Source organism: Rana temporaria, chromosome 2 (genome assembly GCF_905171775.1).
Source record: "Rana temporaria chromosome 2, aRanTem1.1, whole genome shotgun sequence".
Taxonomy (NCBI): Eukaryota; Metazoa; Chordata; class Amphibia; order Anura; family Ranidae; genus Rana; species Rana temporaria.
The window spans coordinates 487,368,696-487,440,784 of NC_053490.1; positions in this window are offsets into that span (position 1 = coordinate 487,368,696).

Consider the following 72,089-nt stretch of genomic DNA (forward strand, 5'->3'; position numbering starts at 1 on the left):
TTGAGACATTTAAGCTTGCACTGTAAGTACAGGGAATGTTCAGAAATCATCTAACTGCAGTAAACTGAAATTTGGTTGGCTGATATGGGTTGTTGAAGTTTGCCCCTCTTCGTTAAATACGGCCAATAGAGATTAAACACCCTGAAAAGCTAGCATAATCTTTTAAAAGCATTTGCCTTATAGAAGAACATTAGAGTCTATGTCATTCTGAGATATCCTAGAAGAGTTTTGTATACTTTCTTTTTAGGGTTACAGATTAAGCTTTTCTAAATATGGCTTTTTTCATTTCAAGCATTTAGCCTCTAAAACAATGTCCACATTACCCAATAAAATGTTACGCTAAAAAGCAAAACACGTAATATTATATTATATTAAAGAATAAAACTGCTCTTTGATAGTTTTATTTTATTATGCTTAATTGTTGAGCCTGCGTGGAATTGCCCTGGTGTGATCAGTTGTTGCATACATATGTTAACACTACTTCACACTGTAGTGGGTGTGGGAATGTGTGTAAATCGCACCTGTTCCCGCATCCACAGTAAAAATGTGCTCCTCTTTAGCAGATGTGCAGGAGTGCAATTTCTTCTTAGGCTAGGTTCACACTGTAGCGGGCAGTGTGGCTCATGTTTGTGCAGTAACAGAGTAAAAGCAGCCCGTTCATTTGCAGGAGACACAGGGAAAAGGTACTAAAACTGGAGAGTGCAAAATCTGGTGCAGCTCTTCGTGGTAGCCAATCAGCTTCTAACTTGAGCTTATTCAATTAGGCTTTGACAAAGCTGATTGGTCTCTAAGCACAGCTGCACCAGATTTTTCACACTCCAGTTTTAGTAAATTAATCCCAATGTGTATTGGGTGTGGGAAAGCATGCAATTTACATGCACCCCCTCACCAGCATTAGTGTAAGCCTAGTCTTAATGGCACCACCAATCATTGTAAAACCTGGCTCGTTTTTGGGTGCGTGAAACTGCATGGTGTCAAATCACCAGGCAGGTGCATTTTTGGGTCAGGGGGCTAGATTCAGATAGGTTGACTTACGATCCGCCGGCGCAAGTTTTTGAGGCGAGTGCTGTATTCAGAAAGCACTTGCCTCTAAAGTTGCGCCGGCGGATCGTAAATCCCCCGGCGGAATTCAAATTCCGTGGCTAGGGGGAGTGTACTATTTAAATCAGGCGCGTCCCCACGCCGAACGAACTGCGCATGCGCCGTCCCCTAAATTTCCCAGCGTGCATTGCTCCAAATGACGTCGCAAGGTTTCGACGTGAATGTAAATTCCGTCCATCCGTATTCGCGACCGACTTACGCAAATAACGTAAAAAATTCAAAATTCGACCCGGGAACGACGGCCATACTTAACGTAGGATACGCCGCATATAGCAGGGGTAACTATCCGACGGAAAAAGCCGAACGCAAACGACGTAAAAAAAAAGCGCCAGGCGGGCGTTCGTTTCTGAATCGGCAGAAATCCTCATTTGCATATTCGTCGCGTGAAAAAAACGAAACGCCACCTAGCGGCCGGCCTGGAATTGCAGCTTAAGATCCGACGGTGTAAGTCACTTACACCTGTCGGATCTTAAGGAGATCTATGCGGAACCTGATTCTATGAATCAGGCGCGCATAGATCCGACCGACGGAACTCAGAGATACGACGGCGTATCAGGAGATACGCCATCGTATCTCTATCTGAATCCGGGCCAGGGACTTTTTCCCTGCGGGAAATGCAGGTACAGCACCACATGTAAATGAATGGGCCGCTGTGCCTGTGCAAATGTGAAACGCACCTCCCTCACAGATGTGAACCTAGGCTTGTAAGGATTTGTAAGATTGTATTACTGTTCCTCATAGAGCAGAAAACCTAAATAAGACACACATTAAAAAAGAACTACAGAGAATAAATAGTTTTACAGCACTTTACAATAAGATCTAAACACCAGCATTATCTAGTACATGTCTTATCATAGTTCCAGTAAAACCAGACTTAATTCTTGTAATCTAATATATATATATATATATATATATATATATATATATATATATATACACACACACATTTTATTATTATTCTTAATATATATACATATATATATATATATATATATATATATATATATATATATATATATATATATATATATATTTATATTTATTTACTGTGTGTATATATATGCAACTAAGGTAAAAATCTGTATTTGAAAATCTTCCAGCTGAAAAATTATTTATAGTTTTAGATACAGCCATGGCCACAATTTTTAAGAATGACACAAATATTCATTTTTCATTTTCACATTTTCAGTTTTTATGATGGCAATTTGCATATACTCCAGAATGTTATGAAAGCGATCAGGTGAATTGCAATTAATTGCAGTTTGGTGAACAGTTTGGTGAGGAACAATGTCTTTTCCAGCATGTTGAAGCACCTTGCCATAATGAAAAAGCAACTAAGTGGCTTGGGGTCCATGGCCAGGAAACTCCCCAGACCTTAATCTCATTGAGAACTTGTGGTCAATCCTCAAGAGGCGGGTGAAAAAAAAACACTAATTCTGACATACTTCAAGCATTGATTATGCAAGAATAGGCTTTCATCAGTCAGGATGTGGCCCAGAAGTTAATTGACCGCATACCAGGGTGAGTTGCAGAGGTCTTGAAAAAGAAGGATCAACACTGCAAATATTAACTCTTCGCATAAACCTAATGTAATTGTCAATAAAAGCCTTTGACACTTATGAAATGCTTGTAATTATACTTCAATACACCATAGTAACATCTGAAAAAAAGATCTAAAAACACTGAAGCAGCAGACTTTGTGAAAATGTATATTTGTGTCATTCTCAAAACTTTTGGCGACGGCTGTAGTTTGGTGCAACTGCAGTGAATTTCACTTACACTTAGAAAACACATAGATAAATATGATATTCATAATGGATTCAAACTGGATGAGTATATGTTGGGATATACACCTTCGTCCAGTTTGAATCTATAATTACCACTTAGGATTGGTTTATGACTATGTAAAGCCTTGTACACACGACCGAGGAACTCGACGGGCGAAACACATCGTTTTCCTCGTCGAGTTCCTTGTTAGGCTGTCGAGGAACTCGACAAGGCAAGTTTCTCCATTCCCGTCGAGGAAATAGAGAACTTGCTCTCTTTTTGGCTCGTCGAGTTTCTCGACAGTTTCCTCGACGAAAATGTACACACGACCGGTTTCCTCTGCAAAAAAATATCTCCCAGCAAGTTTCTTGCTGGTTTTTGCTGAGAAACTTGGTCGTGTGTATGAGGCCTAAGGCTTTTGTAAGTTTTGATCTTCATAATAACAGTGGCTAAGTGGTTAGCGCTTCCACCCGGCAGCACTGGGGTTATTGGTTCGAGTCCCAACCACGGCACTACCTGCGTGGAGTTTTGTTCTCCTGTGCCTGTGTGGGGTTTCCTCCCACACTCCAAAGACACAAGAGTGGGTAAATTGCCCTTAGTATGTGTATGTATGAATGTGCGTTAGGATTGTAAGCTCCTTGAGGGCAGAGACTGATGTGAATGTATAATAAATATGTAATGCGCTTCGTATATTGACAGCACTATATAAATACTTGTTATAACTAAAATAACAGCAGATGAATGAAAAGCCTTGTATGACTAACATTAGATAAGGTAAAGCCTAGTGAATTTTTGTTAAATTGAGGGGTGGTGATAGGGTGAAAATCAGAGTTACATAATAGGAATACGTTAATGTGAATTGTTTTACCTGCCAATATGCATTTGCGTGCGTTTTTTGCATATTTCTGCGTCTTACACATAGGTCAACCCATTGATTTGAATGGGTGTCCTATGCACGACTAACACAAGAAATAAGCTCACGTGCCAAATTTGTACACTGAGCCAAACGCGTTTGGCGATACGCATTAAGCTACAATTGTCGTATGACAAATGCACCAAAATCACACTGCAGTTGGGGTCCATTAGGAAATAATGGCACTGCAACCGTATCACTTGTAAAAGTGCATTTAAAGTAGTAACAGATGCTTTAGTACACCTTCTACCAAGATTCACTTTTCTAAATTTGTAGTTAGTACACATTTACTTTGCGTGAAGGAGATGGAGTTGATTCCTTAAAACAAATCTGTCTCCTGTGGAGCAAAGCAACAGCATTATTTAGCGGAATGAAACAATTTGACTATCACTTCTACTTTTTAACGCATGGCGACGTTGCCAAGTATTTAGAAATGCTAACTAGAGAGATTTCAGTGCCTTTCTGTTAATTCTTTGACTCTATAAGTGCCGGTTCACACAGGGGCATGCAGTCAGCATGCAGTACAATGGAACAATTGTAATAGGAGCGACTCAAGTCGCTCCGATTTAGAAAAAGGTTCCTGTACTACTTGGAGGCGACTTCAGAGTGGCTTGCATTGACGTCTATACAGAACTTGTTTTTCAGAAGCAAAAGTGGTATTTGGATGGTGTTTGAACTCCTCCAAGCACCCTCTAAGTGCTGGGGCAAAGTTTGGAAATTAACCACCTCCCAACCGTCCCAAGTAACATATACTCTTGCGCAAAATCACATACAAGTACGTGATTTTGCTCTTCCAGTCTGGGGCATGCACATGCGCCGCCTGGCAACCGGCTTCTGCTGTGATTGGACCCAATGTCCGCCCACACCCGGACAACAACAAGGAGAGAAGATTAATAGATGGAAAGTTGATAAAAATTACTGAAGGTCCTTTTTAAAGCGGAGGTCCACACAAAAAGTGAACCTCCGCTTTTCAGAACCCTCCCCCCTCCAGTGTCACATTTGGCACCTTTCAGGGGGGTGCAGATACCTGTATAATACAGGTATTTACACCCACTTCCGGGAATAGACTCCCACGGGAGTCACGCCCCTTTGCATCACTATGCTTGTTACTATGACTGTTATAGTGCACCAGCCTGTAGAACAATTAGATTTCACAGGTTGAAATAGCCTTTAGCATCACAGAGTTCCATTATATAATTACTATTACTTTTGAGTGACTTTTTTTTTAATTGGCATATATTTTAGGGTTAATTTGCTAAAGGGAAATAGAGTGTTCACTTTGCAAAGGATTTGCATGGGAATTTTTCTTTAGCCTAACCTTGGCCCTTGTTTGATCTTCAACTGCCATGGTGCTGCACATGTGATCCGATATGAGACCAGCCATTGGATGGTTTGACAGTTTGGTTGAGAGTGCAACCGATGTGACAGTTAAATTTGTGGCATGTGCCAGGAATGTAACAGCTGGGGTTAAGTTCTGCTTAATTGAATGATGTGACATCCATTGTGTTTGGGTATTCTTTGCTTGCATTTTCACCACAATCATTAAGCTAAGGGAAAATTCCCTTGCAAAGCAAATATTCCCTTGTAAAGTGAACAGCCTATTTGCCTTTATCAAATATACAAGTACAAAATGTGCTGGGTACACAAATTGTTATATGCACAGTAGGACATTAAGTCCACAATCTCCTTGATTGTATTGGGTGGACATCCACAAGGATTTTTAGTCTTTTAAGTGTTATTTTAGAGGGTTATTAAAAGGGGAAGGATAAAACGGAATGGGAATGGAAATGATCCACACTCAGGGCTGCCATCATAGAGGAACAGAGACCATTTTACCAAAGTTGAAAAGACAAAAGAGGGAGAAGAGGCGCCTCTGGGTGCAGATTTTCCAACAGGTTTAAAATGCAGTAAATGTTTTCTTATAATACACTCACATTTCCGGAGTTAAAAGAAGGCATTGAGTCATATACTCCTCGGTGGAGTCGACATCTTGTTCTCCTTCTGTATGTGTCCTGTGATGTTACTCTTCACCGCTGGATGATGTCCGGCAAGCTGCGGTGGAGTGCGCAAGGAAGTGTCAGGCCGAGGGAGGTGACATCACCGTAATGCGACTCGTTTCGCGAGCGCTTGGGCCATGGATGGAGTAAACAGCCACGCTTCTTTTTCGAGGCTTGAAAAAGGAGAGCGGCTGTTTACTCCATCAACGGCCCGCACGCTCGCAAAACGAGTCGCATTCCGGTGACGTCACCTCCCCCCCTCTGCCTGACACTTCCTTGCACTCCAAACCTCGTGCCGAGGACGCACTCCGCCACAGCCTGCCGAACATCATCCAGTGGTGTAGAGTAACATCACAGGACACATACAGAAGGAGAACAAGGGAATCGACTCCACCAAGGACAGCTCCATATTATGGGATAAGACTCAATGCCTTATTTTAACTCTGGAAATGTGAGTTTATTATAAGAAAACTTTTACTGCATATTAAACCTGTTGGAAAATCTGCACCCAGAGGCGCCTCTTCTCCCGCTTTTGCCTTTATCACATAAACTCAGTTGTGTTATATATTTCAAGAAGCTTTTTTTTGCAGGCTTTTGTGTTTTTTTTTACGTTTCTGTTCCTTAGTTACAGTGTTGTCATGCATTTATGTACATGTAAAGCACATGAAATGTTTATTCTTTGCTTTTTTTTGCCAACGTTCAGATTTTATGTGGGAACTCTGTATAAAGACAGATTTAGATAATTATACTAGTGGAATTAAATAAAAAAAAAAATCATGACTTTTGAAAGCATAATTGCAAACGTATCCAAAAGTTTGGACTGTTCTGTCTATATATTTTTTTTAAAAAAAAATTCTGAATGTAATGGATTGGAAGAAATTCGATGTAAACTGAGACATGCGAAAGTTTGGACACCCTTTTATTAAGTTCTTACTAACATTCCCTATGTCAAATCATACAGCTGCCAACTATGTCTTGTAGCCAGCTTTCCATTCTTTATGAGTTTTTTTCTTTTCTTGTGGATGCTTCAAGTTCAGAAACATTTTTAGGTTGTTCTGTTTGCACGTTATGTTTGAGATATGCCTATGCCCACTTACCTTTTCTTTTTTTGAAGTAGTTTATGGTTGTCTTGAAGTATGTTTTCTGAAAGTTGCCTTTTTTTCAGTTTCTTCATCTAGTGTGGGACATTGGGCTCCATTCGCAAAATTGTATTTTACCCTTTAAGTTTTTTGCAAAAAATAACTCAGTGTTTTTCCAAAACTTTTTTTCCAATCCACCAAAAAATACTACTAAAATACCGCATGTGGTATTCATTGAAATATGTGGGATTTATCTCATGAAACAATGCAGTATTTTATCTCATGCAATATCCAGTGGGATGGATACAGTGGAGAAGAATTAGAACCTCGGTCAGTTTTTATTCTTAATAAAGAGGTAAAATGGTTTAACCACTTCAGCCCTGGAGGATTTGGCTGCCAAATGACCAGGCCGCTTTTTGCGATTCGGCACTGCGTTGCTTTAACTGACACTTGCACGGTTGTGCAACATGGCTACAAATTAAAATTGACGTTATTTTTTCCCCAGAAATAGAGCTTTCTTTTGGTATTTGATCACCTCTGTGTTTTTTCTTTTTTGCGCTATAAACAAAAATAGAGCAACAATTTTGAAAAAAATTGCCTGTCCGTGCCATTCTGCCGACGTAAAACTGCGTGAGCGGCGATCGGCAAGTGGTTAAACCTTAGAAATATGTTAACTTACTAAGTCAGTGTGGTCCCTGCAGAATATGTATTAATGCTAAAGAAAAAAGATGACTAGAATACCAATCAAAGAGAAGCTGCTTTCATAGGACACACATGGTGTATCAAAAACAACTAGTTTAATTTAGTAAATACAAAATATCTTTATAAATTGTGAATGAAACTAGTATCAAAAATTGCACACACACATATAAATATCTTTCTTCCATGAATATTTTTTTTTTATTGGTGGAAGAAGGGTATTTATATGTTTTTTTGTAATTTTTGATACTGTACTATTTTCCCCTGTTAACCTCTGGAGGTACCCTAGGCTTCAATGAAACACTGGTTGAGAAACCCTGCTCTGAAATAATTTTTTGCTGTGATATTTGGTGGTCATTTCTATATCTTTGGACAGGTCTGTGTTTGCCTTGTTAACACAGACGTGCAATTTTTCTGTGCAGCATTTCTCCTTAAAGTATATACTTTACTACAATTGAAGGCTATGACATAGTTTTTTAGGGGATCCCAAGACTTTTTTTTTTTTGTGCTGGGTCAGAAAAATCTGTAACAAGTCTGAAGGGTCTAGTATGGATAGGAAATTCCAATCGTCTGTGTGCAACTCCGACGGAGAAAAAAAACACGCATGCTCAGAATCAAGGCGACGCATTGAACTTAATTTTTCTCAGCTCATCATAGTGTTTTACGTCACTGCGTTTTGGACGGTCGGAATTTGGTCAGTGTGTATGCAAGACAGCTTGAACGGAATTCAGACGAAAAATTCCATCGGATTTTAGGCTATCGGAAAATCGGATCGTGTGTACGGCATTAGTTTTTTATTTGCATTTATTTTGCTGCTTTTTGGCTGTACTTCTCATTTAATCAAAGCCAAGCCAGCATGTTTTACACATTTTGTGTAATAACTCTGTTTTATTGTGACTGATCTGGAACATATAATTGTTAATAGGGCCATCTGATTCCTCCTGTATTACATTGTATTGTTAACTGTACTGTTTGCCCTAGCATTGTTTAAATCGCTGCACAAACTGCTGCTGCTATATAAATCCTGTATAATAGTAATAATAATAAGATTTCAATGTCAATAAAAGCAGTGAATTTCTTTTTCTTTTTACAAAATTCCAAAAATGTCTTGACAGTTTCTGATCCATGCAGCAGGCAGCTCTGTGCATAAAACAAACAGAAGGGGGAGAGAGGGGACATCCCTGACTGGTACAATTTAAAATAGGAAATGTCTTTTCTAGATCTATGTAAACTGATTAAACAGAAGAAGAACTATATATGGTAACGCACGCCTGTAGAAATTCTATGACTCCCATGGGTTCTGAAACTCGAAGCCTAAATAAAAATTAAGACATCTTTAGTATTATCGAGTATGTTTACCTAATTCATAGTACATCTTCAGTTTTCCCTGCTTGTCTATGTAGTAAAAAGCCTACTTTGTCCTTGATGAATTGTGTAGGCCTAATTTCTACAAATTGCTTGTCATGAACTGTCCAATTTTATGTTCAGAATTTTTTTTCCCGTGTAATGCTATGGGAAGGGAACTTCGGCAAAAGCTTTTCAAAATCTAAAAAGATAGTGTTATTTTCAAAATAGCCATATTAATGTTTGCCTTTCTTCCAGAGTGAAATTTCTTTGCTACAATGTGCGATATGAGCTGTATCGTTTTTGTAATAGGATAAAGAGATTCGTGGCCATCCCAAGGGAGGGCTGGGTTTTTGCTTAGCCAACATTAGCAATAGTTTAGGGTGATGGGGTTACCAGGGGTGACACAAAGCTACCCACATATCTTGTTTCTGACTGTCGGTAACACATTCTGGTGCATAGGCGTGGACACAGGGTGTGCCGGATGTGCCTAATCACCCCATGCACATTAGTATTATCATTCTGTGTGCAGGCGGGATGATGGAAAAGATCTCTTACTGGCTCTGTTGTAAGAGAAGTGCTTAAGCACTTCTCTTTCACTGTGTCGACAGGGAGATTGATCCCCCTGCCGGCGGCATATATATGTGGACACACATGTGTGTTTGAGCTTTACAGTGCACACCCAAACGCAATAAGCTGTGCACACCTATGTTCTGGAGTGTAAGTGAATGTTTCAGACTACTGCTTTGCCTAGCAATCTAGCCTCAATATGTCATCATTGTTGCTGTGCCGGCAGGTCCTAGTAATGTGATACTAATGCTGGGTACACACCCAGGAACCAGCCAACTTTCTGCCCATGTGTACGGCTCTTTGTCCAACCAGCCATTTGCTGCGAGCGCTAATCACTGTGTTTTGGTGGGGGGTCAGTTCCCCCTCAGAACACAATAGCACAGTGAGGAAGATCGCTGCACTAACATTGCAACATAGTTTGTATGGCGTCCTCTCAGAGTTGAATGAAAAAACTTAACATGTTATAGGCTTAAGGTTAGCCAGTTGACTAGGGTAGGAGGGGTGCAGCACAAGATAGGTGGTCTACAGGAATAAGAATTATAAATGTGACCCTGCACACCCCACACCCCCTCACCCTATATGATGAATGCTTGGTCGGTGTTGGGTAACTCAAGTACTTAGCATTGCACTATGGAATCAGGCACCAAGCATTGCCCCAATGATTGCAGTTTGGGGACATGCCTATCAACCATACCTGATCAGTGATTGTTATCTGAGTATATTGGTAGGGTAGTGAAGGCCCATTGGTTGGACAGGTGCTAAAAGCATGGTACATTTTAGCACTGTATGGTGCCTGCTTTGATCTGCACATTGACTTTCTGCTGGCTTTGTTCATCACAATTAACCTTTGAACCCCCTTTTCTCATCTCTGACAATTACAAGAAAGGGTTACACAACATCTCCAAACACATATTGGTGCCAATAGAGGCACATACTAACTTTTTCCAAAGCTTGGGATGTAACTATATTTAATAAGCCATAACTATATGTTGTGCTATATAGTAGTGTATAAAACCGCTAGGGGAGAACTTGCAGTTTCTTGGCAATAGAATACTGTGCAGACACACAGCCAGAAATGACATATGCCTCATTTCATTTACTTTTGGCTTCCCAGCACTGCTTTAATGGGGTTTGTATTCTGGTTCATATAGAGCAGTAATGTTATGTGGGCTGAAAAACCAAACCCCTTAGTGAGAACTTTCATTATCTTAATGGGAGATTGCATCAGCACTTCTGTGTTTTTCTAATTTGGTCTTTGGGCCGGTCAAAAAATGACTAATATATATCAATTTTTTTTTCAGCCCTCTACTGCCATTAAAATCTGTGTTAAGCCTCGTACACACGACCGAGAAACTCGACGGGCGAAACACATCGTTTTGCTCGTCGAGTTCCTTGTTAGGCTGTCGAGGATCTTGACGAGCCAAATTTCCCCATTCTCGTCGAGGAAAAAGAAGACATGCTCTCTTTTTGGCTTGACGAGATTCTCGACAGTTTCCTCGTCAAAAAGTGTACACACGACCGGTTTCCTCGGCAAAAAAAAAAACCCAGCGTGTGTACGAGGCCTAATACTTGGCTGTCACTGTCCCTAAGGCACAATGTTTCTTGAACACTAAATCATCCCCTAACACTTAATCCTTGCATACATGAACCTTTAACAACTTCAATACAGGTAATTTTTTACCCCCTTCCTGCCCAGGGCAATTTTCAGCTTTCAGCAGTGTCACACTTTGGTCATGCAACACTGTACCCAAATCACATTTGTATAATTTTTTTTCACACAAATTGAGCTTTCTTTTGATGGTATTTAATCACCGCTGTTATTTGTTATTTTTGCTAAGAAAAAGCTATGGAAAGACTGAAAATTTTGAACAAAATGTTTTTCCTGGTTTCTGTCAGAAAATTTTGTAAATAAATAATTTTTCTCCTTCACTGATGGACACTGATTAGATGGCAGGGAAGGGCACTGATGAGGAGGCACTAATATGCAGCACTGATGGGCACTTTTAGTTGGCACTGATATACAGAATGGATGAGCACTGATATGTGGCACTGATGGGCACTGATAGGTAGCACTGATGGGCACTGATAAGCAGCACTTAGAGGGGTTGATAGGCAGCACGGATAGGCAGGACTGATGGTCACTGATGAGCAGGCACTGATGGGCACTGAAAGGCAACACTGACTTGCATAACAAACATAAAAAGTGTAACGCATAAAATTGATAGATCACCCAATGAAAGGATGAATAAACAGTGCATCAAACAAATAGTGAAAAAATTATGATGACAATATATCATCAACCAAAAAAGTGATGTATATGTACAGACACTGGATGGTGTATATATAAAATCTAAATAAATGTATGTGAAAAAAGTCCAATGTGATGAAAATTGGTCACAATAGTCCCAATGCCTCGGAATGAAGTGCAGTAAAGAAATCCACCACCGATCATTGAAAGGAAGGCTTACCAGAGATACTGTACCCTAATGGACATATGTCCAGAGGGTCAGTAAAGCAGGGTATAAACCACTCTCAGGCCTGGATCATCGGCTGCAATTCTCACGGAGACGTCTCGCACGTCAATCAGAGAGGAACCCAGGGATCGAATCAGGAAAAAGGTCGCTTCCAGAGGTACCCAATGTGGGCCAAAATTTAAACCAATATGTAGAGATGTAGGAGAAGAAGAGAGAGGCACATAGCGTAATACTGAAAGGTACCAATGTTTAATGTAGGTAAAAACACTTTCATTATAAAAGGTGATCAGCCCTTCCAAATGTACAAAGTGGCAGCGGTGGAGTCTTCCGACGCCTTTCGCATCAAATAGTGCATCGTCTGGTGACTTTCATCACTGATGGGCACAGATTGGGATCACTGATAATCAGAAATTGGCATCATTGATGGGCACTGATTGGCATCACTTCTGGGCACTGTTGGGGCTGCACTTATAGTCAGGGCTCTGATGATCAGGTCCTTGATTATCTGTCCAGGTCTGAGGAAAACCTCTTCTCACACTCTGACAGTGTGCGGTGAGGAGAGCCCACTAACCGGCATTTCCTTGTTTTTGGACCCAGCTGATCGCATGGGTAAAGAGCCGCGTCATCGGACTTGTCGCCAATATTGCCGAATGACTCCCTGCTAATTCATTCCCTATTACTGACTTACCATGCCTTGTTCTGCATTGGTGGTGGTGACCATCTTGGTAGATAAGCAGGGCTTTGTCTCCTCATGTCAGAGCTGATGATAGGTGATCTAATGATAGTTAGGGGATATCTACAGTAATAAAAATCAGGAGAGGCGGAGGAAGCGCACATCCACAGAATGAATGAAGCAGAAGCATTGTGATCCTGGCTTTCGATTTTGCACTCCAGACATACTGAGATTAAATTGTGATAACACTGCGCCCAATTAATGTGAAATTTGTACCAATAAAATAAAACATAAAAGTTAATAATAAATATATAAAATAAAAGTATATAATACAAATAAAAAGTAGCTACTCAAAGCTATAATTGACATATATCAAAACACTATATTTGAGAGCAGTGCTTATTACTGTCCATTCAAAATGCTAAATGTGAACAAAAAAAGTCCTTTTATAAACAATAACTGTCCAAATGTGCCGAAATGTAAAAGTTTGCATCTTGAAATAATATTTATCACTGTGACATCACCTCATGGACAAACACTCATCAAATATGGACTTCCAGATCATAGGAGGGTCAAAATAAGCATAGTTAATCAGATTCATAAGGACCTCCATACATCATCCAATCCAATCAAATTAAACATATACATTGCCAGAGATGACTATTTAAATGTTGCAACTAGTATATCAGCTCTGTCCCAAAACGTAGAATTGTGCCATGAGGAAAGAAATGACCAGGGAGGTTAATATTAGGGCAAAACATCAGAAAGAAAGACAGTCACATTGTTACTATCACTATAAAGCAAATAATGGAGTTGATTTATCAGAATTTTAGAGTTCAAAATCTGATGCAGCTGTGCATGCCAATCAGTTCCTAACTTCAGCTTGTTCAAATAAAAAAAGAGTAACTCCACTTTCGTGGGCAAATGAAGAAAAAATAATATGGTGTATACAATTGTGACTCAATGTAATTGAACGTTATTAAAAAGTACCTTTCCTTTTCAATCTGTAGCTCTGTCATTTTCTGAAAATGCAATGCAATATGGCTACCTGGAGGTGTTCTGTACACAGAATGTGTACAGAAAGTCTCCCAGAAACATAATTTCCTGCTTGTGTGATTGGCTTACCAATTTTCCCAGATACATCAGGTTTTGGAAATCACGGCCAGAGGGATGCAGACCCTGCAACTTTCCTCATTAGAGCTCTGCAGGTGCACAGCGGATTGATAATTATGAAACCACTCCCATAAGACTCACTTTCTCAGATGGACAAACACACAGGGCTTTCTTCAGAATAACAAAAGGTAGAAATCTGCAACAAAGTTTTTTAAAATCCTGCTCACCCCCACCATCGCAGGAGTGCGATCGCAAGCCTCCGACATGTGTGACTCACTATCTTCTCCATTGCAGCATCGCTGAGCTCAGAGCTACTGCAACAAGGTAGAGAGAGTTTGATTGGCTGGAAGGGGTTGATTTACTAAAACTTAATAGTTCAAAATCTGGTGCAGGTCTTCATAGAAACCAATCAGCTTCCAGTTTTTTTTTGTCAAAGCTTAAGTGAACAAGCTGAACTTAGAAGTTGATTGGCTACAATGCGCAGTTGCACCAGATTTTGCACTATCCAGGTTTAGTAAATCAAGCCCTGGAGTTTCTTAGCAATTTCCTAGCAACAAGGCAGGATAGGATGATGCCACCCGTGGGAGTTTTTCAGCCATGCTTTTGGAGGCATGTAAATGGCATAAACCAATAGCAAGGGTAATATTTAAAGTGGTTGTAAACTCTGTTACACCCCTTGTACCTACAAGTAAGCCTACAATAAGGCTTACCCGTATGTACTGGAAATTTCTCCTAAACCTGCGCGGTTTAGGAGATATTTAGCATATACGCTTGCGCCAACGTCATCAGTGCATGCACACTGAAGGAATGGCTGTTTCTAAGGGGCTCATGCTGTGACTGGTGGCTCCTGCGTGCATGCACAGGAGTGACGTCATGCAACTCCGACCAGTCACAGAGTCGGAGTCCATGGCCCCGGAAGAAAGAGGGGTGAATATTTATGCGCCCACCAACGGGGAGATCGCAGACATCACAGGCTTCTCTTGCAGGTAAGTGGCACATAATGGGCTGGTATGCGATGCATACCAGCCCATTATGCTTTTACTTCCCAGGGGAATGAAGGGAAAGTAAACCCCATCAGGCTTTACTTCCTCTTTAACTTTGGTAAAAGCTGCACAGCTTGTTTTTATCTACATGACACCCCTTACCTACAGTTTTAAATACACAATGGGGGTTATTTACTAAAGGCAAACCCACTTTGCACTACAAGTGCAACGTGCACTTGAAATTGCACTGAAAGTGCACTTGGATGTGCAGTCGCTGTAGATCCGAGGGGGACATGCAAGGAAAATGAAAAACAGCATTTAAACTTGCACATGATTGGATAATACATTCAGCAGAGCTTCCCCTCATTTCAGATCTACCCCTCAGATTTACAGCAACTGCACTTCCATGTGCACTTTCATTGAAATTTCAAGTGCACTTTGCACTTGTAGTTTGTACTTGTAGTGCAAAGTAGATTTGCCTTTTGTAAATAACCCCCTGTATGTAAAAATGTGTGATTCTGGCGTAGATAGACTGCGATTAAAAGTGCAGTACATAGCCTAAGCTCTGTTTAAGTACAATTTCAAATATTACATTCTACAATGAAAAATTTCTTTCACTATTGCAACAACAATATGCAGCCTTGCCCTAAATGATCTGCTTTTATATATTTTAACACAAGTTAAAATGTATTTTCTAATCGACAAATAGCTTGGAATAAAAGCAGAAAAGTTTGTTTTATACATTACCGGCACCTTTCTTTTACTTGCTGCTTAATACATTGTTCTACAATAGTGTATATACTACACTCAAAAGCATTTAAAGCTTTTGTATACAATATTATTTCCTAGAATTCCACACACGTTGAATAATTTCACATTCCTTGTTTCACTGCTGGTGTTCAAAGAGGTACTGATGTGTTAGTTTTGAAAAAGAAAATGTCGCTTACGTAAGTACTCCAGATTCCTTATATATGTCATAAAATGCTGCCGATATGAAGAAGCAGTGGTTTTCATGGACTTTTTTAAAATCACTTTATTTAAAGTGACACTAAACTTTTTTACAGCAATTTTTCTTACGTAAATATCAGGTATACCATGGCTGTGCTCTGTTTTTTTTAAAGCGGGAGTTCACCCGAATTTTTTTTTTTAACATTCGATTGGGCCTAATTACGGGAAGCAGAATCGGGTGTTTTCATTAAAATCAGTGCAGTACTTACCTTTTTTGAGATAGATGTTCTCCCGCCGCTTCCGGGTATGATCTTCGGGACTGGGCGTTCCTATTTGATTGACAGCCTTCCGATGGTCGCATACAGCGCGTCACGAGTTGCCGAACGTCGGTGCGGCACTGTACGGCGCCTGTGCACCGAGGTTCGGCTACTTACCAAAACTGGTGACGCACTGTATGCGACGGTCGGAAGGCTGTCAATCAAATAGGAACGCCCAGTCCCGCAGCCCATACCCGGAAGCGGCGGGAGAACATCTATCTCAAAAAAAGTAAGTACTGCATTGATTTGAAACAAAACACCCGATTCTGCTTCCCGTAATTAGGCCCAATCTAATGTTAAAAATTGATTTTTTGGGTGAACCTCCACTTTAAGTCTCTTATCATTGTTTTCAGTCTTTTTTTTCTTTTGCACTCTCCCTATTCTCTACAGATGCACTTCAATTCTACTAGTGTAGAGCGAGCAGTACCCATTATTTCTGGTCACATGTACTGATCTGTGCGTATCTGCATGTAGATGTGTGGTCCATCTTGGGGGGCAAGCAGGAAAGGGTGGCTACATTCACATACATAAGGGGGCATTGAGAAAAAAATGTAGCCACCCTGGAACAGAATGTCTAAGAATAGCAGAAAAAAAAAGCTTGCATTTGAGAGATGAAACAAAGGAAGAGAGAGATAGAAGTTACAGCCTACTTATATAACTAAAGGATGGTATTCTGGCGCATGGAAGGTTAAGATCTAGCAAACATGCAAATGCATTAGCTGCAAGTAGCAGAACAAGTCCATAAAGTTCATTAGGTCCAATAGTCCATATATGTGGAAGGGGGGTAACAATATGCGCTGGCTGCTGCAATCCTCAGAGATTGAGCAAACTCTGTTAAAACATCATAGAAAGAAAAAAAAGTGGGGGGGGGCACTATTTAAACATTAAAAACATGCTCATGTGTAATAGATGTGGTGTAGGTCTCTCCTCTCCATCCCGCAGATACCTCCAGTGGATGTCCTGACAGCTGTAGATGGTATAACCAGGCTGGGAAGCCTGAGGAAAGACAGGAAGTCCACGTGGAGCGCAATGGCAGATATGACGCCTGTCTATTGTGCCTTCCTATTCCCCGGTGACGTTACATCCACCCTTGCACGCCACGCTGGTTGGCGTGGACTTCCTGGCTTTCCCCAGACTTTCCAGCCCGGTTATACCATCTACGGCTGTCGGGACATTCACTGGCGGTACCTGCGGGATGGAGAGGAGAGATCTACACCACATCTATTATAGGTGAGCATGTTTTTAATGTTTCATCCTGTGAGTGTTTTTAACCCTTGAAATAAATCAGCATTCACAATACTTCACTTTTGTGGCACCCCCCTTTTTTTCACACTCTACTTATATTTAAACATATTGTATTTACTTTCTTTTCTTTTATTCAATTTTTTTATGTTATGTGTGTGTGTGCGTTTATCATCAATGTAATTTTATACTTCAAGGGTGGTGGGTGTAGCAAGGCATTCATCTGTGCAGTTCTTGGCTGTGCTCCCACATATCTGACACAACTATGCCCCCTGTTGCAGCCTCTTACCTTGTGACTTTTTAATATTAGGGCCCGTTCACATCAGACACATTTGGATGTATGCATAAACGCATTCCAAACATATAAAAATTAATAGATTGCAATGAGCGTAGTTCTCACCATTGCGTTGCGTTGTTGAGAAGCTAAACAAAGTGGAGCAGGCTGCATTTTTCTGAACACAACATAAATGTGTAAAAAAAGAGGTGTTTTCAGGATCTGTATTTGCTGTATCTTGTGAAATGTGCCAAGGAACATTACAAGGCATACAAAAATTAAGCCCATATGCAAAATGCACACAGACGCAAGTGAACACATAGGCGTTTTCTGTGCGTCTCATCATTGGTGGAGGAGAGATTGCGGACATGCTTGCTCTTGCCTGCAGTGGACTGATATTATCTTAGCCTAGGCAAATTTAATTTACTGGTGCTCACGGAGGGCTTGAAATTATAAAATTAGAACTAAAAAAAATAATAACAATACTGCCGTATATAGTAACATGAATCTATTTACGTAGAGTTACTGGAAAGTTACTGGAAAGCTCACTTTAACAATGACTTAAAAAAGGAAGCTTTAGCATATAGTTAAAATAGATAGCTTTTTTGTTCCTTTCAATCACCATTTTATCTCACACATTGGTATTTTACCCCTATCTGGAATGGATCCTTTTTATTTTCTCCTTAATATACACCTTATGGAACTTTGCAATTATGATCATGCAGAAGCTAGTGATATTTCAAGGAGTGATCATGTGTATGATATTTGTGGATTGACTCATACATTTTTAGACTGAATTATTATTATAACATTTACCTAAAAAGACATTTATGACAAGTTTTAACTTGAAAAACTAGATACTATGCAACAACTTTAGAGAACTCTAGAGAAAATTAGCAATCACATGTATCCATCTTCAGACCTTAGATCTTCCCCAATTCATGCACCTTCAGACCTTATTTCATCACCAGTTCATGCACCCTCAGACTTCAGATTCAGCACCCGATGCATGTACCTTCACACCACAGATCAGCCCTAATGCATGCACCTTCACACCTCAGGTCAGTCGCAATGAATGCACCTTAAGGTCTCAGATGAGCATCAAAGCCTACACCTTCTGAATTGCAGGAGTTTTACATACCTGATGCAGGGTATTAACAAGAGGAGGAAGAGTGTAGGCTAGTGGGTAGGCTTCTTCCACAAACTGATGTCCTTAGATCAGTGATGCCAGGAAAATAGGTAATCTAAGACAATATTCCAATCGCACACCTTCCTGGAGAAACGGCCTGTAAAAATGGGTGCTGAAGCGTTCACCAGCTGGGAAATGGAACAGCAATCATACAAACATATTCCCCAGCACACTGTGGATCGTACAAAATGTCCAAAAATGTATTGCACTGAAAACATCACAGGGATAGCAATGTTTCGAGGTCACGCAGGGCCTCTTCGTCAGGCACTTGCCTGACGAAGAGGCCCTGCGTGACCTTGAAACGTTGCTATCCCTGTGATGTTTTCACTGCAATAAATTTTTGGACGTTCTGTATGATCCATGGTGTGCTGGTGAATATGTTTGTAGGAAAATAGGTAGGCCATGGGAAGGCCAAGCTTTGGAATTGAAAATCTAGTGAGCTGTAAGTTACAATCAGGTGCCAGTGAAGAAGGCATCAGTTGCCTTCCCAAGAAGGCATACTTGGGTTAACCGATCCCTGATATAGAACCTCACGGGCCTAATTTTTTTCAAGTATCCTAAAAAGAAACCGTATGTATATGTTCAGAAAGATACGTTAATCAGCTGGTGTTTCTACACTGGATTTAGTTGCTGTATACTTGAGGGATAAAATCAATATCCAAAAAAAGTAATCACCCCAAGTATCCCAATGGTTTTAAATTTGGCTAAGAATTTAGGAAGATGTGACTTCTGGGGAGACACATTCTGGTTCAGGGTAGTAGGAATTTGTTAGGAAAATTGTTTTTCTTTACTAGTTAGGAACTATATCTGAGACTGAAGGTAAAGTACCAGTAGGCTGTTCAGTTTACAACAGCCTTTCTCAGCTTTTTCAACACAGTGTAACCCTTGGAATAACTTTATGGTCTCAGGTAACCCCTGCTAAAAAATACTATATCTACAACTCATGATCATGATACATTAGTGTGATAGTCCGAGGGAAGAATGCGCTTTACTTTTGTGGTCATTGGGAAGAATCACTGATAGCTAAAAAGATCCAAGGTGTCAATAGGAATTTATCTAAGAGGAAGAAATTGCTCATTGCTCAAGACACCCCTGGCAACCTCTGGAGGAACCCTAGGGTTCTATGGAACCCTAGCTGAGAAACCCTGGTTTACAGGGTGATTGGATTTGTCGGTGCAATAGCTTTCGTCTCCCTGTAGAAACATTGCAAGGTCCAATCCATGTTTCCCCCCAGGTGCTGTTTCTGTCTGCCAAATAGACATGACATTGTCATCCCATCGAGATGCAAACCAAAAAATGTGTAAACTTATAATGGTTAATGGTTAAATATTGATTAAGGTAACTTGTTTTTACGTACAAGAGAGCAACAAAGACTAATCAAATGCTTCACATCCTTTTTTTTTTTTAGAAAATTCAACAGAAAACAGATGAAAAATACATCAATGGAAGGTAAGCCAAAATAAAAATAAAAACAGGCTTGCGGCTATGAAAGATATATGTTTTTTCCTCACAATCTTGCATTTAATTCTTATATTACATCAACACATTCCACGGTTTTATGAGACTTGTTGAATCTATCAAGCAGATGTGAAAATTTGATTTATTCCAACTTTTATCACTTAAATATCAACCATACCAAAGGCTTTGGTGGTCAGGTACTAAGTAACAGATATGACCATTTAGAAAGATACTAGCCTCCATCATTCAGAAATTTCATAAACAAATGCAACTCTGTTTTCAATATACTTCATTAAGGATGTCCCTCATGTCCCTCCCCTGACAGGCAGGGGAGGGACAAGACCTGTAAATGTTTATTTCACTGGAGCAGAGAAAAAGCAGGTCTCTGGACAGGGCTGCACGGTGTGGTAGTGGTGTAAGGCTTAGAACTGTATGGGAAATATTGCAAGTTCCTTGATTGATAAAACATCTCCCATATATGTATGTTATCTACTGTATGTACCTAGGTTTGCCTGGAGTTCAGCTGTAATGTAAATTTTGCAATTTGTTATTACCTTCTATTTAATTATATGTAAATAATGGAGTGCTCATCCTCTGGGAGGCTTGCTTCACACCTATGCATTCGTGTAGCCAGCGTTTGTGTGGGCATTTACTTGACTGAGCTGCTGCACCTGCGGGAAATGCAGGAAAAGGGTCCCTGCACCATTTTAAAACTGCAGCCACAGGGAAATTGCATGGCTCTTTTGCACCATGTAATTTCCCGCAAATGCACTGAGTGTTTAGACACATGGGGCTGTCATTAACAATTAATGGTGGCCCCATGCGTCTGTTAAAAAGCAGCGCGTTTTGGCTGCGGGTGGTTGTGGGTGTTGGGAACAGGTGCGATTCCAGCACCAGCAACCACCCGCACAAGTGTGAACTAAGCCTTATACACTTTTGTGCGCCAATATCCCCCCTGGAGCACATTAATGAGCTTCATTACAAATGCACAATGGTGGTCATGAATAGGTCAGCAACTGCACACACAGAATGAGTTTGAATTATCTGTGGGAGATTACAGTACCTCTTGTTAACTTTAAGAATGGCATGCATGTTTTGGGCCCTAAAGCAATATTAAAGTCCTGTTTTTTTTTCTTAAAATAATAAACATGTTAAACATGTTATACTTACCTGCTTTGTGCAATGGCTTTGCACAGAGTAGCCCAGATCCTCCTCTTCTTGGATCCCCCGCCAGCATTCCTGTCCCCGACCTCCTCATGGGTACCCCCACAGCAAGCAACTTGATCTGGAAGCACCCAAGGAGGCATGCTCCCGAGCCGTGGTTCTGTATGTCCATTCATACACGGAACTGTGGCTTGGAACCCCGCCCCTCTGTTTCCTGATTGGCTCACTGGCTGTGATTGGCAATTTTTCCTGCTGCTGCCAAAAGAATAGAATGCATGGTAAAAACATATGTGCCTGTACAACCACTTTACAGTGAATCTGTATCAGGGTGATAGAAAGTGAAATATTTACAGTAAATTGGCTTCAAAACAAGCATTTGCGAGCACTGTGGAACAATTCATTCTTTGAGCGGTATTGAACCCAAAAAACAAGCATTTGTTTAATTGCAGCTTGCCAGTGTATAATAATCTGCTAGTGCACCTAATGCCACGTACACACAATCGGAAATTCCAACAAGAAAACCGTGGATTTTTTTCCGACTGAATTTTTGCTCAAACTTGTGTTGCACACACACAGTCACACCAAATTCCCGACCGTCAAGAACGTGGTAACGTACAACACTACGACAACCCGAGAAAAATTAAGTCAAATGCTTCCGAGCATACGTCAACTTGATTCCGAACAGAAAAAATCTGATGTAGCCTACTCACGGTCGGAATTTTTCGGGGCGTAACACTATCCTCCTCTCAGACTGACCATGCTGTTGTTCAATGGTGGCCCCTATGCTACTTCATCTAGAGTAGAGGCATTCTATACACTGTAATACAGGAGGGGTGTTACTGGTCAGATCACCAGGTAGCCAGCACACCTCGACTCATGATAGATAGATGTATAAATCGATCGATAGATAGTAGCAACAAGACCTTCACTTGGGTGTACTGAGCCATTTGTTGCAGCCTCTGTGTTAACAGGGGTTGGGGGGCATGCACCGGGTCCCCCCGTGTTATCCTGTATGTATAAGACCTTCATTTTACTGGAAGGCAAACTAGTATTGCAAATGTGTAATCTGTGTTACAATGTGTTTCCTAAATGTTACATTCATAAAATATTATGCTTTTTAGCTAAAAGTAACAACCCGTAAATGTCTTGAATCTAATCTATACAGGCAGTGAACCCTACAATTAAATAATAAACCATCCATTGGATGGACTTTTTCCCTTCCTCACATTTAATTACCAGAGTAGTTACCAGTTTAACCGAGGCTGCTACATTTGCTGAAATTGGCAATTTAACAATATCCCATTGTTGTAGTACAAAATAGCACTATTAGGGTTTGTTTTGAATAATATATGTCCCCTGCAAGGAGCGGCCTATTCTATAGAATCCACAGGCATCATCTGAAGTGCATTTACCAAGCTTTAATCAGCCCTTTAGAAACAATTGCGCTAAGCCACTCTTTCACTGTTCAGCGTGCCTCTGCTTTCTTCCTCAGACTGAACAGCATCAGCTTAACGAGCAGCCATGAGTTTGTAACTCAATATTCCAATTACAGGAAGTTTTATGGTATTGAAAGGTAACAGAGAAGAAATCATAAATAGAAGAATTAGGAGATTAACCATTCTCTTCCCCAATGAGGCACTGGGAACAGTTATTGGATGGGGTGGTGGAATTTGTACTCCACTCTTTTTTTTGTAAGTGGTTATAAAATGCTAAATGAGGTTTATAACTGACAGATGATTTAAAATGCACTTTACATCCCTACTTAATTTTAGAACTTGTTTTAAAAGCTAAAAATGGGAAACAACTTAATGCATGTTGTTTGTTAATAGAGGAAGAAGAAAATGCTTGACAAGCATTTCACATTAAACAGAAATGTTCTTGTTTTGCATATTTTATATTATTACATAACTGTTATTTTGCTTTTGCATGCCACATTTAGAGTTAAAGTGAACCTACTACATGTTATACACTAATGCCGCGTACAGATGATTGGACATTCCGACAACAAAACCGTGGATTTTTTTCCGGCGGAATGTTGGCTCAAACTTGTCTTGCATACACACGGTCACACAAATGTTGTCGGAAATTCTGAACGCCAAGAACGCGGTGACGTACAACACGTACGACGAGCCGAGCAAAATGAAGTTAAATAGCCAGTGCGGCTCTTCTGCTGGATTCTGAGCATGCGTGGAATTTTGTGCATCGAAATTGGCTACACATGATCGGAATTTCCGACAAGAACTTTTGTTGCCCGAAAAATTGAGAACCAGTTCTCAAACATTTGTTGTCGGAAATTCCAACAGCAAATGTCCAATGGAGCATACACACGGTCGGATTTTCCGACAACAAGCTCACATCGAACATTTGTTGTCGGAAATTCCGACCGTGTGTATGCGGCATTAGAAGTAAAAATCCTAAAAGCAAGCATCACAAAATGCTTGCTATTACCTGTAATACATGTTCACCTTACAGTGTTACTAAACCCACAACAGTAAAATCAGTCTATTTATGCATTAAAGCATGCTTGTTATACTCACTGTGGAACCTAAGGGGTCAATCCTCTGCATTGTGTTAAAAGGCTGTTTGATTCTGTCTCGTCTGATCCTTTCCTCCTTCCACTGTCCCTAATATATTTCCTGATACTACAGAGCCAGGAGAAAGGCTGCTCATGCTCAGTTTGGTGTGTGTTTCAAGAGAGTTTTTTTCTTGGGAGGGTGCATGTGATCAGCACAGGGCCAATCAGCACAAGGCCAGTATGCACTGTCCAGATAGAGGGTCAGGTGTCCTGCCTCCTGATAGGACAGTCAGTACAGAATTAAAACTCCTCCTACAAGCTTTAACCAGACACTGATAGAAGTCACAAGACTGCTATATACTGCTGATGAGTAGGTATTTAGCAGTTTATATTTACTAAAATAATTGTATTTACATGTTATGTGTACTGTGGCAGACCAGATATAGTGAATGCAGGGTCCTGGCTTTAGTAACACTTTAAGTAAGAACCCCCAACCCCTATCTGTTAGGTCCTTAAACTTTTCTAAGAAGAAATTCTACTAATTCTTCTGCTTACTTTCCTCAACTGACCATTCAACCTAGGCCTGCAAAATCTCTGGCATGGCACTGCCCTGCCTATGCAGTTTTGTCCCAAGGAAATAAGAGAGGTGTACCACCCATACTGTTTGACCAAAGTCATGTTCAAATCTTTGGGGCATATGTGTCTGTGGTGCCAAAAGAACAACAAAGGAAAACCTTGTTGGTTTTGTAGAATGAACACCATGCTGCATTTGGTTCTCATCACAAGTACAATGACCCCATGCAAATACATTTATTTCAAGAACAAAATAATATTCTCGGTAATGTACAGATGCAATAGCTTATGTTGGGTAAAACTATGAAATCAACATTAAGGCCATCAACCAGTATTACCAAACTTTTTCGAGGCATATAGCTCCTTAGTAGCTTTTGATATCCTTTTAATTTACAGTAGGTGGTACAATATAGTGTGTATTGCATCTGCACTTGGAATGTACTTTGAAAATGAAAACTCCCTTATAATTGCTTAAAGACTGTGTGCAGTACCACCTCCCACTACATCATGTGTTTCCTATTAATTCTTAGCCTCCTGCTGCTACTCCTGTGTATTCTCCTCACTGTATGTTATCTCTAGCAGCATGTGGGTTACATTCCATCTGCTAATCACTTCCACCCTTCTTGCACTCTTGTATGATTCCATAGAGTGTCTGCTATCTAAATTATGTGTAACAACAATATTTTTTTTAATTGAGGCAGAGACTGACATTGACCCCCATCTCCATGATCAGAGTAGTGGGGATAAAGTGACTGTCGGGTAAGGATGCTATCAGTTCTTCTAAATTATAACTCCATCTGACCATCGCCCTGACACAAAAGTACCCTTACAGCATGAAATCCAGTATGTCAACATAAATGGGGGTAGATGTTGAAAAGATTTGTTCAGGAATGTATTCTTCAAACTTTTTAAACATGGAAAAAATACACCTTTTATTGCCTCTGCTCCATCATATGTTTAACATTTTAAAAGGAGATGAATAGATTTAGCATCATTGCAATGCTTTCTCCTAAAGAAATCCTCTACTGAGGAAACACATGGCTACCATTGCTGAACTCTTCCTCCAAAATAACAACTTGCTTGTCTTTCATGCTTATCTTTTCGCTTTACTACTTTTTGTGTAACCCAAAACAAGTTTTCAGTTAAGGAGTTCTGACTTTGACCTAATTTGGTGCTTGCTTGTTCTGAGTCATTATCTTAGAGCAGCGTTTCTCAACTCCAGTCCTCAAGGCACAACAACAGGTCAGGTTTTCAGGCTTTCCATTATTTTGTACAGGTGATTTGATCAGTTTAACTGCCTTAGTAATAACCACAGCTGTTTCATCTGAGGGAAATTCTGAAAACATGACCCGTTGGGGAGCCTTGAGGACTGGAGTTGAGAAACACTGTCTTAGGCTACGTACACACAGTCGGACAAAACCGATGAGAATGGACCGAGGTTCAGTTTCATCAGTCCAAACCGACTGTGTGTATAGCCCATCGCTCTGTTGTCCTTCGGTCCAAAATTGTAAAATATGCTTTAAAATCGAACCGATGGTTCGCTGCCCGATAGGTCCAAACCGATGGTTAGTACAGAAAGCATCGGTTCAAAACCCGTGCATGCTCAGAATCAAGTCGACGCATGCTTGGAAGCATTGAACTTCGTTTTATTCAGCACGTTGTGTGTTTTACGTCACCGCGTTCTGACCCGATCGGTTTTTGGAATGATGGTGTGTACGCACATCAGACCATCAGGCCACTTCAGCGGTGAACCGATGAAAATGGCCTGTCGGACCATTCTCATCGGTTTGAAACGACCGTGTGTACGGATTGCAGGAGCTAAAGATGGACTATCATCTTCAGGAGAACAACAATGGGAATCTACACATCTCTGTTGGTATAGTAAATACAGTTGATGAATGTGGGTTAAAGCCACAAACTTTGTAGTCTTGTGAGACATGAGTTCTGACTTTGATCTAACTTGGTGCATGTTTGGTTCAAGTATCTTATAGTGAACTTTTTGAATAGTGCAATATTGTGTATCTTCTTCAGGGATGTTTGTAAGCACCCCTAAAGAAGATACACAATATCGCACTATTCAAAGCGCATTGGTTGCTCCTGTTGTCTTCTTGGTTGTCTGAGGTTATGCTCCCATTTCTATGCTGTAACCATTGTTAATTATTCCTAGCCGCAATATTTTGATGTTTTTACTGTTGTCTAATAAAGTTCTGTATTTTTTGATATTTCCTGGAGCATATTGTCTGTGTTGCCATTCATAAAGTACCACAAAATTGGAGTGTATTTCTTTTGGGAAGAACGCACTTCCATCCTTCAACCATATTCCCATATCTACTAAGAAGCATGGTCACTTTCCTTCATCTGTTCCCTCTACTTTTTTGAAAAAGGATTGCATGGATGATGGAGATATTTTCAATGTTGGAAGCTGCGATGTGGATCTTGTGAACGTCTCTTTTTCTTTGGCTGGGGCTGCCATGCAACTAGCAATAGCAGAGATTTGGTGTCTGTCAGTCTTGGGGTCGAATGAAGCATCTGTCTAGGAACTTGGATTCCACAGACGATGAGAGTGACATAAGTGAAAACCTAGCAGATTAACCTTTTATTTAATATGGGTGCTCTGAAGGATTCCACTCAGCAGATTTCCCACTTGGGACTTTGTCCTGGAGATGCAATAGGAAATCCCTACAAAGTCAGGGGACTTCCCATGTTGTGCAGATGTCACCAGAAGTGGTATACCCATTGAAAGCTTTTCCTCTATTAATATTGCAGTCACAATTCAAAATTGTGTTTTTCTCTCACTATTAGTCCCGGTGAGAATGGTCACAAGGACACATTAAGAGGCTGACTCTCCCCAGGGAGGATGCAGGAATAAAAAAATTACAATAAGGGTTCTAAATATGACTTACTTCTCCAAAACTATAACACAATTTTTCCTATACACACTCTTTAAATATTGCAGAAAATTATAGCCTTGAGAAAATTACAATTAAGCTAGTAAATTCATCAGCATCCAAGCTATTAGAGTTTAGTGATTTAAGTGACCCATATACATTAGGAAGCAATCTCTGGCACTAATCTAATTTCCATGTAGTTCCCAAAGATAGCACCCTCTATGGTGGAGGTCTAAAGTGACCAATGTTGTTTAGGATCTTAGGGCCAGATCCTCAAAAGAGATACGCAGGCGGATCTGCTGTTCCGCCTGCGTATCCCTGTTTCTATCTTTGGAACTGATCCACATAATCAGTTTCCAAGAGATAGACAGAAGATCCGACATGTGTAAGGGACTTACACTGCCGGATCTTAGGATGCAGTACCGCATCCGCCGCTGGGGGCATTTTGCGTCAAAATGCCGCTTCGGGTATGCAAATTAGCACTTACGGAGATCCACGAAGCTTTTCAGCTTCGTTTTTTCTCCGTAAGTTTTAGTTTGCAATCGTAACATTAGGGCTGCTTTTACAAAGTGTAAAGTTAGTACACCATGTAAAAGCAGACCCTTCTTTCCAGCGACGCTGTCTTTTTATTTTTTTATTTTCCCGCCGCAACTCGTTTTTTTTCCCGACGCAACTTTTTTGACCCGCGCGATTCACGAAGCTCGGCGTAACGTAATTTTGCGCTATGCCTGTCGGGAAAATGACGTCACGAGCATGCGCAGTACGTCCGGCGTGGGAGCGCGCCTAATTTAAATTGGACTCACCCCCATTTGAATAGGAACGCCTTGCGCCGGCGGAATTTAAGTTACACACCCGAAAATTTCTAGGTAAGTGGTTTGTGGATCGGACACTTAGGTAGAAATTTTCCGGCAGTGTAACTTAAATGGGAAAAGATAAGTTACGGCGGCTGGCTGTGGATCTGGCCCTTAGACTCTAAGGGAAGTAAGATCATGTCCACATATCCAACTGCCAAGATATGTGTGTGGCCAGCTTTATAATTTAATTCATTTATCAACTACGCAATATAAATCTTGTATCAGCAAATCTAAGGTTTGTTATGCAAAGCTGATGATTTAAAGTGCCATTTAGACAGAACCATGGCTCATTCCCCACAGAATCTATTCATGATCCTGGTAACAATGTGACACTTTCCTTTTCTGCTTACTATCAGGATACATCCTGCTTCAGTCTTTTATGGAAGGTTATAATTAAGATATTTAATCAGTGGTGCTGTGTCCTCTTAACCCTTATCACATGCTGGGGGTACATTGTTCCAGGAATTGGGGCCCAATTGGGAAATCAGAGCTGTATTGTGGAAATCGAGCGGGGTCCTCTGGGCAGGCTTCTTTCTCAGCCCCTGACGAACACTAATAATTTGCTGCGATTTTCTTAGTGTTACAGAGGAAATAAAGTGATCATCTTTCTCTAACAAGTTGACAGACGCTATATGCTTCAGTTAAAAGATGCGCTTCTAATCATCAACTATTGAGGCAGGTTTAGCTTGCTAATGTCACTGGGCATCTTTCCAGCTCTGCCCATGAGTGCATTTCAACAATTCCCTTTGATCTTCTGAATTCTGTGTGTTTCTTTTATCAATCTTTTGTTCTACCTTTTTGCCATCATCTTTCATTAAAATGTTGTCATTTATAAACAGTAGCCTTGGAGCAGAGAGCCCGAGTACACCAAAGGGTGGAATAACTTTGTAATGTGTGCTTTTTAATGATCTTTTAATGTTTTGTACAACTGGTAAATGCTAGTTGCCTGGCTATCGAGCTGCCCATATGCTTTGGTACATTGAACTTCTGACTGGGAGCAAGTATACAGAACAGGTCTTCTGATTGTTCACAGACTTTTCTGATCAGTAATTCAGAAAATATTGAAGAAACGGGTATTATAGCCAGGCTGTGGTCAGATATGGCAGCGCTCTCATTGTTGTCATGAGAAGTATACTTTAAGACCTGTCAGTGTTTGATCAAACACAAATAAAAAACAAAGCTATCTGCTGGTAGACACGTTCACACACGCAACCCAGCACCTCCTTGGTTTTCTATTATTCTACACCAGAAAGGCCATAGCCTTGAAATGGAAGTCTGACCAAGCTACTACCATCACCTTTTGGAAGACCCTAAATAATTCTGTAGTTCCCCATTACAAGGAAACCTACCTTTAACGGGGCTGCCCAATAAAACTGAAAAACGAGTTGGACCTATTGGTCAACTCTTAGGCCTTGTACACACGACCGAACATGTCTGCTGAAACTGGTCCGTCGGACCAGTTTCCGCGGACATGTCCGACCATGTGTAGGGCCTACCGGACAGTTTCCCGGGCTAGTGGACAGGTTTCCAGCGGACAAAAGTTTTTTAGCATGCTAAGAAACTTGTCCGCTGGAAGCCTGTCCGTCGGACATGTCCGATGGTTAGTACGACTCATCGGACATGTCCGCTGGCCCGAAATCCCGCGCATGCGTCAAATTGATTCAACGCATGCGTGGACGCATTGACCTTCCGTGTCAGAGAACGTCGGTGTTGTCTACGTCACTGCGTTCTCTGTCCGCGGGTATTTTGGTCTGATGGTGTGTACACACATCAGACCAAAAACTCCCAGCAGACATGTCCGATGAAAACGGTTTTCATCTGACATGTCTGCTCGTCTGTACGAGGTCTTAGACTCTAGAGATTGGGATGGGAGAAGACTTTGGTTTGCTGGAAATCTCCTTGGGGAAGGTATTGCACATTATATTCCATTGGTGTCTTATACATTTATTAACATCTTCCATGATGGTGTATGCTGTATTTGAGATTCTCTCTTGGTATACTACAAGGACTTGCACTTGACATTGTGTCTCCTTCTGATATCTCTCCTATTTTGTGGTACTGAGCATTTGTTGGTTACTTTTCGTGCTTATGTTGTATAATCTGTGTTCATGTGCAATGTGTTTTGTTTACTTTGAGCCGGGAAATGTTCAAAGGCTTGGTGTTTTACTTTTATATCCCAATAAAAATAATTTTCAGAAAAAAAGAATACAAAGCTTACAAAGCACACAAGTTTGAACATTTGGTGGCACTTCACTATTATTAAGAACCCGGGTAGAAGGGTTAAAATGCAACCCAGAAGTGTCAGATGAAATAAAAGGTTATATTCTATATACATCCATTTACAACCACTTTAAAGGACAATATGTCAAAGTGATCAGCTTAACATAAATAACCTTTTGAATATGTTATTGTTTAAAACCTTTGTTACTATGCATATGTTATACCTCTACGTGTACATGGGGATAGCCATTTAATAAATGGGGTTACTCTGCTTCCTTCTTGATAGTGTTGTATAATGGTTGTGCTTTATTGCTTCTTTCTCAATGCAGGTTTTAGGGCCAGGTCTGGCCTGATCGAATACATTAGCATATGTATGATTAATTTGGCTTATTAGCTGTCATTAAAGAATAACTACATAAAGCAGTGTTTATAGTAAAACCGTCCTTTTAACAAAACTTTACCGCTGTTGCTTTTATCTATCTGTGTGTAAAATACTGTTTTTGAGGTCAAGACAGGTATAACACTGTCTTATGCCCCATACACACGACTAGTTTTCCTGTCGGAAAAACCGCGATGAGAGGAATCTCGACCGTGTGTATGCTCCATCTGACTTTTTTTTTCCACAGGAAAACAACCAGAAAAAAAAGAGAGCAGTATCTCTTTTTTCCCCATCAGACGAAAACCGTTTGTCTGTATGCTTTTCCGAGGGAAAAAAAACGTGCATGCTTGGAAACAATTAGACGCATGCTCGGAAGCATAGAACTTCATTTTGTCGGCTCGTTGTAGTCTTTTACATCACCGCATTCTTGGCAGTCAAAAGTTCAAATTTTGTGTGACCGTGTGTATGCAAGGCAGGCTTGAGAGGAATTCTGTCGAGAAAACCATAGTTTTTTTTTTCCGAAGGGAAAACCGCTCGTGTGTACGTGGCATGAGATGAAGAAAGCAAAGATGAAGCTCTGATTTGAACAATACAGATAAATCCAGTGTGGGTTTGCTGCTGGACCTCATCTGCATATTGCACATTTTCATTAAAGTGTCACTACTGGGTTACATATAAAAAAGAACAGTCCTTTAGAGAAAATCATTTAGGCTAGATTGACACTTGTGCGGTGCATATTCCAGCTCTCTTATCTCTGCAAAGAGATAAGATAGCTGTTCAGCAGATCATCTCGGGGAGGGGGAAGTGTATTGAGGAGAATGAGAGAAATCCTGGTGAGAAATGAACACATCTGCGAATCAGATGCATGCCCATAGAAGATAATGAGCCTGAATTCGCACCTAAGCCGCACCGCAATGCCTAGAAAGTGCACACGTTTTTTGGACAATGCGCAGTGCAAATGCATTGCACATATGTGAACCAGCCTCATTAAAATCAATGTATTTTATAATGTTATGCGAATTGGATGCCATTTAAGCCGCACTCAATTGGCATAGGTATGAACCTGGCCTAAGACTTACATTTTTGGTAGCATGTGTTGTCAAACATTACAATTTTACTGCTCCCTGTGTGCCTAATGCTAGGTTCACATTAAGCCTAGTACCCAGATAGCAAGGATAACTTGCCACAAATATGTGGCAGTGTTGAATTGTAAGTCTGTTAACTTGCTTCACATTTTCACTGGCAAGTTGACACTTGCTGAGCACTTGAAGCACAAGTTCTAATTGACAATTTTCAAATTTGTAGCAAATTTGCATGGCAAGTCTCTGGCAAGAGCAAAGATGCAGCGTTGAGTCTACAGCAAGAGCCCTGCAAATCACAGTGACCCCTGTGGTGGGATGACTATTGCACAACTTGCAGCAGACTTGCATAATGTTTGCAAAGAAAGGTGACCTGTAGTCATGTAATGCAGACTTGCTGCAATTGTGCAACAAACTTGTGAAGCCTGGCAAGTCTAGCAATAGCTTAGCAAGTTCTTTTCAACCTTGCAGCACAATTGCTTGCTATCTGGGTACACACTAGTAGTTTTTTTTTTGTTTAACCCAGTAGGGCTGAACGAAAAAAAAAACTGACAGCTCAGGTCGGAGCTGTTGTACTAACTATCCAACATTAGTACAGCAGTCTCCCCTGCCTTTCTATTCTGTTCTGACAGGGGGAAGCCCCCCTACCAGAACACTCTGGTCAGCCAATTTCAGCATATGTCGGACCGGCTGTTGTACACATGGGCAGAATGCCAGTCGGTTTCTATTGAATCAGCCAATGCCACCCGACAGGCTAATGCCAGTGTTGACTGCGGGTAGGTCACATCATGATGTGGGTTTCAATGCTTTATTTGTTTTTCTTTTCTCTAACTTTATTTGAAGTGTGCATTGTGCTGCTGTGCAGATATGCTGCAGTTATTCACCCTCTTTTTGTTGTGAATGGGGCATATAGAAAACAACAGTGCAGAAAAATACAGGTCACCACAGATATTGTGGGCGAGCCTTTTGGTATTTGACCATCCTACACACAGTGGTTTCTTCTGTCAACTCAAGTGTCATGCAGTGACATAAGTCGGTATGCTGGAAAGGTAAGTATAGATGTCCTTAACAGGTATTCTCCCCTCTTTTTTATAAGTGAACCTGTGGTGACAGGGTCACTTTAGGTACAAAAAAGTTTTTAACACTATATTACCAAAAGTATTGGGTGTCCACAAGGTTTAGGAGTGTCTATGGGAATGTTTGACCATTCTACCAGAAGCGCATTTGTGAGGTCAGGCACTGATGTGGACAAGAAGGTCTGACTTGCAGTCTCCGCTATAATTCATCCCAAAGGTATTCTATCAAGTGGAGATCAGGGCTCTGTGCAAGCCAGTTCCTCCAGCCCAAACTCGCTCATCCATGTCTTTATGGACCTTACTTTGTGCACTGGTGCTCAGTCATATTGGAACAGGAAGGGGCCAACCCCAAACTGTTCCCACAAAGTTGGGAGCATGAAATTGTCAACAATGTCTTGGTGTGCTAACGCCTTAAGGGTTCCCTTCAGTGGAACTAAGGGGCCAAGCCCAACCCCTGAAAAACACCCCCACACCATAATCCCCCCCCCCTCCACCAAATTATTTGGACCAGTGCACAATACAGGGTCAATAAACATCTACATCAGTGCCTGACCTCACAAATGCTCTTCTGGAAGAATGGTCAAACACTCCCATAGAGACACTCCTAAACCTTGTGGACAGCCTTCCCAGAAGAGTTGAAGCCGTTATAGCTGCAAAGGGAGGGCCAACTCAATATTGAACCCTACGGACTAAGACTGGGATGACATTAAAGTTCACGTGCGTGTAAAGGCTAAATAGTTTTGGTAATATAGTGGATTTCCAAATATGATCGAGTAGATGTGTAATCTCCTTCTTTTAGCACAAATGATAATCATATTGCATGTTACACAGATGGCTACTAGAAGAAATGTTTATAAATCGGTATATGAATAAGAGCAAAAAGGTGGAGCTTGGAGATTTGGTAAAATTCATTATTATACTGAATATGCTTTGTAAAGAAGTTTTAAACATGTCTGCTTTTGTGTTATGGGGTATGGGAGAACAAAAATAAAAATCTGATTGATTTATACATGTAGCTTAGACTACAGCAGTTTTTACAAAAGCATTGATAACGGAGGAACATTTCTTTTGGAAAATGACCAATTATAGCTTGATTATGGAAAGACACAAAGAAATGTAATATGATGCGCTTACAGAAAAGTTCATGTTTTTTACCATTTAATCCATCATTCTCAGGCCCCCCAGGACTGCAGCTTGACACCATGCCTATGGAGCTTAGATTTTATTGGCTGGAAAAATCCCATTACATGATCAGGTCAAGAGAGCAAGTTTAATTTGTCATAGTTGCTCTGACCATACTATTTGCCAGAAGAACAACATTAACCAAAGCTGTTGATTATTAAAATATGTGCAATCACAGTCCACACGTATAAAGTGTATTTGCCTCATTGGAAGTGCTCCATTCATGACCCATATAATCAGCCGTCAGCCAGAGAAGTATAATATCACATGTTAGAAGGTCCTGTAGACTGAGCGCTCTTTATTTCCTGTCTAGGAATTTGCTATACAGTGTGAACCTTTCACCACCAGTGGGTTTTTTTTTCTTATTTTTCTTAAGCATTTCATATTTCTGTCCAGAATATAAACTGACATTTCACAAAACTAGTCTTTAAGTCATAATGATAGCTTGTGACTTCATTAAATAAATAAAAGCTAAAGCTGAACTCCAGCAGAACTAAAACACACAAATTAATGTAGTTATGATAATCATTATGCCATTATTCTTAAAAAAAAAAAAAAAAAAAGCTGTATTTTTTAGGTTAAATATACTGTATGTTTATTGAGTTTTAACAAAGATATAGTAAAATGCGTAGGAGTCAAAAGTAACATTTGACAACTCCAGTGTATCGCATGTATTCATCCAAAAAATAATTGAGGTGAGGCATATAGAGGTTCTCCTCACTTAACGATCAGGTTTCGTTCCAACGTCTGGGTCTCGCAGCACCTCCCAGCAGGGATGGACTGGCCATTGGGACTACAGGGAGTTTCCCGGTGGGCCGATGGCTCAGTGGGCCGGCTTCAGTGACAGCGGAATGCCGCTTCCCTCCGCTCCTCTGTCTCTCCCTCCCCGCAGCGCTCACCTGGGGGGAACAAAGAAAAAGGGGGGGGACCAGAGAAGCAGGGGGGACGACAGAGGAGCATGGGGGGAGGGGACAGACAGCTGACTCAACAGCGGGAGTTGTCCGGCCGCCATTGGAAAGATCTGTGGGCCAGTCTGGATGAAGTCCAGGGCCAAATTTCTGTCCCAGTCCAGCCCTGCCTCCCAGCATTAGATAACCCCCTCTGGGAAGCTCTCTGCCGAGGGGGGTTACCTTGCGGGCACACTCCAGTGTCATACACACGGCGTCCATAGACGTCATTGGATTTGATTGACAGCAGCGGGAGCCAATGGCTGCGCTGCTATCAATCTATCCAATGAAGAGCCGAGAACCCGTGGAGAGAGCGACGCGGAAATTCGAGGCTCAGGTAAGTAAAACGGGGGGCTGGGGGGCCGGACACTGCAAGGTGTTTTTTCACCTTAATGTTAAGGATGCATTAAGGTGAAAAAACATGAGGGTTTACAACCCCTTTAACTAATGGTACTGTATTGTATTGTGAAAAAAAGGTCTAAACACAAAACTCTAGCTCAATAACGTTGTTTTAATTTAATGCAAAACACAAAAAAAAATTCTGTACTGTACTGTAGAATACAATGAGGTATAGCGGGTCTTTAGGGTGGGGAGAGCTGATCGTAAGTTTGAGTTGTCGATAAATGAGGAGTAATTATACAATAATTCACATAGTAAACATAGGTAGGCTCTAAGGCCAGTTGCATGCCACATGTGATATATTTAAAAAAATGAATTATTAAACGCAAAAAACCCATCATGGTTGTTGTCTGGTGTCTGAGGGGGAGGGCTTTTTTTCAGCGGGAACGCGGGGGAACACAGTCCGGCACCTCCTGGACTGACTGTATGTAATGGCTAGGGTGTGCTGTGGGTTATTGATGCTCACTGCTGAGAATCTATTTTTGCAGGGGGGGTCTATTGTTGCTGGTGGGGGGGGGGTAATGTTGCTGGGGGGTCTTATGTTGCTGAAAGAGATCTACTGTTGGGGGAGGGGTCTATTGTTGATGGCTGCCAGGGAGTCTATTAATGCTGGCTCTGCGGAGATCTGTTGATGCTGCCAGGAGTCTATTGTTTCTGGGGGGGGGATCTATTTTACTGCTTTTCTTGATATCATTACCAAATTCCATACAAATTACTTAGCACCACAAATATATACTTGGTTCTAGATTGTCTAAAAGGGGCGGTACTGGGAGGTGGGTAGAGGGCGGAGAAAAGGGGTGACCCGGAAAAGGCGGAGTTCCTGCACCTATTGTCTGAGAAAAAAAGCCCTGCTGAGAGGTATAGTAATCAACTAAGAAATTGTGGAAAAACAGAAGAAGAAGAGAGATAGAGAATAAAAAAGGAAAATAAGAAGTAAGGAAAGATTAGGCTATAAGCTTGGTCCATCAAGTTTTGGATCCAAGCTTGTAGAACCTGAATTATTTGTCCTTTTGTCACAGAGAAAAGAAGGAGAAAAAATCCCTCCAATGGGGTTTGAAGCAGAAACAAAAACCTAACAAAAAATGTTAACTCTTTCCCACTCTTTCTGTAGGTATTGCAGAAGATACAAAGTATGTCTCTTCTACAATAAAAAAACAAACAAAAAAAAACATCTCTCTCCCATTTTTTGTACGGGTCAAGGTTTTGCTTAAAGCGGTAGTAACATCATTTAAAAATAAAGTCCCTCTGCAAGAAACAGATCCCTCCAGCGGTGTGCTGTCATTGCTGACAACAAGGCTTCCATCTTTGCCTGGTCTTCCTACCAGGCTTGCAGGCTCCAGCCATTTGAATGACCTACCCACAATGACATTGCTCCTGTGCTCGAGTCATGGTTGCGGAACTGCGCTCTGAATTGATGACACACGTGTGAATGACATCCATTCAGAAGTCAGTGCTCATGTGCCCGTGACATCAGTTACAGATATAACTATCTCCTAAACGGCGCACATTTCGGAGATATTCAATGTACCTACAGGTAAGCCTTATCATAGTCTTACCTGCAGGTACAACTGAAAAAGTGGACTCTACTACCCCTTAAAAGTGTAGTACAGCCATGCTGTATATTGAACTCCCCACTACATGTACAGCTGTAATTATGACATAAGCATTGTCTTGATGTTCTGTTCCATTGGTTGACTTTTATTCTAATTGAAGGTTAGAATTTCAGACAACCTTCACACTTTCATAATTATATGAGAAGATGGCCTTACAGCCAAACTTTAATACGTTCTATTTAGTAATGAGAAGTTATATTTAGCATTGTAACATCCAATCAGAGGCCTTTGATTCATTTTGATATTAGAGAAATATCATTTCGCATTTTTTACATTTCTAATAAGTGCTCAGTTTAGATGTTTATTATATTCAAACTTTTTTTTTAAAATTGAAAGTTTTTGTAAAAGTGAAATGTTCATACAGCTGTTGTTTCACTTCTCCCCCATTCTGTAAAATTCAAAGACACCAAGGATAGCAGTACTAGCTTACAAAAAAACCCAGAATTATATAGTTAATCAGATTGAAAAAAGGCAGAGTTCAGTCAAAAAAACTAAAATAACGTTTCCTTCATCTTCAGAATTCTAAAAACATTTTTATAAGTCAGTCAAAAATGAAAAAAAGATTGATTCCAACAGCATCTCACTTTATAATAATATGTATCTTTCTAAGCAGGTTTGAGATTTTTATTTAGGGCTACATTTACACCTGAGATAATCGCTGGCTGTGCACCTAGCTGCTCAGAACCGCAGTAAGAATCTCTGATTCCTGCTGCTACAATTCACACCATTTAAATCGCTAGTGTGAATGTAACCTTAAAGAGGAAGTAAACACTGATGGGTTTTACTTCCTCTCCATTCCCCTGCAAAGTAAAAGCATACTGGGCTAGTATGCATCACATACTAGCCCGTTATGTGCCATTTACCTGCAAACAAAGCCTGCGATGTCCATGATCATGGGAGGGGATGGTCACGGCATAGGCCCTATAGAAACGGCACTCCCTTTCTAAGGTGCGCATGTGCCGAGTACGTTGGCGCAAGCGTATATGGTAAATATCTCCTAAACCATGCAGGTTTAGTAGATATTTCCAGTACCTACAGGTAAGCCTTATTATAGGCTTATCTGTAAGGAAAAGTGGTCTTTAAGGGATTATAACCACTTTTATTAAAAATCTCAAACCTGCTTAGAAATAAAAATATTTTTATAAAGTGAGATGTTGTTGAAATCAATCTATTTATTTTTTAGCATTTTTGCCCAACCTATAACAATAATAAAAAAAAATAAAAGCTGGCCATTGTAAGCACCCTTGTCATTGCTAAACGGTTTGACTCAACAGTGTAAACGTATACATTTGCAGGAGAGTTTGTTCTTTTAAAAAACAACAGACTTATGCCTTGTACACACGATCAGAATATCCGATGACAAAAGTCAGACAGAATTTTTTTATCGAATATTCCGACCGTGTGTGGGTGCCATCTGACTTTTTTCCAGTTTAGAAATAGAACATATTTTATTTTTTTCAGATAGAAAAAATCCTATCGGAAATTCTGATCGTCTGTGTGGAACTCTGACGCAAAAAAACCCGCACATGCTCAGAATGAAGTCGCCGCATGCTCGGAAGCATTGAACTTAATTTTTCTCGGCTCATCGTAGTGTTTTACTTCACCGCGTTTTGGAGGGTCGGAATTTGGTCTGACAGTGTGTTGCAAAACAGCTTGAACGGAATTCTGACGGAAAATTCCATCAGATTTTATCCCATCGGAAATTCCGATCATGTGTACAGGGCATTACTAGACAGACCACCAGGTGAAAATAAAGGAAAGGAAGCCTAAACAAAGAAAACAAATACAGCCACAACATCTAAGAATTGTCTGGTAAAGGGGCAGGTCAGGCTAGAAAGGAACTATAGACCCTGCATCATCTTATTTGCTTATACGCTCCCTCTAATTCTCTGTCTTTTTTTTTACAAAGTCTTGACTAATTTGGAAAGCGTTTTGTATAGAAATTATATATTGAGTTGCTTTTGTGAGCTTAAAAAATTTACAGATTTTATATTTTGAAGTATAGTTTATATAAAGTGAAAACTTGTTTTGTTTAGTTCTGGATAAAGTAGGGGAAAGTTAGGACCCCTGTCATTTTTGTTTGTTTTTCGCTGTCAGTGTCCCATTGAGGACATTTCCTTATACTTCCTGTCCCAGAGGTGAGAGAATACCTTTACAAAGGAGATGGAATTCCTCCCTTCAAATTTTTTCATCAGAGCAGGTTTCTACTTTGGAAGATTTAACCTTACCTTTTATTCTGGTGACTGCTTTACATTTTCAGATTTCCCATAATTTTGCGTCCCAATGACATGCATGTCTTCTATTGACGTCCTCCTGCGGTGCACATCGGCAGGGATCTGTGATGGCTGGGTCTTTCAGACACAACAGATCCAGATCAGGGTAAAGAGCCAATCTCAGTGGCTCTTTACCATGTGATCAGCAGTGTCCAATCACAGCTGATCACAGTGTAAACCAAATTTTGCTGACAACTGATGAGAAAAGGAAAGCTGGAAAGAGGCAATCCACACAGGGGACATCTACTATGACAGTGATGGCAAACCCATGGCACACGTGCCACAGATAACATGCAGAACCCTCTTTCTGGGCATGCTAGACCCATTAGTGAAGGAGAAAATTTGCTTATTTACAAAATTGTATAACTTAAAGAAGACATTTTTTTTCCCAACATCTTTTGTTTTTTTTTGTTTGTTTATCAAAAAATATAAAAAACAGTGGTGATTAAATACCATCAAAAGAAAGCTTTATCTGTCTTAAAAAAATTATAAAAATGTAATTTGGGTACAGTGTTGCATGACCGCGCAATCGTCATTCAAAGTGTGACAGCGCTGAAAAATGGCCTGGGCAGGAAAGGGCTCATTTACACCAGAGGCAGAATGCATTTTAATTGCAGTATTAACGCATATGCAAGAAAATTCAATGTGCCTAAATGCAACTCAATTAAAAAAGATTATAAATTAATAATTCCAAAATAATGCACCACAAACACACTGCAAGCATGTAGCAAAGCATTACTAAACACACACATACGGAACTACACAATGATGAATGTGAGGATTGTACCATACACAATTCTTTAACAATTCAAATGTACATTGTAAGCTCTAATGAGCAGCCCCTCTAATTCCTCCTGTTGGCGCTATATAATTCCCGTATAATACTAATAATTATAACATGCTTTGATACCTTGGTGAAAATTGAAGGATGGCTGTTTCTCAAACTCTATAGACAAAAAACAGCAAAAAGCAAAACCTTTCCATTCTATTATTTTGTAAGTCATAACTGACCATTTAGGTTTCCTTAGGGCTATGCTGCTGGGGCACTTTGATTACATGAAACTGAAAATGGCTGTTACTTCAGTGATTGATTGTGCCATTCAAACAAATGTGAGTGACTGTGACCCTGCTATGGGGGGGGGGGGGTCACAAGGACCGATGGTACATCTCAAACAAATGAACAGCTGATACCTAGTCCCAACAATTCATGTAGAAGGTCAGATAGTAGGCTAGGCATATTCACATTTTCAAAACTGCTGCAATTGTTTGTGGAGACTTAGACAAACAGTCAACCCATACAGGGGCCTTTCAGTATACCTAATTTATTTATTATATATTTAGTTCTAATCATTTAGTATTCCTTTAAAAAAACTAAAAATTCTATAATAATTATTTCTAAAAACAATACAATACAAGGCTCAATGGTGGTGGATGAGGGCGCTAGAGCCAGCTGGAGTGAAGAGAAAGGTACCTGTGAGTTAGGTGTAGGCAACCTTGGCTCTCCAGCTGTTTTGAAACTACAAATCCAATAAGACATTGCAAGACCCTGACAATCACAGGCATGACTCCTAGAGACAGAGGCATGATGGGGTTTGTAGTTTCACCACAGCTGGAGGGCGGAATTTGCCTACCCCGGCTGTAAGTGATAGAGCCTCTACTGCAATCCCCTTGACATAACAAGCATTAACCCTAGTAAAGCAGGAAGGGGGTGGATGGGTACTGCAAGGGTGGATATTTTAATTTTAATGGAATTGGACTTAAAAGTAAACCTATTGCTTTTCCTTGAATGGGCAAAGAACAGGTTATCTTTAAACTCTTACCCTGATTCCCAAAACAGCCCCCAATCTGCCCATTTCAGACATTAGTAATAATATTAGGCTGCACCCTTGCATCTCTTTAAAGAGATTTAGCACTTTCCAGAAATGTAGAACTTTCTGCAATTCACTAGTGTGGGTCTCTGCACTTCAATCTGCACCAATCAGCTGTTCTCAGATTGGGAGAAAAAAAAGCAGCTCTGTGTCCTTGTGTCCTTTGCAGTGTACAGAGACGCTCTGTCAGCATGACACAGCTCCTATTCAGAAAGCCATTGCATTTCTATGCAAGGAAATATCTGAGCAGCTCTATACAGGCATACCCAACTTTTAAGTACACAATGGGGTTTATTTACTATGGCTGGAGAGTGCAAAATCAGGTTCACTTCTGCATAGAAACCAATGAACTTCAAAGTTTTATTACCAGGCTTAATTGAACAAGCCAGGGTTAGACGCTCATTGGTTTCTATGCAGAAGTGAGCCTGATTTTGCACTTTCCAGTGATAGTAAATAAACCCGATTGTGTACTTAAAAGTGGGGTATGCCTGCCTACTACAGGAATCCTGGACCCTTTCTTTCTTGAGTCCAACAACATCTGGGGTTCATACTATGGAAACCCTGGGCTGTCCTTATTGGGGAAATAAAGGGTATTCTACTTCTTGCAGAAACTTGAAAACCTATTTAATCAGAACTGTCTGTATCTTCCACAGTCAGCAGTGAGGCCCCGTACACACGACCGAGTTTCTCGGCAGAATTCAGCCAGAAACTCGGTCGGAGCTGTATTCTGCCGAGAAACCCGGCCATGTGTACACTTTCGGCCGAGGAAACCGACGAGAATCATGTTCTCTATTTCCTCGTTCCTCAATGGGAAAAGTTGGCCCGCTGAGATTCTCGACGGCTTGACAAGAAACTCGACGTGCAAAACGATGTGTTTTGCTCGTCGAGTTTCTCGGCCGTGTGTACGGGGCCTCAGATTCACACTTTCTCCTTCTGTCATTTTCTTCTGTATTTTGAATGTGATTGGTTGATGTGGGGTAGTAGCCAGTTTATATTTAATACACTTTAATAAGATCTAAAATGGGCATCTATAAAACACACACTGAAAATGCATCCATTTTTGCACTTTGCATATTTTTTTCCCCCAGTTCACGATAGTTCCTAAAGTAGGCATGCTTTGTTTATACATTTTAAGTGCATTTTCCATACTTTGCCATGTCTTTTTAGTGCACTTTATGTGTATTTAATTAACATTGTCTACTACAGCATTTTCTATATGTGTTTTCAAGCAGAGAGTACTTTTTTTCCTTTTTTTTTAAAAATCATAAAATAAAAATTATTTTATAAAAATGTGCATACGGTTTACATGTACTTCTGAGATGATATCATTGTCATTGAATATAACATCACAGATCTTCCCATACATGCATGCACAGTTTATGGGTGGAGTGCATGCAGATGGCTTAGTAGTTTGGGTTCGGGGACAGGCAACTGGCTGTCTATTCTAAGGGTTCAGGTGGGTGGCTCCAGTTCTTGTAGGATGAAGACATGTGGATAACACTTGTGGTGTGGTGGGAAAGAATGGCAAGTCTGAAAGTGAGTGCAGGCAGTTGGCCATCAGTTGGGTTTGTGGATGATTGGCAGTAAATACAGCGGTTTTGGGGTGAGGCTCCTCTATTTGACCTGTGTGTCCGCCCAACATAAATATGCGCTCGGTCCACATTCAATTGCTTTGGCAGGAATGTGTAATGCCCTCAGGGGGTTTACAAAAGCCAGTCTCTTATCTACCTAATCAACTCTACTGTATTCATTCCCCTCCAAACTCCTGAGGAAGACAACAAGGCGAAACATGTTGGTTTGTGTCTCTCCTTCTATATGTGATTCATTGCTCTGCATGGTCCTTCCATGATTGCTTACTACACCTGTCCTTGTAGGATTTACCATATTTTTAGAGAGTGGGGAGTGTGTGTATTTAACAAGTGTTCTGCTGTATATTTTTTGCTTTTAAGAGATGTATATTTCCTCTAATAGACACATTTTAAATGACATATAAAACGCATGTTTTAAAATATCATGTTATATGATTAGTTATTCTAGGAGGAGGTTTCAGCACTTATAAAGTCCCAAATTCATTTATTTTTGTGTAGCATTTACTTCCTGGAATCCATCTGCCCTTAGCTAAGGCATGCAGGCAGGAGGGTGTGCTCCTAAATGGAAAAATGTGATACCCAAGGGACAATTCATTGGGATACAAAGAAATTATGACAGAATCTCAAACTATTTAGAACAGTCAAATATCCTTATCCAAAGATTGGTAGACAAAGGAAACCAGAGGTATAAACTAAAGGAGGTCCAGCAACACGTTGGGGGTATGGATAGGGACACCTTACTAACGGGTAGACAGAAGGAGGGGAAAAATCAAGAATGGGCTTTTATCATTGATTTTAACCAACAGTGCAAAGAGATCCCACATTGGAGAAGGCTCTACCTAGGAGACCACAATGTATCTATACAAAGGCCCCAAACCTAAGATTGAAGGTGGTGAACAATGTACCTGATCCGCCCAAGAGGATTGTCACTTTTCTGGATAAGACATTTTTTTTTGGAAAACAGATAAATAATATAAAGAAGGGGTTTAGACAGTGTCTCCAATCAATTCACAATAGCACACCAGAAAAATCCCAGGGGATTAACATTTTATGGGATAGACAGAATAGAAGGGCACTGGATGGGATCCAACCTAACACAGGAAATTTCTGGGAACAAAACTAGGTGAATTTTTGCATCGGGGACCCTAGCCCCCCAGGGCCGCAATATTGAACTGGATATATATTTTATTTTATTGCACATTTTTAATTAACAATATTTTATATATCCCAAAAATATAGCTATATAATCTGTTGGAAGAAGATAAATAGGAGTGTAGTTATTATCAAAAACCACAATATGGCGCTGTATGCCAGATGTATATTATTGGGGGTGCGTTTAGTAAAATCCACCACTAGATGGTGATGGTGCATATTTTAAATTAAATTTATGTCATTTTTAATATTCATTAAAATATTTTTTGTTATAAGATATATTAAAGTTTTCTTTTAATAATATTATATATAGGATGAACTGTAATTCATATTTTATCACATTTGTATCATATGTATACCTAATGGGGAGTGGATGGGTTTACCAATGTATTGCATGACAGACAGGGTTTTCATTTTAAGGGCTGTGATTGGCTATATGTTATTAGACCCTGAGGGCAGAAAAAAATAAATTGCCTCAGACTGGCCATGGCCCCCGATCCTAAAGACGCTGTGGGCAGTGAAACGCGTTGAAGCAGGGACATGGTACGTCTGACATCATGTCTGGTTAATGAGGTCTGGGCAGTGGAACATACGCTGGATCACCATCTTGCTGGTGGGGTGAACAGCGATACAGAGAGTGCGATAGCAAACTGCTGGATCCGGATAGTGCCAGCTTGGGCACGATTACATGTCAGTGGAAATGTTATACTTTCTGGAGGTAAGTCCTGTTTTTTATGTTTTATTCCTACATCTGAAAATCCGTGGAGGGAGATACTAGAATACTAGAAAAAAATATTTTCCCACATTTTGTCATGTTGCAACGAAAAATGTAAATGTATTTTATTGGGATTTTATGTGATAGACCAACACAAAGTGGCACATAATTGTTAAGTGTAAAAAAAAAAATGATAAATGGTTTTCAAAATGTTTTAAAAATGTATATGTGAAAAGTGTGGTGAGCATTTGTATTCAGCCCCCTTTATTCTGATACCCCTAACTAAAATTAGAGACAAAACTAGAGACATACCCAAAAAGACTTGCAGCTGTAATTGCAGAGAAAGGTGGTTCTTCAAAGTACTGACTCAGGGGGGCTGAATACAAATGCACGACATATTTTTCACATATTTATTTGTAAAACAATTTGAAATCCATTTATCATTTTCCTTCCACTTCACAATTATGTGCCACTTTTTGTTGGTCTATCTCTATGATATAAAATCCCGATAAAATACATTTAAATTTTTGGTTGTAACATGACAAAATATGGAAAATGTCAAGGGGTATAAATATCTTTTCAAGGCACTGTATGTTATTTTGTTGATCATTAGCAATTGTTTAGTATAAAGAGGGTTAACTTGGGTCTGCTGGTTTCCTGGGCTTTTTGGGTTTTTCCCTCCACCCTGTCCAGGATATAAAGCAGGGGGAAGGCCAGTTCAGTGAGAAAGCAGGCCCACATGAGAAGGGGAAGTGGTTGCAGGCTAGTCGAGGATGTAATTTGGCGTGACCTTCGATCTACACCACCCCAAGGGAATCTATCTATGAAGGACTCTGCCATTATGGACTTCCACCTGTAAAGTTATGCCTGGGGAGTGTATAACTAGTTAGTTTGGAGCTGAAATGCTTGTGAACTGTACCATTGCCAGTTTAGAAGTAAAGTTTTGTTAACCGTTCTTGAGCCTGGTCTGAAGTTACTCAATGGGTGGCATGTGGCATATCAGAAGAACAGGGCCTGTAAAGCACACACACTGGGTACAAAGGGAAAGTCAACACAATGAGTTGACTTGGTAGGAGAGTTGAAAAATAAATATAACCAAGAATTGGGGGTAATTAATATCAGCCAGCAAGAAGCAGTACCTAGCCCGGGTGACAGGTCGTCCAGTAGCAATGGGGGTGTGTATACTGCCTATCGGTCAGTTCCCCAAAAGTAATCAAGACTGAACCCACAATACGGAGACATCATTTATCCAGCCACATGGTGGGGGAAAGTGAATGAGTTAATTATGTGCACACATGAGGTCCACGCTAGTGCACAGCGGGTCCCCATTCTGTTACTGGAAGTGGTAGAGATATGCTGGGCTGGTGGCGAGGACATAGGTTCAGCAGTGTCCCTCTTAAATGCAATGCTCATCGAACTCTGTATTTTATACAGCTGCACACAGTGTATGGTTCATCTCTAAGCCATGTTGATTTTCACATGACTGTGGCCCTACCTGGTGCCGGTCACTGATGAGCGAGGGGAGAGTTAACCCAATACATCCTGGAGAAGGTGACCCCCACCCACAAGCAGACTGATGTTTATCTGTTTGCTCATTCTCTTCTGTGAGCATGTTTATTGTTAGGAAATGTACATGCAGCACATCTGATTTGCCTCCAGCACTGATTCTGGTTTCGCTGCCTCTAAGCCCAAAAAATTAATGATCATATGACCGCTGATTGCTCATTTCTTGGCCTGCTTATAGCGCCAGTACAACTGCCTTCAGCTCCCCGTTACATGCCGAGAGCCGTAGCCAGCTGTCAACCAAGGAGCTGGGTGGATCCTGACAATATGGTTGGGATCCTTCAAGAGCCTGGAGTGGCTCTGTGATGGCAGCTGACAGTGGAGTGGGCTTTAGCTGACTCTGGTTCACAGAGGGGCAAAAGTAAGTGCACTCCTGTAACCTAGAAAAGACATATGGCCAAAAAAGCTTTGGTCATAGTTCTCTTTTATATTTAAAAGGAGGTTCCTTTTCCAGTGTTTAGTAGAATATGAGTTAAGGCTAAACCAAATAAGCAGAATTACAAATCCTTGCATGTTCAATGGCAGGTAAATACTGTATGTTTCAACGTAAGTGTTTTGCCCAGAGGTAAGCGTTAACATTTTGCTGGTAAAGAGGCCTTTCTGGAAACATGACAAAAACAAAAACTAATTTTACTAAAAGGCATAAAACAGACACAAATATAATGATGATTTAATAACTTTAGTGAAGTAAGTACTATTTACATGACAGCCTATTATTACTGCTCATGTGTTTCTGATGATGGATGGTCTAATTCCACATGCAGCTTGTTATAAGCTTTTGTTGTGATTCAGATAAGGTATAGTACACGCACCCTGGGGATATGCGATCTAAGTAATCATATTAGTTAAATGTGTCGGTGCAAGTTTTTAATCAATTTTTCACAATTTAAATGAACCTAGTTGTACATTATTAGCACATATTTCTGAAGTGTTACCAATATGTTTCACACTAGAGACAGCCCGGATGTGTTGGCAAGCTCGGTATATTGTACATCAAGCTTAAAGGTACACCCAATCGGACGTGGAAATTGTGCATATAGTCTTACTTATGAGCAGAAGATGCCTACAATCTTGAAATTCATATTCTGCTGCTTTATTTATTTTATGAAAAGTCCAAAGTCTGATGCCACGTACACACGACCGTTTTTCGGGTTGTAAAAAATTACGTTTTTTTTAATGTCATTAAAAAACGATCGTGTGTGGGCTCCAGAGCATTTTTCATGACGTAAAAAATGGGCATTCAAAATTTAGAACATGCTCTAATTTTTCACGTCGTTTTTAACGACCTAAAAAATGGTCGTGTGTAGGTTTTAACGACGTGAATAAAACGTGCATGCTCAGAAGCAAGTTATGAGACGGTAGCGCTCGTTCTGTTAAAACTAGCGTTCGTAATGGAGATAGCACATTCATCACGCTGTAACAGACTGAAAAGCGCGAATCATCTTTTACTAACACAAAATCAGCAAAAGCAGCCCCAAGGGTGGTGCCATCCACTTTATAGTGCCGTCGTACGTGTTGTACGTCACCGCTCTTTGCTAGAGCATTTTGTTTCATGATCGTGTGTAGGCAAGGCCGGTTTAACAATAATCGGGTTGAAAAAAACTTTGTTTTTTCTAGACAATTAAAAATTTCACTTTTTACATCCCGAAAAACGGTCGTGTGTACGCGGCATGAGACTATGAACATAAAGAAGAATTCAAGGTATAGAGTTTTTACATAGTTACATTGGCCCAGCTTGGTCCAATGAAACTATGCATATATAGCGTGCTTGTGGGATTTCCCTAAAACAGTGTTTCTCAGCCAGGGTTCTGTGAGAAGTCCCTAGTGGTTCCCCCGTAATTTACCATTTTGTAGTCTATATCCACTCTACGTGCCAAAACAGACGTATACCAGCAGCTTCCCTGTGCAGCTCTGCATATGGAGGAAAATAAACACTACTACAGACCTCCTGTGCCCTGACCTGGTGACCCCCCTGTGCCCTAACCCAGTGACCCACCTGTGCCCAACCTGGTGACTCCCCTGTGCCCTGACCTGGTGACCCCTCTGTGCCCTGACCCAGTGACCCACCTGTGCCCCGACCTGGTGACTCCCCTGTGCCCTGACCTGGTGACACCCCCTGTGCCCTTACCTTATGACCCCTCTGTGCCTTGACCTGGTGACCCCCCTGTGCCCTGATCTGGTGACTTTCCTGTGCCCTGACCTGGTGACTCTCCTGTGTTCTGACCTGGTAACTCCACTGTACCATGACCTGGTGACACCCGCTGTGTCCTGACCTGATGACTCCCCTGTGCCCTGACCTGGTGACTTCACTGTATACTGACCTGGTGACTACCCTGTCTCCTGACCTGGTGTCCCCCCTGGACTCTGACCTGTTGATTCCCCTGTGCCCTGGCCTGGTTTGACCAGAATTTAGCATCTGTGCAGAAAAAAGGCCAAGTTTCACATTTAGGAAGTAAGTTTTAATATTCTATTATTTAATGCTATTTCTAAAAATAATTACTGTTATAGCAACAGCTCGCTGATTACAACAATGTTTTTAGTGAGCTGTAGATCTGAAAATGGTTTCAGGAGTTCCCCCAAGATCTCAAACTTTTTGCCAAGAGTTCTTGGAAGGCAAAAAGGTTGAAAAACACTGCCCTAGTAGCTGGAAATCTCTGTAGTAGTTACTGCTGCAGTTAATTTGTCGGACAGCATTACACCAACGATCAAATTTTACTTCTAGATGGGCGGATCTGCTTGGAGAAGCAATAGAAAACAATAGGCAGCCACTACTCAAATGCTGTTTAGAGTGTTTAAACTGCTGCTTTAAAAAAACTGAAGTCCCCTGTTTGTCCTAGAGCATACATTGAGACCCGTTGTTTGTATAGAGATAGGTAGGGATGGCTTAGCACTGTTAGAAACACCCACCAATCACCCCTATACAGCTGCAGTGTGAAAGAGCTTTAGTATGTATGCAAAGGACACCATCCTGCCATGCCCCCATTTATACAGACTATATAGAAATATTGTGAATTTAAAGCCCAACCTTTTTATTAGTTTGTATGAAGCAGACAAAGATAGAACTCCTGTTAGGTTTTTATTGATGTCTGTGTCCTCAGTGTGGGGATTCACCCTTTGTATTTGTCCTAGTGACCATTGTCACCAAGACTGGAACTTAGTGAAAACCCATTATTTTGAGTTATCGTTGCAACATTAGAAGGGAGAAAATTTTTAATAACAGCTTTTTTCAACCTTATCAACATGAAGGAACCCTTGAAATAACGTTATGGTCTCAGGCAACCCCTACTAATAATTACAATATCTACAGCTCACAGTGTATTGTAGATAAGTGCAGCGTGGTGCGCCAGCAGTGAAGACACAGTTGCAATAAATAGAACTTGTATTAAGAAGAAAGTTCAATTAAACAAACAGCCCAGTGGAAAGGCAATCAACTGGGATCACTCACAGTATGTATGGCCAAAGTAAAATTGAGCGATTCTTGAGCATGCCGACAATGTTTGTCCCAGAGGGCGGAATGTGGCCTGGCCCAGTCTGCACCCAAGCAGAAAGATTCCAAGAAGGAAGGCATATCTCTAGCATGTCCCTACTCATCAGGATCCTCTCCCTACCACTAGCCACTTTGCCTGACAGATGGGAGACCTGCCCCTAACCTGTCCACTCGCAATAATGTGTGTAAATCTCAGGAGCCAGGGTCTTAAATAAATTCTGCCTTACTTAAGATGGTGCCAGAGTCACATGGGCTGTCAGCATCCAACCGGATCATTGTTCCAGTGACCCAGGAAACCATAGAGGAACCATGTTCCTCTTGACTTTCTCTCCCTCTGTAATGCCACTGTGGTTGAGCGCCACCTGCATGGAGAATATATTGGTCTTCACCTGCCTATACATTAGTGTGATGGTCACTGGGAAGAATTCTTCATACATTTATGGCCATTGGAAAAATTCTTCACCCTACAGATAGTTAAAAAAGATCATTCTTGTCAGTGGTTATTCATCTGAGAGCCAGACACTGCTTATTTCTAGTAAAGCCCGCTTTGGGATTTTTACCTACAGGTAAGCTTATAATAAGGCTTTAAAAACCTCTAAAGAAACACTAGGGCTCCACGTAGCTATGGTTGAGAAAAGCTACACTATAACAATTGCTTAAACTCACTAAGTGCTTTTTCACCTCCACTTTTTTCTTTTATACTGGCTTTTTAGAATAACAACTGCAATTGGAGTTTGGATTAAAAGTTTTAGTGCATTAAAATACTTTTAAAAAGTCAGATAATACATTTTTATTTACATCGATAGTAGTAGTGACTCATATTTACCTGAACTGGTTCTGTAATGTTGAAGACATTTAGCAGCTTACAGGTAATTCAGTCAGATTAATCCAAACACTATAGGCGGATGTTCTTTGTCCAAGAACGGGATGGGAGTCAAGGTGGGAAGTTTTTTGTTACCCATATGGTTAGAAATGTTGGCATATGATCCTGGCACTTAGAACTGAAGACGTGGTTTGGATAAGCCGTGAAACGTTTTCAACATTAGAGATCAAGTCCAGTTAGGTGGGACTAACTACTACTAACTACTGTATATCATGACCTTCATAAATGAAAACCTACACAGACAGTTATATACATCTAAAAAGAGAGACAACTAAGCAGGAAAGAAAGACAGCTGAGGAGCAAAGAAAGTCGCCCTATTTTAACCACTTGAATACCGCGTCATGTAAAATGACGGCTTCACTGTGGCTCTGGAAATCCAACAGGACGTCAGTTGACGTCCTGGATTCCTCCGGCCACTGGGGGGCGCGCGAGCGCGTCGGCAGCGGCGCGCGCCCGGCGCGTCCCCGAGATGCCGATGCGCGTGCCTGGCGGTCGCAATGTCCGCCAGGTATACGCGATCGGTAATGACAGAGCAGGGATGTGGAGCTCTGTGTATAAACACAGAGCTCCACATCCTGTCAGGGGAGAGAGGAGACCGATCTGTGTCCCTTGTACATAGGGACACAGCATTGGTTACCTCCCCCAGTCACCCCCCTCCCCCCACAGTTAGAACACAATACAGGTACACATTTAACCCCTTCCTCACCCCCTAGTGTTAACCCCTTCAATGCCAGTCACATTTATACAGTAATTATTGCACATATTTATAGCACTGATCGCTGTATAATAATAATAATAATAATTCTGTCCCATATTTTGTAAGTGCTTATTGCGATTGTTTTTTTTTTTTTTTACCAAAAATATGTAGAAGAATACGTATCGACCTAAACTGAGCAAAAACAATTTTGAAAAAAAAAATTGGGCTATTTATTATATTTATTATAGCAATAAGTAAAAAATATTGATTTTTTTTTCAAAATTGTTGCTTTTTTTGTTTTATAGCGCAAAAAATAAAAACCGCAGAGGTGTTCAAATACCACCAAAAGAAAGCTCTATTTGTGGGGAAAAAAAGGGCGTCAATTTTGTTTGGGAGCCACGTCGCATGACCGCGCAATTGTCAGTCAAAACGACGCAGTGCCGGAAGCTGAAATTTCACCTGGGCAGGAGGGGGGTATATGTGCCCGGTATGGAAGTGGTTAAAAGCTGCTTAGCTCTCATTCTCTTTCTGTCAACCCTATATGCCATCTGATAATCCCAATTTTTTTTTCTCCTTCATCCCCATCTCAAGCCATTGTTCCACTTTTATTTTCTCCCTGGTTTACCTCAGCTGACTTAAAGGAACACTAAAGGTACAATTATTTTTTTTTTTAAATAACATACATGTTATACTTACCTCCACTGTGCAGATCGTTTTGCACAGAGTGACCCGGATCCGTGTCTTCTGGGGTCCCTCGGCGGCTGTCTCGGCTCCTCCTCGCAAAAGCTTTCCACGTTCATGCGAGCTCCCTCGCATGGTGGAAAGCTTTTGCGAGCGCGCTCCCGTGATACAGCAGCGGCCATAGCCGCCGACTGTATCACTCGGCCCCGCCCCCCGGCGTGCCGCGTCATCCGCTGTGATTGACAGCAGCGCCAGCCAATGGCTGCGCTGCTATCAATCCGCCCAGCCTAGCCAATCAACGGCCAGGCTGGGAACCGAGCAGGATGACAAGCACGCGCCCGGGACTTTCGAACGGTGAGGTAAGTAAAACGGGGGCTCGGGGGGGGGTCGGTGCTGTCAGATGTTTTTTTACCTTAATGCATAGGATGCATTAAGGTAAAAAAACTTTTACCTTTACAAACCCTTTAAGGCGGCCATACACGGTTTGAATTCCGAAATAATTTTCTTTCGAAAATCGTATCAAATAATTTTCGTACGAATTTCGCAGCAACAGCCGATTTTCGTGCGGCAAACAAATTTGAGGAATCCGACATGTTGGAAATTTTTTGAAAGACGAACGATTTTCTGATCAATGATGGGAGAATCGTGCGAGAAATGTAATAGAAAATTAAATGCGCATGTGCAAGAAAAGAATATTCCCGGAGAGAAAAGAATATTCCCGGAGAGAAACGGATATTCCCGGCAACATGAAGGTTTGGTCAGCCAAATTTCAAAAATAAATGGTGGCATCATCGGATCACAAAAAAATAAAAACTTTCTGATTTTGAAAAGAAAATTAGTTCGAAAATCGACCATTAGCTAAGAAGATCAATTTAATTATTCTCAAACTTTTATGATAGTAAAATGTCCCCAATGTAACCATTAACATTTTAGTTGGTCCTCAACGGTTTGCTTTGATTGCGTTGGTATAATTTATTCAAGGTGTTTAAGTTGTAATTATTTTCTGTTTCGGTGTGCTTAGAGTTTTTTTTTTTTAGTGCAGAACTCCAGGACTTGTTTTTTTTCGTATCCTTGTCTGATATCTAGTGGGCTGCTGGGGATGCTGAAGATCACTGCAGTGGTCGATGCTACATACAAGTCATGCTTTATTCTGGGTGCTTCTCCAACAGCTTCTCCTCTACACACTGAACACAAAGGGGTTGATTTACTAAAACTGGAGAGTGCAATATATGGTGCAGCTATGGTAGCCAATCAGCTTCTATCTTCAGTTTGTTCAATAAAGCTTTGACAAAAAAACTGGAAGCTGATTGGTTTCTCTACAGAGCTGTGCCAGGTTTTTGCACTCTCCAGTCTTAGTAATTCAACCACAATGGGTCTCTCATTGAGAACTGCCACCATTCAGGGAATGCCTTAGTGAATACAAGGCAGTTTATGATTGGATGAGGTGGAAACTGAGACATCATCCACCCTTTCTCTCCACCTTGTCAATCAAAGAAAAATACAAGGCATTCACTGAATGGTGTCAGTGTTGAGCGAGCCAAACCTTGTTCTTAGTGTTCAGAGGAAAAGCTGCTGAAGCAGGACTCAGAAGATCACAACTCACTAAATATTATTATTATTATAAAAGATTTATATTACGCCAACAGTTTGTCCCGCGCTTTACAATATAAAAGGGACAGTACCATTACAACACAGTTCAATACAGATGGAATGGGAGGGCCCTGTTCATAAAGCTTACAAGCTAAAGGGAGGGAGAGGTCGTACAAAAGCTAATAGCTGCAGGGGAGGATCTGATGGAGATGATTCAAGTACAGTTTTTAAATGGAGGTGGAGTAGGCTTCCCTGTAAAAATGAGTTTTCAAGGATTGCCTAAAGGTGGACAGGGTAGAACTGACAGGACATAGTGGGGTAGGGAGTTCCAGAGGATGGTAGGGGTTCTGGAAAAGTCCTGGAGGTGATAACAGGAGGATGTAACAAGGGAGCTATAGAGCAAAATGTCTTGGGAAGAGTGGAGAGGACAATTTTGGTGATATCGCCACATGAGATTTGGTGATGTAGGTGGGGACAGTGTTGTGGATGGCTTTGTATGTTGTGGTTATTGTTTTGAATTTTATATGTTGGTAAAGTGGAAGCCAGTGAAGGGACTGGCAGTGAGGGGCAACAGTCATGAATTGTAAGGTGTATAAGTCTAGCAGCAGCATTCATAATAGACTGAATAGGTGATAGCCAGTGTTAAAGGGGTTGTAAACCCTCGTGTTTTTTCACCTTGCGATTGTCGTGTGACAGAATCACGTGGCAGTCGTGGCAAAACACATGGCGCAAAGCTTGTCACTCCAAAAAAGTGCTTATTTTTGGAGACAGCTTCATGTAATGCATTTTTCTGAAATTGGCACACAACCATTGTGACAAAATTGTACCGTGATTGAGGTGCCATTAAGAAGGAAAGGCACCCAAACACGCGCAGCGCTTTTTACCACGTGTCGATTCTGCCCACAAAATTGCGTAAGTGTGTAATGGGGCCTAATGCCGTTACACACAATCGGATTTCTGATGGAATAAAATCCGATGGAATTTTTCATCGGAATTCCGATAAAGCTGACTTCCATCAGTCTTGCATACACACGATCAAACTAAAATCCGACTGTTCAAAACGTGGTGACGTACAACACTACGGCGAGCTGAGAAAAATGAAGCTCAATGCTTCGGAGCATGCGTCGACTTGATTCTGAGCATGCGTGGATTTTTCTCCAATGGAATTCCACACTGACGATCAGAATTTCCTATTAGTTTTCCATTGGAAACATTTAAAACATGTTCTATTTTTTTTACACCGATGGAAAAAAGTCCGATGGGGCCCACACACAATCATTTTTGAAAAAACGATCATGTGTACACGGCATTAGTGTTTTTTTATGTGCGGCCCAACACAATTCCTCTTTTTTCAATTTGGCCCAGGAAGGTCAAAAGTTTTGACACCCATTGTTAAATGTGTAACTAGTGAAAACATTTAAAAAAATGACATGATATGATCAGTAGTAGTATGGCCAGTAGCATTATCACAGCGGTTTTTGTTTTTCTCAGTCCTGTTGTAATATTGTTGTATTACCTGTTGGTGGCGCTGACATTGAATCTGTTAGTTTTCCACTTTCCAAAATGTGCAGCAGTCAGATTACATTACAATCGGTTAAAGGGTAGCTCCACTTTCGTGGGGAAAATAATAGCAAATAAAGAAAAAATAATACAGTGTCATATTATAAATGAATGTTATTAAAAAGTACCTTTCCTTTTCAATCTGCAGCTCTGTCATTTTCTGTAAAATGCAATGCAATATGGCTACCTGGAGGTCTTCTGTACAGAGAAAGTGCATACACCCCCCAGAAACATTATGATTGGCTCACTGATTTTCCCAGAAAGCTGAGTTAATCTTTAAATTTACATTAAGACCATGCCTTAGTGCAAGTACAAGTCCCTGCCTCTGCTGCTACATGCTGGAAGTAGCTGTTAATCAACCAGCAGGGGGCATTTACTAAAGCAGATTGGATGAACACACAAGGAGACCACCATCCTGCAGAACTGGGAGTTGGTGGTCATCCTATTAATCACATGCCGACCAGTCGCCGTCATTATACTGCGGCAGGTCAGCTCTATTGCGCGAATCACCATAGGTGTAAGTCGCTTCTTGCAAATGATACAGAGGGTGCGTGCACGGCACCGGAGGAGAGGGGCCGGAGCCGATGTGCGTGGCCGGCAGCTGCGATATCCGCCGGACCCCCTCTCCATGGAGAGCCAGAACGGGGACCTGCCAATGTAAACAAACATATCCCCGTTCTGTCAGGGGAGTACAGAATGATCAACTATTCCTAGTGATTAGGAACAGTGATCTCTCTGCACTCCTAGTCAGTCCATTCACCCCACAGTTAGAAATACCTCCCAGGGAACACTTAACCCCATTGATCGCCCCCTAGTGTTAACCCCTTCCCTGCCAGTGTCATTTATACAGTAATCAGTGCATTTTTATAGCACTGTTCACTGTATAACTGTCAGTGGTCCCAAAAAAGTGCCAAAAGTGTTTGATCTGTCTGCTGCAATGTCACAGTCCTGCTAAAAACTACCATTACTAGTAAAAAAATTCCATAAATCTTATCCCTATTTTTTAGATGTTATAACTTTTGCGCAAAGCAATCAATATACGCGTATTGCGATTTTTTTTACCAAAAATGTGTAGAAGAATACATATTGGCCTAAACTAATGAAGAAATAAAAAAAAACATTTGGGGATAAGTACTATAGCAAAAAGTAAGCAACATTTATTTTTATTTTTTTCAAAACTGTCGCTCTTTGTTTGTTTATAGCGAAAAAATAAATAAAAAAGGCAGGTGATCAAATACCACCAAAAAAAAGCTCTATTTGTGGGGAAGAAAAGGACATCAATCTTGTTTGGGTACAGCATCGCACGACCACGCAATTGTCAGTTAAATTGCCTGGTCATTAAGGGGGTAAACCCTTCCAGAGCTGAAGTGGTTAAAAACTGGCCACCGAAAGAGAGAGAGAGCAGAATCTGGCAGGATCAACCGATATTCATAAAATAATTACACAAACCAATGTAGAAAGCTTTACACAAATGCATTTATTGGGTTTAGATACACTTTAATGTTTTATTTGATGAAAAAGTAAAATAACCCTGATTGGCCGTTATGGGCAGTTTTAACTGCTCCACTTGTGGTAAACTCTTTTCTGCAGTTTCGTAAATCAGCCCTAAAGCTTTTTAGTCTTAGAACCTGCTTTCCCATTGCCTGTTCTGATATTTAATTTTTCCCGTTACCGGCTTGAGGTCATCCACAAGAAGATACAATTTCCTGTAAATGATACTAATGACATTGCACAGTTTTCTATATTTTCACGCTGCGCACTCCCATACTTGTACACAACAGTCAACAGTTAAGGACATTTTCCACTTCATCTGCACCTCCTGCCAGCAAGCATAATATGTTTTCAGAAACGAGAGCACAGAATGTATGCTGCCAGCTGTCTGTCTTCTATGGTAACTGCAATCTATTATTCAGTTTAGGTTTTGGCTAATTTATTGTGGTCTTAAAGCCAGCACTGAAGTTTGTTCCATAAAACACAGATATTTCACCCTGTGTCCTGATATGACCCAGGGAGCTCACACCCTGAGAGGCACAGAAAAGGTTGCAGGACAAGAGCAGTGCGCAGAACTGGGATCTTATAAGGAGCCTGAAAGCAATGATCTAAAACGTCCCTCTGCAGCACTGTCTTTGGGCTTGTAAGTCAAACTACAATTGTGCAATTGTGAACTGTTATCAAGCATTGAAATTAATCATTTCAAATATCTTTAAAAATGTAACTTAAAAAAATGTATAAAAAGGAGTAAAAATGTAAGAGGAGCATTCATAATGGGTTAAATCTCATCTCCCAAGATGTACCTACATTTTCCCAGGAAACATTCACCTGCTGTATAATGAACGTTTGCTGTCAATATTCATCCATTTCAAAAAGATTTTCCAAACTTCACTATCATCTGAAATTTTAGAATGCTTCATAAGTGAAGCTATATGTAACCTCCATTGTATTCCTAGACCCCTTTCACACTGAAGGCATGGTGCGCTTGCAGGATGTTAGAAAAAGTCCTTTAACCCCTTCCATACAGGGCATTTTAACTCCCTTCCTGCCCAGACCAATTTTTAGTTTTCAGCGCTGTTGCACTTTGAATGACAATTGCGTGGTCATGCAACACTGTACCCAAACATTTTTATGTCCCCCCCCCCCACAAATAGAGCTTTCGTTTGGTGGTATTTGATCATCTCTGCGGTTTTTATTTTTTGCGCTATAAACAAAAGAGCGACAATTTAAAAAAAACACAATATTTTTTACTTTTTTATTTAATAAATATCAATTTTTTTTTAAAATAAACTTTTTTTTCCCTCAGTTTAGGCCGATACGTATTCTTCTACATATTTTTGGTAAAAAAAATCGCAATAAGCGTATATTGATTGGTTTGCGCAAAAGTTATAGCGTCTACAAAATAGGTGATAGATTTATGGCATTTTTATTTTGTCATTTATTTTACTAGTATTGGCGGTGATTTGCGATTTTTTACTGTGACCGTGACATTGCGGCGAACACATCGGACACTTTTGACACGTTTTTGGGACCATTCACATTTATACAGCGATTAATGCTATAAATATGCATTGATTACTGTGTAAATGTGACTGGCAGGGAAGGGGTTAACCACTAGGGGGCGCTGGAGGGGTTAATATGTTCCCTAAGGTGTGTTCTAACTGTAGAAGAGAGGGGACTCTCGAGGGGAGGAGACCGATGTGTGTTCCTCTGTACTGGGAACACACATTGGTCTCCTCCACCGCTGACAGGAGGTGGATCTGTGTGTTTACACACACAGATCCACACTCCTGCCGTGATTACCGACAATCGCGGGCACCCGGCTACAATCGCGGCCGCCGGGCACCCGCGCCGGGTCACGAGCGCTGCCGCAGGCGCATGCGTGCGCCGCCGGCGGCGCGCGCGCCCTAGATCGCTGGGAATACAGGACGTCATGTGACGTCCACCCGGATCGGCGAGGGGTTCCTGCCGCCGTCATTTCACAATGACGCAGTATGGAAGTGGTTAAGCAGTATCTTTGGGGCAGTTTGGGTTGGGAGCGATGTATACACCATTGAAATGAATGGGCAGCGCTGCCGGCGCTTTTAACCTTTTATTCGGCCACTAGCGGGGGTTAAAACCCCCCCCGCTATCAGCCGAAAAGCGCCGCTGAAACTAGCGACGCTTTACCGCTAACGTGGCCGCGGCTGAGTGTGGAAGGGGCCCTAAAGTGGTACTAAAAATTTTAAAGTGAGAGCAGGCAGGCTTTTTACTGCAGAAGTGACATTGCTAAATTGCCTCTGCAATAAAACAAACGTACCTAACTGTTTGCAATCTTCTTCAGAATGTACACTTAGGCAAGCCATAGACAGTGCAAATTTCTCTCCTGCAACCCATGAATTGTGGGGAAATTCATTTTAATGAATGTTCAATTAAAGTCACATTCGCCACATAAATTTTGAAGCTGCGGATTTCCCAATTACCGTGGACCATCTTCACCATGGTTTATAAATATTTCCTTTAGCATTTCCCTAATTAGCCAACCAGAAAGTTTTATTATTATAATTTATGATTATAAAAAAAATGGTCAGATATATACCCCGTGGTCTTTACATGAGCCACAAAGAAAAGACCGAAGGAATTAGAATAATGTGTAAAAAACACAGAAAGGATAAGAACCCAGTCAATATTGATGGGGGAATACCTCCCATGGAGCTATTGTGTTCTCCTGGCAGGGTGGTGGGGGGTGGGCTGGGTGCAGGGAGCCATCTCTGCTGGCAGAACACAACGATAATTGCATGCTCAAAATCCAGCATGCTGGTTGCACCCACGTCAATTGATGGATCAACTTGGGTACGATAAGTCTGCCCATAGATAGATCAAATATGTCCGGTCCCTGCTGAACCAGCCAAGATTCTCAATATCTTTGGCCAGCTTAACAGAACCTCGAAACCTTGGTAATTATAGACATTTTCTTTCTTTAGGCACCTTAGTCAATAATGTCCTTACTATTTTATCCAGTTTCCACAAACTGGCTTTCTCATTGTCCTAAAAAGTCAAGTCAACTTTAATCACCCATAACCTGACTCTATGACTGGCTATGAGTGTCTGTCATGGGTAAGAGGTCACCTGAGGTCTGACAGTTGTTCTGTTATCGGTCTGACCTCATGTAGAGAGAACAATGATTTCAGAAGTATAATTGTCTTATTCCCTACACCATTACAGATTCTTATGCTGGCCATAGATGGATCCAAATTCTGATCCATGTGTAGCTATTCTTGCTTGACAGTTGATTGTTAGATTGTTGATTGTAGAGAGTCAGAAAACTTTTGTTGATGAGCGGCTGCAGCAGTTGATCAGTGTTACCTGACAGCGGGAAGTTCAGCTGTTAGAATGTAATGAAAGTAGAACTATAGGAAACTAGAACTATGGGAGGGTTATAACCCCTGTAAGATTTCTTTTAGCCATCTGCGTTCCATTGCAGAGATTACACTTCACTTCCTGTTCCATAGCCAAACAGGAAGTGAGAGTAAATGCCTGAAAATTAAGGGAAACCTCAGTCTAGCATGATGAGGGCCTCTCATGATGCTAGAGTGGGCTAACAGATGAGTGCTGCTGAACAGAATAGCGTTCATGTCACTATTTGAGCATCATTGTATACAGCATTTAAAACATCCACTGCCATAGAATTAAAAAAAGATGTGCTGTAAATCACGTGATGGGACAGAAAATGCTGAAAAAAATCAGTATACCAAAAATGTAAATAAAAAGTACAGGGGAGCGCACTGGTAAAAGATTGATGTTGCCAGTTCTAGGGACAGATACCACATCCACATCCTGACTTCTAAAAAATGTGTAAAGGGGAAAAACCCAATCAAATAAGACTTTTCAGGACATAGAGCTGTCACTGAGGTGAGAACACGATGTCTATTAAAATAATTAATTGAAAAAGGATAATAAAATCACATACAAAAATATTCAAATCTCATAATAAAGTTCATAACATAGCATGATATATAAACAGTGGTGAGTATTCCACATGATTGAAGACAGTTCATAGCAATAAGAAATCCCAACACGTTTCACAAAGTACATCTCCGCTTCTTCAGGGAATTTGAATTAGTATCTATTTATCATTGGGTTGAAAAACAGAAAATGTAATATTATCACACAATGCTATACATTTCATATTACCAGTGTGAATCATATTACACCTTACAAACATGCTCACCAATTAAATCAGTATGCAGGTAATATACCCTCACATAGGCTCTGCATGCAAAGAACCTGCCCTCCAGTTAGAGGTCCCCAACAAAAAATCAGTACCCTGTCAAGCGGATACTGGATTATGCAATGGTAGACATGGCGGAAAGGACAACAAACACCAAGTACTGTGAGAAGAAAGAGAGTATGTTCTATCACTCTTACATTTTATACATGGGATATGGCAGTTTATAGGTGTTTAACGTCCCTTATATACTCACTTCAATCTGTCTATATGTAGAGTAAAGTATGGGGACAGAAGAAACTTGAAAGTCAAACAGAAGACCCAAGAGATTGATTCAATCAGACCACATGTAGTAAGCCTTAAAGGAAGAAGAAGGGATAAGAGAAATGTCATTATTAAGCTTTACTTCCCAATTTGGTCAAGCAAAAAAACAAAAAGCTCCAATCTTAATATTTAGCACATTGCTCATTGTAAAATTACTAATGGATTGGCTTTATATATATATATATATATATATATATATATATATACAGGGCTTAATTAACTTGGCCAAAACATCCCATAGACATTAGTACCCCTCAGAATCCAAGGCTAAACCTATCATTTACTTAGTAAATAACAAAGAAAAGATAAAATATATACACCTACAAATTATCCACCTATACTGCCTCACTATGCACGTAAATCAACTCCAAATGCAGTACATCTTCCTTACCTTACAACCATAAGTTAACAGTAGGCCCGCAGTGCAATCAGCATCACTGTCTGTACCACTGGAAGACTGCCTGGTTATTAGACGCTCACACTACGTTTTATACATATTCACTTCTGACACAGGAGGAGTCGGGCACGGCCCCTAAGTGCCGCATCAGGCGCGGGTGCCCGGAAGTGACGCATGTAGCATTTTAAAACGGAGCGCACAAGGTTGGAAGGTTAGACTTAGACTAAAATCAGTATAAAGGGTTTGGTTCCAAGGTCCCCAAACCAAAGAGCCAAATGTTTTTTTTTGGGCCATTGTTGGACTATCACGGTACTAGTAATATATGTAAATAGTATACAACAAAAACAGGTAAATAATAAGAACAATTTTTATTAAGGGAAATGTCGATAACGACAAAAAAAGGCGAATACATCTTTAAAAAATACACAATATACGACCAACAGCACAGCACGCCAGTATAGTAGTCCCCAGGAGGGGGAGAAGCATAGTGGGTAGAGGGTCGTATCAGGACATCTTAACTAGTTTCGTGGCTACATGCCACTTCATCAGAAGAGTCTACAATTAAAAATAACATAAGTCAGACAATAAAGACAAGCAACAACAGGTTAAAAAAATTATGCATAGGGGAAGGAGGAGACTCGGCTGCTCACCTAAAATCCCCCCCCCCCCCAACATTGTTTTGGTCATTTGTAGGGGTTGATTTACTAAAACTGAAAAGTGCAAAATCTGGTTCAGCTGTGCATGGTAGCCAATCAGCTTCTTATTTCAGCTTGACAAAAGAAACTGGAAGCTGATTTTGCACTTTGGTTTTAGTAAATCAACGCCAAAATGTCGTACTGTTTATTCCACAAATGCAAATAAAGTTATTCACTAATAAAGTTTTACATTTGCAAAAATAACCAAAAATGTTGGTTTCCCTTGAACAGTGCTGTGAATTTACCTGGACGTATTTAGTAAGCGTAACCAATTAGGATCCAATTTTTACTGCTTTCACCTAAGTAACCTGAAATCTGACTGGATGCTCTGCATTACTGCACTTTTCACATCATCATTGCTCTCTGCAGTGTTTTTTTTTAATTAGCCTCATTGTTTTATCTTTCGAGGTGTATGTAATGTTGGAAGCCTTTGTTAACCTTTGTAGGTAACACACTCCAGATGTTGCCAGAAGATTCAAGGAGCAAATTGGGGTGGTTTATAGAGCTGACATTAATACGTGGAAAGATTTTACTAGTGTGCTTGTCATATTAGTATATTTAAATAATATTAACTTTCAGGCCTTTCTGGAGCGTAGAACAAGGGCAACCCGCCAAAACCAAAGTTATGTGGGCCTGTCCCTGGGTGAAGATAATTCACTGTATTATCGTGCAAAATATATTGTTCCAATTTTCAGATAATAAAGCTAGATTGTTCCTAAAAGATCATCGGCTCACACACTGTTATCCAACCTGTCAAACTCAAGATTGAGCATGTCTATCGCAGGATGTAGAGGATGTTCTATTAAGTGATTATCCAGATCCCGAACACTTACTAATTTATGATATATAGAAGCTATACATTACCTGCACAGTCTGCTAAGAAACATATGTTTTACTTCAAACATGCCTGAAGTGTTTAATATCGTCAAAAATATGGCATGGGACATTACTTAAATCATTAATCTGTTTTTCTATAAAGTATTTTCGTTTACATTCTCTTTAACCACTTCAGCCCCAGAGGATTTGGCTGCCCAATGACCGGGCCATTTTTTTTCTCAATTTAGACCGATATGTATTCGTCTACATATTATTGGTAATAAGCGTTTATTGATTGGTTTGCACAGAAGTTATAACGTCTACAAAATAGGGGATAGTTTTATGGCATTTGTATTAATATTTTTTTTTTACTAGCAATGGCGGCGATCTGCGATTTTTATCATGATTTCAACATTATGACAGACACATTGGGCACTTTTGCTGCTATTTTGGGACTATTGTCATGTATACAGTGATCAGTGCTATAAAAATGCACTGTTTACTATATACATGACTCTGGCAGGGAAGGGGTTAACCACTAGGGGGCGAGGAAGGGGTTAAGTGTGTCCTATGGAGTGATTCTAACTGTGGGGGGGCTGGGCTATGAGTGACATGACAGTGATCACTGCTCCCGATGACGTGTCACTAGGCAGAACAGAGAAATTCTTTGTTTACATAGGCATCTCCCCGTTCTGCTTCTCAGTGAGACAATCACGGGCACCCGGCAGACATCAAGTCTGCGGGACCCGCAGGCACGCTCGCCGAACATGCGGCGGAAAATTCAAAGGGACATACAGGTATGTCCCTTTGTGCAGCCGTGACATTCGGCCAATGTATATATACATGCGGCGGTCGGCAAGTGGTTAAGCTGCACTCAAGGCAAAAATAAATACAGAAATGGAAGCCCCACGCCAGGTAAGAGCAAAAAATGACTATTGCAGTGGGGTATCCTCAAACTGCAAAAAGAAAACTTTCATGAAGTCTGGGGTTAGAAGAAAATCGCATTGCAAGTATATATATATATATATATATATATATATATATATATATATATATGTATATATATATATATATCCTGGAGTTAACAGTCTCTTGCAATCCCCTGTACAGCAGAGCATAGTTTGGAAGAAGTAGAAGCAGCACAAGGAGCCAAGCAGTTGTGCTAACTAGTGACACACTATTAAGAAGAGAGAGCAGAATGATACAGAGATGAGCTAATTTTCCTTCTATTTCTTATTTTACTGTGAGGTAATCTGCGTGTCTCTGCACGCCAACGTAAAGTGATTCTAAAGGCTCAGTTTTTTTTACTTTCATGGTAAAACACCTTCTCTGTGCAGCAGCCCCTCCCCAGCCCCACCTTATACTTACCTGAGCTCCATCGTGATCCAGTGATGTGCACAAGAGCCTCCGCTCTCTGGGGACTCTCCCATTGCTGTCAATCACAGCCAGTGGGCCAATGAGAAGAGAGATGGAGCAGGGTCGAGCCATGACTCTGTGCCTGAATAGACATGCTAGAGTGCTAGCTGTTTGCTCCAGGGGCACTTGGCAGGAGGGAGGGGTCAGGAGCACCGGCAGTGGACTTTAGAAGAGGAGGATCAGGGCTGCTCTGTGCCAAACCACTGTACAGAGCAGGTATGAATGACATGTTTTTTTGATTTTTGTTTTATTATTATTGCCTTTAGTATCAATTTAAAGTTGGTCAAAATTTCTTCCAGTTTCATTATTAATTATGAACTGCCCAAACCACCTGAACTGCCTTAATCTGCAGGACGTGTCGGTAAAGCTACTAAAACGAGGGAGGGATGGTTTAATCTGGTTTGGGACATTTTAAAGGGCCTTAGAACATTAAACTTGTCATTAAGGATCTTTTAAACCCCCCTATATAATGTTTTGGGGTTTTACATAAAAATGTGCATCTAATATGTGTGCAAAATGGAAAGAATATCTCCGGCAAAAGGGTGAAACGACAAAATAAACAAAGCTTCCAAATTACCATTGTGGTCTTGCCAATTTGGTTGCACCCAGGTGCACAGCTGGTTGTCTTGGCAGAGGTGTGTTTGCCAATGCGGCGTCTGTATTTAGAAAGGACTGCATGAGTACTTTCTTGAAAGTGGTCCTCACAAGCAAAGGTTCTTTGCCTCTAGGTTGCCAGCTTTTATTTCAAATGGCTAAGAGGGTTTATTCTTTAAGGCAGTGCAAAGAGCAAACCAAAAGTGGAAAAAGCCATTACCCAGTGCAATCAGTCTGATAAAAAAGAAACCTGTGACACGCCTCAGCAATTTAGTCTGAGAATATCATGAAAACAAAATCCTGTGTGTCCAGAGGTGGAGGAAATTGAAATGATATGCAAGCTATATGCATACAGCAAGTCTAAATGATTGATATATTGGCAGCTACATTTTAATGCAAATCTTAATTTTTATTTAAAAAGTTAGGCTAATGCCACGTACACACGATCAGGCTTTTGCCCGGCCAAATCACATCAGAATTCCGATGGAATTCCATCGGAAAAATATAGAACATGTTCTATATCTAAAGTCCGATGGAATTCATTGGAATTTCCGATGAAAGAACTCTGATGGGGCTACACACGATCGGAAAATCTGATGGAAAAAGTCTGTCGGACTTCGTCCATTGGAAATTCCGATCGTGTGTACGGGGCATTAGTTGCACTATTGGCCTGTAATGTGATTTCTTGGCGAGGTAGGATCAAGTTCTACTTCTACAAGCAAAGTCAAATTGTCATATTGGGGGCGCTGAATCTGGTGCAGCTGTGCATGGTAGCCAATCAGCTTCTAACTTAAACTTGTTCAATTAAGCTTTGGCAATAAACTCTGGAAGCTGATTGGTTTCTATGCAGCGTTGCACCAGATTTTGCACTCTCCAGTTTTAGTAAATCCCCCCCCCCCCATAGTTTTAACTGCCTATATGCCTTGACCTATGGATTATTATGAGATGGTTTTCAATCAGCATAAACTCTTTATGTATTTTCATCACATGCACTGTTTGGATTTTCTAGCACTTAATAGGTTTACTTCATTATGTGATTTGCACATGCAGAGCAAAGCAACAAGTTCACTGTATTGCAGACCTCCAAAGATGAATGTGTAATGCAACCATGTTTTTTTATGTTACACCCTAAATATTGGTGTACCATAAAACATGGTTAAAAAATTGGAATTAGTCTTTGAAACCGACATTTCTACTCTCTATTATCAGGGCCGTTTTACCATAATGGCATTCAGGGCAGCGGGTTTTGAGATTGCAACACATAACTAAAGAGTGCAAAATCTGGTGCAGCTTGGCGTAGAAATCAACTTCTGTGTTTTTTTGTCAAAGCCTAATTGAACAAGCTGGAGTTAGAAGCTGATTGGCTACCATGCACATCTGTACTATATTATGCACTATCCAGTTTTGGTAAACCAATTACAAAGTCTGAAATTGTTCCCGGATTTATTTTCCTTTTCTGGCCACCCCAGGTCATTTGGAACTAAATTCAGCATGAAATCTAAATACAGTATGCCTACATACGGCTATATGGTGTTACCCTATATGACCATCAAGGTGACACCATATTAAAGGTTAAAATGAGCAACACATGTGCACTGCTAATTTAACAGTTGGTGTGCCCAAGGGTGCTGTACTTCTAAGTGTCTTAAGGTGAGCCTGTGACCAGACTATGGTCATTCAAGTATTTACACATTTTGAACAAAAAATGATTAAACTTTAAATCTAGTCCACACTGACCTGTGCAGCTGGAGGCACTGTGGAGCAATTGATCTTGCATTCCTAACAACTTCATGTTACTCTGTTTTCTTTTCCAGCAGCAAATTGACAGCCTTGGATTCTTCTAATGTAGACACAGAGTATATATACTTGAATGTCTATAGCATGGTCACAAGTTCTTAATCTTGAAATTCACCTATGTAACTAAAAAGCATGAAAATTATTTTTTTTTAACACATTTTACAGTCTGTAAAGGGAAGATTAAAGTGGGTAAAACAGTGTTACCATGGGATATCCATGAAAACTTCTGGTTTCAATATAAAGTATAACCCTGTTGGCTTTCACACTGGAGTGGTGCGCTGGCAGGACGGTAAAAAAAAGTCCTGCTAGCCGCATCTTTGAGCGGTGAATACACTGTTCCTAATGCGCCACTTTGCGGGTTGTTTTAAGTCTTTGTCGGGCAGTTTTAACCCTTTCTCGGCCGCTCGTCGAATAGCGCAGAGAAAACTCTGGTAAAGCGCTGCTAATAATAGCAATATTTTAGTGCCGCTGCCCCAGTGTGAAAGGGCGTTAAATGACAATCCCATGGTCGTGGGATGCTGTAGCCAAAAAAAAATTATATCCCTTTTTCCCACAAATAGAGCTTTGTTTTGGTTGTATTTGATCACCCCTGCAGTTTTTACTTTCTGCTACAAAACATATCCACTAAAAAAAAAAAAAAAAAAAAATCGAATTTCTTCATCAATTTAGGCCAATATGTATATGTAATACATATAATATTGTAATATTTTTTTTTGTAAAAAATCCCAATAAGCGTATACTGATTGGTTTGCACAAAAGTCAAAAGCATCTACAAACAAAGGGATACTTTTATGGACTCTTTATTTTTTTTATTGTTTTTACTAGTAATGGTGGCGATCAGCGATTTTTAGCAGGATTGCGACATTGCATGGACAAATTTGACACTAAGTGACACTTTTTGGGGACCAGTGATACCAATACAATGCATTGTCAATGTATTAATAACACTGGTAGGGAAGGGGGTCAACATCAGGGGCGATCAAAGGGTACGTGTGCTCCTAGGGGGTGCTTTTTAACTGTGGAGGGAATACTGTGACTGGAGTGCTGGTGTGTTTAGCAGAAACACAAGATCTCCATTTTCCTCTCTGGCAGAACGACAATATGCCTTGTTTACATAGGCAGACCGCCGTTCTGCCTCTCCTGTGAACCATCACAGCCGCCAGACCCGCTCATTGGCTCCTGTTGCGTCCATTACGTCACCGGCTGCACGCGCCCCAGACTTCGTGCATGAAATCATGTGCAGGTACGTGATTTTGCACAGCCAGGCCACCCTGCCGTATTATATATGTGGTGGGTGGTCCAGATGTGATTAATGTTGGGGTTAATACAGATTTTATGCAGTTCAGCACTATGTCAGTTTTCCTAATTCTCTGAGTACCATCTACAAGTCAGCATGTGGGCTCAGGCAGTTGACAGGGTAGCGATGTTTAGATCTTAGGAAGCCTCTCATCTCTGTCTGTTATCTTCAAGAGCCATCCTAAGGCAAATTAAGTAAAGCTAAAAAAAGATCCTTTACAGGTAAGCCTGCCAAATTTATAATTTAAAGTGTAATTCTAAGCAAAAAAAAATATTTTTGTTTCAGATAGGGTAGGAAGGGAATAGAACCCCTGTCAAGTTTTTACTGTGGTCTGTGTCCCCGCTATTTAATTGGTCTTAGTGACTGTTGGTACTGAGAAAGGAAGTCATAGAAATATTCCAATAGGGACAACTGTTCCAGTGACATCTGGCTAAGAGGGGATTCCCTTCACCTTGTAGAGATTTTTTTTCTCATATCCTGTTGTGTTTCCAGGAAAGGAAGTGAAAGGAATTGGACAAAGAAAAACAAAAGAAAAAAAAATGACTGGGTGTCCTCTACTGGACAAATTATTGAAAATTATTACAAAATATATTGTGAATATATTATGAAAATTACTAGGTGTCCTTACTCTATCAAAAACTAAACAAAAGTTTTGATTATGCACTCTTGGCAGGTGGTTACTCATTATCATTACCTGTCATTTAAATGTATTGTACCAGGAGGATTCATCTGCAGTGAATATTTAGTGAATGTCAACTTTACTGCCCCTAAAAGTTCAGATTCTCGCATAAGCGCAAGGATGACAGGTCCTCTTTAAGTTATCCGGTTACCAAACAAAGAGGTTATATGCAATGGAAATTTTGGAAATTCCTTATATTTTTTGTTGTTTTCAGTAATGAAAGCCCCATGCTGACAACCACAAGTGCTAAAAACCATGCTAGTGGTATTTTTAGTAAGAGTTACATTAGAGGTCTGAGGTTTTTACTGTGCTTATATTTTTTGGAGAGATGGGTGCTTTAAATCTAAAAGAAGGGCGGGGACTTACAGCTGAGCTTCATCATACTACTGGAATCTAAACAGATTTTTCAGCACGCCACTTTCAAGAACACATACTTCAATTTTGTATCAGCCATGCAAACTTTTGCTGTTGGCTATTGCCGTGCACCTATTTTATAAGGAATTTTAAGTTGGACGACTCCAAACAAGATTTGAAAGGATCCGTTATACAATACTCAAGCAACTCTGAAAAGAACAAGCTATTGGCAGCTACCGCGATTCACCCCTTCAATGACAGGAGGGGATAATTGTCTGCCTTAACCCTTTTAGATGTGGGGTAAAGTTTTCAGTTCTCTCATATTTGGCAGATAGTATCGTTCCAGGAGCAGCCAAATCTAACAAGTAGTTTTATACAATGCAGTAATGTCTCTACTCGAAGGTCCTGTGAGGTTACTGCACTAAAGAGGTTAAAGCAGGGAAGGACATTTGCACAGCAAAGAAAGAATTCTTTTTTTTTCAGTTGTTTTTACGTATTTTTAAAAATAATCTTGAGCGAGAGTAAGAATCTTTTTTATCCTTGTTTTGATTTCTTTCTGTCTTTTTTTTTTCTCTTAAGTAGCTTGAAGAGTTTCTTAGAAAATGAATTTAGATTCATTAAAGACAACTTTGCCTTCTTAGTCATCAACCCTCTTAAATAGCTACGATTCCATTTCTGGTTGATGGGCAGAGAAAGTGGGCAGTTTGCCAGGTAGACGTTACCATGACACCCAACCCCCAAAGGTGATGCGTTTTTTTTTTCCTTTTTTTTTTTCTTCCTAGCTAATTTAATGAAAAGTGGGCAGAGCCGAGGATGTACAGTAAGCTAGACAATAGCTGCCTTCGCAATATCAACAGAATGGTTTATGGGAATGCACTCCCGGCTTGGCAGAAGATCATGTGACCTTACGGCTGAGATTTTGTGTGGGTGCCAAGGGGTCTTAGATAGCAACATCCGTGCTGATTTGTTTTCCCCTCTTTTTCCCTTTTTTTTTTTTCATGGCTCGGAAAATGGTGGATCCTAATACTTGACTTTAGCTAGGCTCAGCAAGCAATTCAGCTTTGAAGCACAACTTCGTCTTTATTCTGTTTTTTTGGCAGGGCACCAGGAGGCTGTCCCTTTCACGCCTGATAATTTTTTTTCTGCTTATCTTGATACTGATAAAGGGGACAGTACAAATATTATCGCCAACTAATTTTTTAACAAGTTTTTAAAGGCTATGTAAACCTATAACGTCTTTTATTAAATGTTACGGTTACATTCAATTAAAATATATTAGAGCTAGGCTTGTAATCAGGCGTTTGAGTCAGGCAAATGGGGTGACAGCATTCATCATGAGCTCATTGCTCAGCAGTGAAGCATACTGGAAACCTGCCTCTGTGACCCCCTTGCTGTGAAAGATCTTTGCCTACCCTAATTTACAAAAAGAAAGCGGTCTTCGTGTATTTTCAGAGCTTTCCCACCTCCACTGCTGTGCAAAATGTTGCGGCATGGATTGGTGCTGATTTTGTGCAGTGCTTTGTGCTTGGAATCCTGAGAAGAACTGAAGTTAAGGAAAAAAAAATGCACCAAGGCCCTCCTTAAGGAGTAACTGGATAGAAAGGAAGCCTGAGTTAATGGAAATGTCACGATTCAGTCATACAGCCTCGCTACACTTTTTTTTAAATTCTAATTAGACAAAAGGCAAACTTTTCAAAGTCATCTAATTTAAATTCCGCTGAAGTGGCAGTAAGGCTATTCTCTTGCATAACTACAGGTATATATATTTTTTTTATTTTAATTTTCTCATGCTGCAGGTGTCATTGCTTTTAAATGTCTGCTTACTATATTTCTTAAACTTATTTGACTATTAATAATGGTAATTTATGGGTTGTTTCACATTGTAGGCTATGTTTTTTTTTCTCATGGCTTAATAGTTTACTAAAATTCATTTTTTTTCTCTTCTTTTTCTTTTTGGACACTTTATGACAAAAGTGCGTAAACACATTTTATTGTTTTAAGTAAATGATTACAAAAAATGCATTAAAATAAATAAGTCAAGTCGCGATGATATCATATTGAACGCAGACATGTATGTGAAGTGTGTCAGTTTATTTCATTATACAGGTATGATAGCATTTTTTTATTAATAATTGAAGCAATTTTTGAAAAGTAAAAACCAGGGGAAATAATATTGCAGCTTAGTGCTTCAAATAATAATTAAACGCTTAAAAAGGACTTTATGTTTATTATATGAGACGCTGTACTACTTGACATGGAAAAGTTATTTATTTTCCTAAATAATTAGCAAGCATAAAAGGGTAAAAAAGGCTTTCTTACTGTAATTTTTTTGCTTGAGCGTGTGAGGGCATATGAGGATACAGTTACATGAATATCCATATGTGCCATTCTGTAGCCTCCTTTAGCTGGGAGTGTTCAAGTTACATGTTTTATATATATTTTTTCAATTACTATTTTATTACCATGTATTTATATACAGATATGTAATACTTATCCCTGTACCTGGAACGTGCCTTTCACACTATTTCATTAAGGAAAAAACACTAATAAAATAAATATGTGTGTTTTTTTATAACAATGTGCACCTTAACAATTCAACACTTTATTCCCTTTTAAGAAAACGTGCCAGGAAATCGGAAAAAAAGAATACGTCAAGATTGCAGGATACCAGCAAAGGTAATAAAACATCTATTAATCTAATGAAAATATGCTGAAAATAGCCTCTTATTTGCTGTAGGTAGTTTTAATGTGTAAATCGGTAGCATTAACGACTTGTAAAAAAAAAAAATCTCTACCAAGGTGTTGCATACTAAATGAGCATAATTTAAAAACATACTTTTTTGTGTGTTCACCTTTTTTTAAACACAATAAATCCTAAACTATGAGAACTTGTTGAAAAGTGATTATTATCACTGCGATATTAAAGCTGAAATG